At 43.2% G+C, this 72,089-nt stretch overlaps 1 long non-coding RNA gene across 1 annotated transcript; it reads right to left on the bottom strand.

The window, feature by feature from the left end:
• Window positions 1-54,304: 54,304 nt before the first annotated feature.
• LOC117001443 lies at window positions 54,305-67,474 on the bottom strand. Its single transcript, XR_004419055.1, has 4 exons — window positions 67,321-67,474; window positions 64,768-64,880; window positions 56,647-56,734; window positions 54,305-55,337 (listed from the first exon to the last, which is right to left on the bottom strand). It is a non-coding gene; the product is annotated as an uncharacterized LOC117001443 (long non-coding RNA).
• Between the last annotated feature and the right edge of the window lie 4,615 nt (window positions 67,475-72,089).

The following is a 72,089-nucleotide window of genomic DNA, read 5'->3' as shown; positions in this document are numbered from 1 at the left end:
TTTCCAAGAATCATCAGACATCCAGCTGACAGTAGAAAACTTCTATAACAATTCCATCAACACAGCAAACCAGTCTTCTTTCCACATTCAGCAGCTTTACTTCAAATATAAAACAAACTGAAAGAATTGAAATTTCTTCAGTAATTTCTTACTCAACAGAAACTTGAAGAATTTTAAATTTTTGTTGCAGCTCTTCGCAAGGAAAAAGATACCATATTTATTTTGTTCATCTGACAGGCTTTGGAATATAATGGCATTGTTTTAATGTTTCAGGTTTCCTGTCAATACACATATATTGCTTCAGAATCACACATGAAAGGCTTGAATCTTATCTGGTGATAAATGTTAAGTGATAACAAGAGCAGATGACTGAGTTTATAAACATGCTGCTGCACAATGTATCTCCTGTTTGTTTATTTTTTTTAACAAATGAGTAAGATGATGAATAAAATTACGGAAACATATTGATAATTTGCATGTTTTGAGGGGTCTTTGTTGGGGGTTTTTAAAATTCTGTTGCTTGAAAAGTAATTTTGAAAAAAAAACAGAAAGAGAGGAGTTTTATGATGTTGGGAATATATTTGCTCTACCAAATAGTCTTATTAGCATTTGAACTGGATTTTTTTTAGTTCCCTTCTAACCTGAGCAGTAAAGAAAAACCTTGATTTATGGTATCCCATAAGGATTTAAAATGCTGTCTTCCAGGATTTAGGTTGCTTGGTGGTTTTTGTTTGTTAGCTCACTTGTAGCACTTCATTCTACAATACTGGATTCTGATTTGCTTGCACAACTGGACAAACTGGTTTTTTCCTACTTAAATTGTACAAAAACCACACTGATGACAAATGATTTGTCCTCTTTATAAGATGGGAATGGATGTATTCCTTTTGCTGTGATTCATGAGCTGGGAACCCTTGGGTCAGCTTTTGGCCCTGGGATGATTTGGGTAGAGCGGAACATCATTAAGTGGCATGGGAGTAGTAGTTGTAGTTCAGGGGGTGCTCCTGAACAATCTGCAAACATCTCTCAGTCCTCAGGGAAAATATTCCAAAGCTGGTGTAGCCCTTGAACTAGAGGATGAGCAAGGTGACCTAAAAGTTGGAACCTTACCCTTCTTGTGCCTTAGCTGCACTCCGTGGCTACAGAAAGATAGCAGTGGGTAAGATCTTTCAAAACTGTAACAATTGTAAATGTTGCATTAATAGGAGCTATTGGAACATCTGAGCTAGAAGCCCTGAAATAACAAAAAGATATGAATATGATCTGACATACATCTGTACAATGAGGTGAACGTTGTTCCAAACATCCATGCAAACTTGCATTGGAAGGATATGGACTAAAGCACTGAAAGAGGGGGGACAGGGTTGAAAATCTGCTGCAAAATAAAACAGGTTATTTTTAAATAGTAACAGCTCCTGTGTTATCTTGGGCATCCATTTATACTATTGGCAGTCAAATCTTGAGGGTGAACTTATAATTTAATGCTTTACATTAAAGAATTATTCTCATCTAGCACATTTGCCTTGTAGCCTCTGCAAATAAATAACAAGTATGCCATGAATCACAGGCCAGTGAGTGCCTCAGCCAAATGGCTAAAACTGCCCCGGCCGTTTTTTGTAGCAGTGGATATTTATTACAGCCATTATAGACAGCCAAGTGATTTAAGAGCCAAAGAGGTGTCATTTATATAATGTTACAATTCTTTTAACTCTGAGAAATAAAATAAGCAAGGATCCAAATGGGGTCTACAGCTGCACTGCAACCCCACAAACATGGGCATTGCTATAAACCCAGACCATCAAGTGGAGCTGAATTTTACAGCTGCACATTTCAGTGCTCTATCTTGTTGCCTGACTTCAATATCCTCAAACTTTATGCTGTGTGAAGCACCAATAGAGAGAACATTTCTTTCCTTGCACCTTGCTTCCTTTTGTAGCTAGAGGAAAGCTTGGTAAGTCACAGAAAACCCTTCACTGTATCACTGCCAAACTGTTTCAGAAATTATAATATTGACAACTGACCACAGCTGCTTCCTTGGGCATTTGTAGTTATATCAGACTTTGCTCATGCTGACATCAGGAATATGGTCTGGAGGGGAAGCAAGATTTATTACTAATAGTGCTCATTCTTCCGTTGTTAGAGAATCACTGGGATCTGCTCTTTGAACTGGGCTCTGCAGAAAGAAAGCCACAGGTATTGAACTTCAAAGCGAGAGATAACTGAGAGAAATAGCTGTTCCAAATGGTGGAGTGTATTCTGGTCAGCACTTGGGAGACCAGCCTTGGTGGGAGACTGGAACAGAGACTGCACTAAAATGAAATAATTGCTCAAGGGGTTGATGTATTTTCTGCAAGCATTTGTACGTCACCAGAGTTCTCCGGAAATGGTTTGAATTGCTTGTCTTCCAGACATTTGGCAGAAATCACCAGGGGATGTGGGAGTGTTACATCTGTTCATGGCTAAGGACAGCCTTCAGAAGAACATTTTTACTTGCCTTCTCAAAATCACATCTGCTTCTTTGCAAGGTATGAAGTTTCTTACCAGGAACTCTTTCATGTTTTTTAATGTTGTTGAGTTTTCACTTTGAATTTCACTATATGTTTAGAAAATTACATCCTATTCTTTGTGTGCTCTGTAAAGGGGCCTGTTCAGTCTCTGAACGCAGGAAACTTGCTGAATTTCCCTGGGGCTGGTGATCTTATTACTTTCTATTTGTTGAATTAATCCTCCTGGGAGCCATTCAATTTTTTTAGCCCTTAAAACTTTCAGAGCTCCATATTATTATGAAAGGTTTAACTGAGCTGAAGTTGTTAGGACAGGGTTTAATTTTGCAGCTTCCATCTTTACAGCCTCATGAGGCTGCCTGGTTTGACCTCCAGTGCATAAAATTTGAGACTGAATCGTTCACCTCCAGGAAGTGCTTTTCAGAACTGGGGAGAAAATTGCATAGCAGCAGAACGTGAATTGATGTGTCAGTGAACGCCTCTCCCTCCTTATCTGTTGCGTTATCTCTTCCCAACCTTCCTTCAAAGGAGCCAGGACCTGCTGCTCCAACTGTAACTCTCAGCAATGGTTGAATTCCACTTTTCAACAGTAATTGTCTCACTCTTTGCCCTGCAGCTCGAGTAGAATCTTTTTCAGCTTGCGGATGGGTTCTTGGCTAGGAGAAAATTGTTTTCCCACTACCATGTGGGGTCTCACATCCACAGTTTGCAGCACCTCTGCTGCATAAATCTCTCTTGTGAGGGCGTAATTGGGTTTAAACCTCTTTGCCCCTCCTCCCAAAGCAAATGATGTGCCTCTGTGATAACACAGGACCTACAGCACAAATTCCTTCATCAGTGGTTTCTGTGACTCCAGACAGATCTGTCACAAAACTGTCTTTAATCAGGCAGAATCTGGGCTATTTGGTGGGCTCTGTGTGCAGTAATTTTGTGCCAAGGTGTAAATCAGATTAAGACAATTGACTGCAATGGGAGATTTGAAAGGATGAAGAATGAAAGTTGCTGCTCTGAGAGGAACAGCAGTGTCTGTTTGTTTGTGTGTTCAGGACTCTACCTCAAAATGTACAGTAATTTCATGACTATAAGGCACACCCTTTTGACTAAAATTTTTCCCTTAACCTGGAAGTGCGCCTTATAATCCGGTGTGCCTTATATAATGTACAAAGTTGCAAAATTCGCCAACCCAGAAGTGTGAACCCGCAACATTCCCGAGCCGAGCAGAGCCCGCCCGGCAGTGGCATCGGGGCTGCGCTGGCACGGGGGAAAAGCCCGGGGGTGCGCAGGGCTCCCAGAGCTACACGGGGGCTGCCAGAGCGGTGCGGGGAGGGAGGGAGTGGGCTTCCACAAAAGCCGCGAACCCTGGCTACTCTGAGCTGTGCCCACTCCGAACCGCTGCTGCTCCGAGCCACTGCTGCTCCGTGCCACCGCAAACCCCGACCGCTCTGTGCCGTGGCGAGCCCCAACCACTCCATGCCACGGCGCACCCCAACTGCTCCGTGCCGCCACTAACCCCAGCTGCTCCGAGCTGCGCCCGCTCTGAGCTGCTCCGAGCTGCGCCCGCTCCATGCTGCCGTGAGCTGCGCCTGCTCCATACCGCCGTGAGCCCCGGCTGCTCCAAGCCACCCCGAACCACCACCACCCCGAGCCCTGACTCGGCAGCTGGCGCCAGGGGTGGGTGGGAGTGCCAGGCCCTGCACACAAGGAGGGCACTTGGGGCTGCGTTTAAAGGCTACGCCAATCTGTGAAAAATGTTTGCAAATTGAGCACCTGCCAGTAAACTCCACGATCCTGGGATTCCGTTACTAATTCGTTACTTTGTTGCGCGCGGCATGGATCCTCCCTGCAAAAAAAAGTGCACCTTATAGTCTGGTGCGCCTTATATGATCTACAAAGTTGCAAAATTTGCCGGCTCCCAGGGGGTGCGCCTTATAGTCCAGTGTGCCTTATGGTCGTGAAATTACTGTACCTATTCCAACACTGAATTTCAGTGTGGGGCATGGAATATGTCTGACACCATAGGAGCATATTTCGAAAATTGACTTGGAATGTAGATTAATAATATACTCAGTATAGATTTCTCTGTACGTTTATTATGCATCTCTTCATTTTCTACAGGAGCAGAAATCTCTGCTTTAATTCCAGCTCTATGAAGTTGACAGGGCTTAGAAAAGATAATCTGATTGCTGCACTTGCAAAGCATCCCTCCCTTCCAGGACCAAAGTCAAGGACAACAAAAAATGCCAAAGGAATAACTATAAATTACATCCTTCATATTCTACACATGCAGGGGTAGTGTTTGCCATCAGCTGTGATCTCTGATCACTCAGTGAATGCAATACTTCTGCAAATGCTTTAACCCAGGCAGGACTCTAAGAAATATTCCCAGTAACGACTGTGATGGATCCCATCAGTTACCAGATTGAAACCACTCTTGATTTCCAATTTTGACAGGATGACAACGTTGGGGGCTGTTCACCTGAGGAAGAGAAGGTTAACTGGAGACCTGATAGCAGCTTTACATTACCAGAAGGCGCTACATGGAAGCTGGAGAGGGACAATTCTTCTGGAACTGGAGTGACAGGACAAGGTAGAATGTCTTCAAATTGCCAGAGGGCAGGAATGGATGGGATAGGAATTGTTCCCTGGCAGGGTGGTCAGGGCTGGCACAGGGTGCCCAGAGCAGCTGTGGCTGCCCCTGGATCCCTGGCAGTGCCCAAGGCCAGGTTGGACACTGGGGCTGGAGCAGCCTGGGACAGTGGGAGCTGTCCTTGCCATGGCAGGAGAGGGAACCAGATGATCTTCAATGTACTTTCAAACCTAAACCGTTCTATGATTCTATGACTCTAAATGAACCTTGACCCATTGAATGGTCCTATTTTTCTTCAGTCATAGTTTTAACTTAAATATTCGTGATTTTAAAAATGGGTGCTTGATGTATCCAGCTAATAAACTGGGAAATGATTGTACTTCCCCCATCATCCTGAGAATATAAAATTCCACTTTATCAAACTTCTGCTGCTGTTTCTTTAATCCACTTTAACATATGAAAAACAACTTGAGAAGGTTGTTCAATCCTAAAAAATGTCTTCTTCATTTATTAATATTGGAGCAGTGTGACTGACACAGAGGTGTCTGGGGGATCCAGGCAGGAGAAGACATGGATCAACTGAGGTGGCTGCAGTGAAATTCATGGTGGTGCACTGGATCTCTCCAGTCCCCTTTGAAGGTGTCACCCACTGGATGCTGTTGGCACCAGCACCTGGAGCCCCTCAGACCTTGGCTCTCTCAAGCTGTGATAGCCTCAATGGTTTTTTAGTGGCTGGAAGAGTTGGCATTCCATACTGTCATTGTGTATCCAAGGCCCACATCTGTCTGCTCTGGAGGGCAGTCTTCAACTTAGAACTCTTTAGAAAATAATTTTTTGGCTGTAGAAATCAATAGAAAATGCATCACTTTTTATTCTGAAGGGGAGAAAATGCAAGTTGTGGCATTAAATGTTTGTTCTGGGGGGCTGGAATTGCTATTTGTTTGTTGCCCAAGACTTGAATTCTGTCCTTCATTTAGTTAAAATACTGTTTTCTGATATATTTGAAAGCTATTGATAATCTGTCCTTTGATTACAGATGAAAAGACTATCCCAGACTTATAGACTATCCCAAATACATCTCCTGGTCTGAAGCAGTTAAAGGGAACTACCTTTTCCACAGCATGTTGTTAAGTTTAATTTATTGCCATAAGAGACTGTGGAGCCTGGAAGTGTAGCTAGGTTCTAAAAAGGGTTTTGCTAAATCTGTTGGTTGCTACTAAACACAATGATCTACCAGCAAGTGCTAGCTCTGAGGGTTCCTAAACTTGTCATCAAAACTGAGAATTACCCTGTCTAAGGATTGGTTTCTTGAGGTGGTGAGAAGGAAAGTGTCTCCCCTCACACAGAGAGATGTTCCACAAACAGGTCTGGTATCGGTTTCCCTTGGGTATCACAAGAAGTGCGTAAAAACCAGCATGTGAGTAGTATAATATCAGGAGCAAAGCCCTCTTCCTAAGGTACTCCTGTGAGAAGGGAAACCATTTCATTTTCACCAAAACTTTTTTACAAATTAAAGGAATATCGAGTAAGTTAGCAGATGATGACTGGATTGACTGGAAGGCAGGGAGGCTCCGTAGAGAGACCCTGACAAATGAGGAGGCTGTGACTCACCCGTGGTGTGATGTTCAACAAGGGCAGATGCTGGATTCTGCACCTGGGCCGGGGCACCTGGATGTGCAGCCAGACTGGGAGGGACAGGCTGGGCAGTGCCGTGGGAAGGGAGCCGGGGGTGCTGGTGGATGGCAGCTGGATCTGAGTCAGCAGGGCCTGGAGCCAGCAGGGACATCCCTGTGCTGGGGATGGGGCCAGCGAGGGATTGTCCTGTCACCTCCGTGCTGGGACAGCTCTCAGCACCACGAGCTCAAATAAAGACATGACGCCATCAGAGAGTTTCCAGAAGAGGCCGTGAGGATGGTGAAGGGCCTGGGGAGCGGCTGAGGGCACTGGGCTGGTTCAGCTGAGCACAGGAGATGAGGGCAGAGCTCTGCTCTGGGGGGGACATCACCAGGGAGCGGCTGGAGCTGGGCCAGGGCAGGCTCAGGGGGATTTTAGGGAAAGGTTCTGCTCCCCCAGAGGGTGCTGGCACTGCCCAGGCTCCCCAGGAATGGTCCTGGCCCCGAGGCTGCCGCAGCTCCAGGAGCGCTGGGCCAGCGCTGCCAGGGATGCACAGGGGGATTGCTGGGGGGTCTGGGCAGGGACAGGGGCTGCAGACACATCCCTGGGACCCTTACACTCAGGATAGGAGATGAGAATATCCATCTTTGTGATTCTCTCATTCTATGACACAAACAGTTGTGCTTTTTTAATGAGGAATGGTAGTAGCGCATTAGGAGAATATCAGGAGGGACATTGTTCCTGTTGTTCCCAAGGCAGGCAGAAATGGGTATTTGCACAAAAAGAAGATAATTCTGGCCTTTATAAAAGGATAAAATGAACTCTTAACAATTTTTAATCAAATGGCAAATAGCAGTATCTTATTAGCTAATAAATTCACCAAGAATTTAGGGAATTTAATCCATTAATCTTAAATCTCTGCATAGACAGGAAGTCATTGAGATAATGAGGCACCTGAGGCAATAAGATTCAGTAGAAATCAAGCAGCTAATTTTTTGTCTGTGCCTGTGAATATTTCTTGAAGGAATCCTATCTCTTTCCTCTTGAGAGAAGTATTATTAGCACCTTCTGCACTCCTTTCATGCCAGAATGCTGGAGGAACCACATGCAGGGCTGTGTCTCTGTGCTCTTTCAGGCATTCATGTCTTTTTTTGATGCTGAATAATTCATGAAGAGCATTTGCTAATAGAAATATATCAAACAAACATTCCATCTAAATTTGGCTATTTGTTTTAACATTTAAATTCCTTAGCAATTTGAAGTGTGGCTTTTTGTGCATTTATCTACTTCCAGTAATGCTTTTCCCACTGGAAGAAGCACTCATTTTTTCTCTTTTTTTTTCCCCAATCTAATCTTCAAATAATTGCAGCAAATAAGCTTCTTTTTTTTTCTTAGCATACTTGGTTTTTTGAATTTTTAGTTTTTACAAAAGAGCTTAGAATCAAATGACTAAAATGTGATGTATCAGAGTGTGCATGTGGTGGGGTGATGTGATGGAATTCAGGAATACCAGCAGGGAAAAATCAATGTTTATCATGATCTTCTCTCAGTGTGAAATGGACTGAAAAAGGATGTTATGTAGCATGAAATCATGCAGAATGACCTTGAAAGAATTTAGAAGGTAATCATGAGCATTCTGTCTGAGCCTGCAGATTTATTGTAGCACAGAGATGCTGTGAGTTCACCTATTATACTCCTAAGTAAACAGAGGATTTATAATGGACATCTGTGTGATTAAAAGCTCAGTCCCCAGAGAGGAGTGAACACCTCATAATTTACAAACTGAAAAACAGTGACTGAGATGTCAGAGACATTCCTCATGCCTGGAATTAATTTCATATTAAGGGCATTGAGAATGGGGCCTCTTTCTACATGTTGGAGGGAGTGATTAAATCTTTGTTTTTTATGCATTTTTATTTTTTACTTTCTGACTCTGAGTTTATGCATGTGATTATTCTGGAATCTTTACATGCAAAAGAGACTTGGGAAGGAGTCCTGCCATTTTAGAGTCTGTGTGATCATCAGGAATTTGTTCTCTGTCCAAACACCACAGGACAAATGTTTATCACCCAGTTATCCTCAGTCTGGTCACAATTCCTACATCTCCTTGACTTCCCTCCTGTGCCTCTATCCATGAAAGACAATATTTCTTAAGGATTCAATGGGAAGATAATGAGCATGACTACTAAATAAACATAGTGCAAGCAGGAGGTTTGCATGTGGATAGAAATAATTCTGAAAAATATAATTTGCTGGCTGTGTTAACAGTGATGCTACAGAACAGAATGTCCAAATTCATTTCATTCTGGAATATTTTCAGGTGTCTTGGAAAACTGCATTTGACCCATACAATCTGATGTTATGAAAATGTCTGAACATGCTGCACACCAAGTTCTTCTGCATTTGAAAGACCTGGAAAATCTATTTTTTCTATTTTCATTAGTTTAAAAATAATTTAAAAGCTCTTCTGCAGGTTTATTTCTTTGTCACCTAATTTTTGTTACATTTTTATTAATTGGTGTAGGCCAGGTGATTTTTCAGCTGCCATCATTCTCCCACCTGCCTGCACAGCCTCATCTTCAAGTCTTGTCTTAATGTTATTTTTTAATGTGATTCTTGATGTCTTCCATTTATCCAAACCCAACTGCTGAATGGAAAAATCAGGGAGACAGAGTTTCCAACATTTTCAGAGTGGCTATGGATGTAATTAACTCACAGTTGTCTCAAGGAAGGTCAATAACATCAGGCGGCATTTTTGTCTACATTTTTAGAACAAAAATCAAAATTCAATTCTTCCTTTCCACCACTTACCATCAACTCTCAGGCAACACAGTTTATTTATTGTATGAGCCAGAACAGCTTTGAAGTACAGGGTTTTTTTTCAACACAAGTGTATTAAAAATATGTCATGTATTTGAAAATTCTTCTGCAAAACAGAAAGAGCATTTTCAAGGTACACACTTAAAATGGAAGCATTAAGAACATTGGTTTGCAATGGTAAACCTTGATTGCATATAGATTTTTCCTTTTCTCTGTCAACTGTAATGATGTTATAGATGTGTATTAGGGAAAACACATTATTTTCTGTTGAATTGTGTGAGACAGAATAGATTTCTCTCTTTTCTCATCAAAGAATATTTTGACTAATTTTCTTAGGCAATATTTTATGGAAAAGGTTTAGCTTTGAAGTTTTTTCCACACTGGGAAAATTTAATTCTTTTTTTTTTCCCTAAGCTGAATGCTTTACCTATGTTTGCATTGCAAAAAGTGTGAGAATGAAATTTCATTCCTTTCACCTGTCATAGATGAACATTTTTAGGTCGTGCTCCACTGCAGTAAGAGGGGAAAAAAAATAGTAGCTTACATTTCCCTCTAGGATGCCAATCTTTTCAGATGTTGGCTTCAAAAAGGCCCAGATTGAGTCACCCCGGTCACTTTTTAATAATCACTTACCTTGATGTGCTGCATTTAAGTACTGCTTCAGTAACCTGAATTGGAGGGGATCAGAATTACTGGACATTTGTGAAAAGTTGTGCCTAAACACCGACTACAGTGTCCAAGAAAAGTTGTTCAGAGCAGTTTACTGTGGAGCGGGCGGAAAGGGAGGTTGCTTAACTGTGAGTTCAGAAATAATGAAGAGCAGCCCCTGAACAAGAATCATCTTCTCAAGCCATTACTTCCCCTCTCATGATTCTGGAACCATCATCTTTAGGAAATAAAAATTAAATTTCTCTTTTTTTCCTTTGTTCTGTCTTGTGATTTCCACCTGTGCCCAGCTGAATGTTTTCTCCTTCTCCTCCTGGCTGTTCTGCTGGGCAGAATGATGGCATTTCCATTACATTCCCAATCTTCCTCAGCCCTCTGATTTCTGTTCAAGTGATTTAGTTTTTCCATGTCAGAGAGTTACAGGACTATGCTGCTTTTATGCAGGTAAAATTTGCATTACCCATAAGCATCTCCTATTGAAATTCCTCACAAAGTACACATTTCAATTAAAGTTTCTACTTCCTCATCTTAAGAATGGAAAAAAGTCTTGTATTCAGACCTTTAGTGGAATATCCAACAGGTAATTCTGCTACAGATCCACTAAATCTGTTACATACCCTTAAAAATTATCTGCCCTTCACTGTGAAAAAAACCATCCAGCAGAGTAGCACAGATATATAAATATCTTCTAAATTTTCTATCAATGAATATTGTTTTCTGTCATCACAATTGCACCATGAAATATGAAAGTTCAATTTCCTCTTCATTTCCTTTTAATAAAACTTCTGCTCATTTCATTTTTGAAGAGATATTGGATCTAAATTACTTTGACTTCTTCTGGGCCAACTTTGGTGAATGTTTTGAGAGAGAATCTGAAACCCTTTTAAAACTTACCAAAGAGATCATGGGCTGTGTTCTGGGGGGTTTTGTACTCAAATTCTCATCTCTCTTTCAATACAGGTCTTTTGCATTTAGAAGTGGCAGTATTGATTCCAGGACATGGTTGCAAGAAGCATAAATATTGCACCCACTGATGGACCTGCTGTTTAAAACTTAACAAACAGCAAACTTTCTGTTAAAACTGTAGGAAAGGGAATTAACTACAGAGAAATATGTGCACGATTACTTATCAGCAAAGCCCTTTTATGTTGTAGACCTTATTCCAAATTTGCACAGAGAGAATTTGGGTTGTTGGGTCTGTGTGATCTTCACAATTGTACCTGCCAGTGATCAAGTCAATGGAATTAAACCAAAGGGAAAAATAAATAAGATAAATCAAATGCAGATTTCACAAGTTAGCTCTTCATGCAAGATTTTTTTTTTCCTTTTGATTTTCTTGGGTAAACACAGGAGTTTCTCCTAAAATTACATCAATAATTCAGAGTAAACTCAGTTCGTGCATTAATAGCTTGGGCTTGTGGATTGTGGATGTGCCTGATCACTGAAGTTAAAGGTTTCTGGGCTGAATAACACAGAACCATATTCGTGCTGGAAGGGACCTTAAATCCCACCCAGTCCCACCCCAGCCATGGCAGGGACAGCTCCCACTGTCCCAGGCTGCTCCAGCCCCAGTGTCCAACCTGGCCTTGGGCACTGCCAGGGATCCAGGGGCAGCCACAGCTGCTCTGGGCACCCTGGGCCAGCCCTGCCCACCCTGCCAGGGAACAATTCCTGCCCAAGATCCCATCCATTCCTGCCCTCTGGCACTGGGAGCCATTCCCTGGATCCTGGCACTCCATCTCTTGTAAATTGTCTGTCTCCATCTTTCCTGCAGCTCCTTCCCAACACAACAGAAGCCTGGTCCTTCCCATTGCATTGAATGTGTCACATTTACTTCAGCTAAAATGTACGTGGTGTATGCTGGGGAATTGATTGAATATCTGCCTAAAACTCTCTGACAGATGTTTGGTATTTCCACTATTTTTGAAGATATATTGGGACTGTCAGAGGCACAAATAGCAGCAGTTGTCTCAGGGTGCACATGTGTGTCTGCATTTGTGAGGGAATTTTTCTACTCAGGAAAGCAGATTTTTTTTCAGCCTTTGTTGTGGGATCAAGGAAGAGGCACTGGATGTTCCAACCATTCCGGAAGTGATCTTTCATCCCTGGATTGCATGGTACAGCTGACAATGAGTCCCTGTTCATAACTGCTCTTTGGGCAAATCACAGCCCTCTAATTTTTTGTGGCACATAAATCCAGGCAGGAGAAGCGTTTCTGTCAGTGCAGGAGCTCAACATCTGCAGAACCAGCTTTTGTGTGTCCATCAAGGAGCACTGGAGACCACAGGTCCTTTGGAATTGCTTCAGCATAGCCAAGACTGATATTTTGTGGCTGAAGATCTGTGTACCCATGAGGCTGTGAGTGACAGCAAACACCCTGTGCTGCAGTCCATCATCTCCATTTTCAGCAATGTCCGGGCCATGTGTTTAGAATTTATAATCCAAGGTGAACACATGAAGACAAGATTTTGTCAAAGGTTGTTTCCCATTAAATTGTTAATGAGTTTGAATTCTGCAGAAATTGTGTAAGACAATCCACTGGCTCCATGGTGATGTGATTATAACTGTGTTAAACTATTCCAACAACTCTCTTGTGCACATGAAGTCAAACAAGTTTGGAACAATATTTTATCTAATTTCCAATGTGTAATTGAGAAATGTGCTCTTAATTTTCTTTGTTCTTTGTTGGCAAACTATTACAAAAAAAACCTTCATTTCACAGTCTTGGGTTGGCTGGGGGAGAAAAGTGAAGTAGGACCTCAGACCTCAATTTCCCTTATTATAATAAATCAATTTCATACTCATTTGTGTTCAATCTCCATTGGAAATTTGCATTATCCAATCAGAACTGAACAGGTCCCTCAGGGATGATCAAGTGTCACATAAAAATTCAACAGGAAATTCATGCAATATATTGGTAAAAGTGCAACTCATATATGAAGATTTTAAACCCATCTAAATTTTATTAATAACCTGTAAATCCTATTTTAGACAAGAAGGAGACTTGGGAACTGTAACATCCCTAAGAGGCTCCTTAAAGTGCACATACTAATATTTAATCATTTATCCTTTTGGTATGTCCAAATTAAGTAGTTTAACTGAAGTGAGTATGGCTTTCATTTCTACTTCTGATGAGGAGTAGTTTATAGAGACAACATAATATCATCATAATCTTCTAATATTTAGCTGGTAAAAAATGTATTCTGTAAGTTGTAGGCAACTCTTTAGCCTGTTGAATTAAAATTTGAAATATATTCAGTGGGAAAAGGGTTTATGTCAGTCACAGTGGATCCAGACACAGCTTCAGGACACTTGGGCGTGTGTTCTTTTTGAAAAAAAAAGAGAGGCAGCAGGAGGGATGGAAAAGCAGGAAGAAGAAGACAAATGGCAATGGAAAAAGGCAAAACCCTCTGCAGTGGAGGAATTAGTAAATTCCAGGTGATGGACTCTACATTTTCTGCTTTGAAATGAGAAAAAGATGTGAAGTAAGGGTGGGTTTCTTCCTGTTCAGCAGCAGACAAAAGAGAAATGCAAAAGAGAGCATTAGGTCTGGGAGTAAAAACCAGACTGATTAAAAAATCAACAGCTCATGCAGAAGCAGGATGCAGAGAGGTACCTTCAGTCCCATCCAACTCCAGTTCAGGGGCAAAACTGCTCTGAAATCATTTGCCGTCCCAACTGCTGCCTTTGATCTTCTGGATTTCTAGGATGTTCCTCATCTGCTGGAAGAGCTCATGCTGAAGCAAGAGACAGAAGCCTGGGATATTTATTTAATATCAACAAGTAATACTGGAAAAACTGAACTGAGGAAAGAGTCTTCAGGGACATTTGAAACCCTGTGTGTACTTCATATTTAATTATATTTGACTGATACACCTGCAGTTAGTGTCTGTGATAAAGCAATTCCTTAAAACTCTAAAGAATGGTGTAGAAACAAGGTAGGAGAACCAACCAGAAGCTCACTGTATCCAAGTGATTGCATAATAAATGTCTTGCTTTGAAAAATTATGTAAAATCTCCAATATTATATATTGGAGAAAGGCAGAATTAAAATTTAAATTTATATTAGAAGACACATTTTTTTGGTAAAACGTATTATTTGGACTAATTTAAACTAGTATTGTTGGAAGGTTGACCACAAGTATAATTAACCTCTTGGTCACTGTGTATTTTTATCCCAGAGTTTCAAGAACTTGTGAATGAGTTTCATTTTCACTTTGAAAGAAGTTGTTCTAGAGGAGGTTCTTTATAACTGGGACATTGCTGCTGCCCACATTTCTCTGATATTTCCTCAAAACATGACTCACATATAATCAGAATAGGCAGGGTGTCTTTATTACTTTGGATTGTTTTAAGGAAAGCAACAGATGGTGATATTTGAGTTGTCCAGATATAGAAAACATGGCCTTGCACTGTCAGGCTGTCTTTGCATCTTGTTTGCCTTTTTACAGACATAATTCAAAATAATTAGGCAAGTATTTAGGGTCCTGCCTAAGTAGCAAAGTGGATCAATAATTTGTGCTTGAAGTTATCCATCTGGTTTGGAAGCTTCCTGAAGTCAATAATTATATGGATGAACTCTTCCACTTTTGACAGAAGATGAGTCTTTATCTTCTGCACCTGTTTAAATCCTTCTGCAGTAAGCACCAGGCAGGACTGACACTTTACTTATTTAGGGAAGGAAATTTAAGCTTTAGAAAATTCTACCCTGAGGAAATGAGAGCTGTCTCATTCCCATTAATTCACATTCCATTTCCTTTTTTCTCTGGTATTGCTCTTATTTCCCCCTAAATTTTTTCTAAAGAAAAAGGAAAAAATAAAAAGCAGATATTCTTGCTTATGACAACAGGAAAACATGTGCTGAATCAAATATTCTTGTTTTTGGAGAAGTTTCTTGGCTGATAAAGGGTGCTCACATTTATCAGATCTCTTATACCATGTTAGGGTGTAGAGGCATGTGGGAATTAGATCTAAATTCTGCTTTATGTTTATGCAGATAAATTGGACCAAAGCATAAATTGTAGAAGAACACAAATTAATACTTCATTTGTATCACCTTTTTAATAAGCTGAGGTGAGAAATAGGAATAGCACAATTGCACAATTCAGATTTATTTACAGTCTCCTCACTTTATCAGTTGGTAATACAATAAGTAGAATGGGGGAAGACGGGAGGAGTTTGTATAAACCACAGTTTGAAACACTTACAATAAAGCTCCTTTTTTCTTATCTCATGCTGTGAATGAAAGCCTGCCAAGAGTGATAAGAAGGTTCTGTTCATCAGAATCTGTTGACACAGTATTTTTGAAAAAGTACAGTCATGGATAAGAGTCCTGGGAGTTTTGGGCTGGTGCCGATTATATTTCATACAAATAAATAATCTGTGGTGGCATTTTAGCATTGGTAACATTAGTTTCTCAACAAAAATACTTTTAAACTTTTTTTTAGGGGTTGTAGCAAAATAACCATTCTCTGTGTACATATGGAAGTGCACTGGGGGAAAATGAGAAAAGCACAGCTCACTATGAAAGAATGCTGGGGTAATATCTTTTCAATGCTTGCTGGCTTTATAAGTCCTCTAATAAATTACAAAGTAATTTAATCATACTCCATAATTGCATGCTCTTGAAGGAATAAGACTTTAGTTCCAGGCTGTCTCATGCTCAGAATGCAATGATGTTGTGTGTCACACACACCAATTGCACACAAGCAAATGTAATGGCCCTGAGGCTGCCAGGCAGTAATAAATAAGGAGTACATGCTTAGGACCAAGTGCACATTTTATTAGGGACTGAAAAATGTAATTTGACTCCAGCACATAGAAAAGTTTAATGGTGATTTTTCAAATTTTTTGGAGGCAGGTTGTTTTGAAATTTTGTGATCACCACCCAAATTAACTAATTTGAGATTGACTTCTTAATTCCAGTTGATAAGAGCAGCAAAAATGAATTTTCTAAGCCTTGCTGCCTCAAGATAACTCAGTTGGGCTTGGAGAATCCTGAGGAGGGGTGGTTATTTGTGGGGTCGCAGCAGCCCAGAGCCCAGGTCTGGTCTGGGTGAAGGGTGTCGAGTGTGCTTAATAATCCAGTCTTTAACCAAACTAAAGCAATGACCAAAGTGATGTTTGCTTGCTTGAATCACCAGGACTGGGGATGAACAATTTTCTTTTAATGTGCACCAGATGTTGTTGCTCTTTCGAGTCCCTGAGAGCCATTCTGCTGTGAAATACTCAATCAGGGCTAGATCTCTATCTCCAGCCATTTGTTCTCCCAGCATCAGGATTTTTACTGTGGCATTATGTCATTCCTATGGAGAGTTTTGGGTTTAGTCACATATGTTTGGGGGAAAAAAAGTTTCTAAAGTTTACATTGCTTTGAAAGAATGCTTGAGCCCCAAATTTGGTTATTTGGAGTGACTTTGTTCATATAGGCAAAAATAGGTACACAGATACAAAATAATTCCTATATATGGAACCCAAATTGCCTTTTATGCCACCAGAGCACCAGAGCCCCCATTTTAGAGCACACATTTAACTCGGGAGACCATAAATCATTGCATTGCATGAATAAAAACCTCTTGGCAGGTCACTGGGATTTTATGCATGTAAAAATATTTGATCATCTGTGTTCATTTTCATTTTGAAAATGGAGTTCTTGCAGAGATGAGAAAATTTCTAAAATGATCAGCTTGCTGTCCTCTCAAACTCCACTTAAGCAGAATACTGTGTTGCCTGATTAATGTTGAACCTTTCATAGTTTTTTAAGGCCAAGTGACATCTTGTAGAATGGGAGTTACTTTTCAACCATCTGATCTGGAAGAAATTAAAAGAACTTATTTTTGTGAGACATTCAGATTGGCCATCTTTTCATCTCAGAAAGCAAGGCATAATTCCATCTTCCCGAAAGTTTTCAAATGGATTCATAAGAAGGACAGGCTTTAATTAATTAAAATGTATTTCATATTTGCTTGGCTATTAAATCTGAGATATTCTGAACACCATGGGAAAATGCCCACTTAAGATTAAAATTAGCTGCTATCACTCTTTGTTCCGTCTGTGTTCTATTTGAGTGCCAGAATGGGGAAAGAAAATAGAGGTAGAAGGTTAGGAGTGGGAGCACTTATAAAAAGTAGCAATTATTGACCTTGGTTGTGTGTCAACAGCATGTTCATCTGCTCCTGAGAAAAACCAAACATTCAGGAGGACTTCAACCCCCTCATGTGCTGTTCCCACCTTGGTAGGGAAATCACAGGATGGGCATGGGCAGAGGGATCGCAGCACTCCTTTGGGCGCTACTGGGTTGTGCTGCTGCTCAGAACTCCTGCTGGGCTCTTCTGCAGACAGTGCTGCACTAAAGGCATCTCCAGTGCAAATGGCCTTCATGGCTTGTCCTTCACACTTCTGGAGAGTGGCTGTGGGACCTTGGATGTGCTGGCAGTGACAGCCAAGCATGTTCTGTGCAGCACTGGCTCTGTGGTTGAAGGCCAGGCTACCCTAGCACCTCCAGAGCAGCCCTGTGACCACACACACTGCCCATGAACCCTTTGGCACACAGAACTCCACAAAAAAAGGAAGTTTATAAAAACCCTTATATTTCTTTACATTGTAACTCATTACTTTATTCACCTTAATGCCATTAAACTAATGTGAGTTTGTAAGTTTAAGGGTTTTTAAACTAGTTAATAAGTTAAAGCTTAGAAGTACAGTAATTTCACGAATACAAGCCGCACCAATTTGACTAAGATTTTGCTCCTAAACCGGAAATGCGGCTAATAATCAGGAGCGGCTAATACAACCTCAGAAGTGCCTGCCAGAGTGCTGAGCCGAGCAGCTGCAAAGTCGGCATTTTGCGATTGTTACAAATCGCTACTTTGTTGCACCGCGGGTGGAGCCTGGCTCCGTGTAGGCAGAACGGGGGGCGGGGAGAGAGGCGGGAGAGCTCTCTTTCCTCCTCTGCCACAGCCCAGGGGAGAGACGAGGGGGGGGGCCCGGCGCCGCCATTGCCGCGGCCCGGGGAGGAGAGGGGGGACCCGGGCCGCCCCTACCGCGGCCCGGGGAGGGGGGGGGGAAGCCCGCGCCGCCATTGCTGCGGCCCGGGGAGGGGGGGGGAAGCCGGCGCCGCCATTGCTGCGGCCCGGGGAGGGGGGGGGGAAGCCGGCGCCGCCATTGCTGCGGCCCGGGGAGGGGGGGGGGAAGCCGGCGCCGCCATTGCTGCGGCCCGGGGAGGGGGGGGGGGAAGCGCGCGCCGCCATTGCTGTGGCCCGGGGAGCCGACGGGAGCCCCGCGCAGCCATTGCCGCGGCTCGGGGAGCCGACGGGGTGCTTTGTCCCCGCCCGCCGCCGCCGCGGCAGGAGCGGGGAAACTCCGTCCCTGCCCGCCGCCGGCGCCACGGGCGCGGGAAAGCTCCGTCCCCGCCCGCCGCCGCTGCCGTAGGAGCGGGGGAAGCTCCGTCCCTGCCTGCCACCGCGGGGCAGCGCCGACCCGGGGTGACCGAGCCCAGGGGCAGCGGCGGCCGGCCCCGAGCTGCAGCACCGTGCTGGGCCACCTGGCCCCGTCAGCGGCCCCTAGCGGGCCGAGCCTGCACAGCCTTAGCTCAGCCAGTAAACCCCGCCCTCCCACGGTTCTGTTAATAATTGCACGCGGGTCCTCGCTGCGAACGACAGAGCGGCTTATATTCGTGTGCGGCTTATCTATGGACAAAAACCAAAATATTTGCCAACACCCAGAGATGCGGCTTATAGTCAGTGCGGCTTGTATTCGTGAATTTACTGTATACATATTTGTAATATTCATAATTAAGTGCAAATTGCATCAAAGGGAGATGTCAGAATATGTACCAGGCTCTGCTCTGTGGTCCCCAGAAATGGGCCAAAAAGGCCACGGGCAGGGGCTGAGCCCAGGAGCTGCCCCTGCACAGGAGGCACAACTTGTGCCCTGGGCAGTGCCAGCCATGAGCAGGGTGTGCAGAGAGGCTGTGGAGTCTCCTCCCTGGGGATATTCCAGAGCCCCACGGACACTGTGCTGTGCCCTGTGCTCTGGGATGGCCCTGCTGGAGCAGGGAGGTGACACCAGAGCAGCCCCTGTGGCCCCTCAAGCCTGACCCAAACTGGGGTTCTGTAAAATCAACATTCACCTTTCTCTTACACTTTAAAGGAAGTACAGTAAACTCTCCTTTAATGCTGTTTCCTGTTTCAGATGGAGTTCACAATATATAGACTACCGTGGTTATATTTTGATATTCCTGAAGTTGGAGTTGTGCTAACTTTATTTCAGTCTTAATATTTTTCTTCTGCTTTGCTAATTTCTACAGATTCCTCATGAATCCTTAATTAATTCCTAGCTTTCTCTCTTACTGATCAGCTTTGGTTTAATATGGTCCAAGTGCAGCATATTCCAGTATCAGGAGAATTGCCTGCTGTGATATGACTGTGGAAGTCTTAGGCCTGACCGATGCAAAATCTGCATCTCTTCTGGGACATTCCACATAAATTTGGCTGCCTACAGAACAACTTCAGATGAAGTGGTTTACAGAAAGCCTTAATCCTCCATTCCATCCCACTGCATCTGTTTCAGTTTTTCACTAGTAGGAAGAAGGGGCTAAAGCTCTCTGTGCTTTGCTTCTTGCTGTCAACCACTGTTGTCCTAGAAGGGATCATTACAGATCATGGATTCATGGAATAGTATGAGCTGGAAGGGATCTCCAGGATGCTGGCTGCAGCCCCTGTACCTGCCCAGACCCCCCACCAATCCCCCTGTGCATCCCTGGCTCCTGGAGCTGCGGCAGCCTCGGGGCCAGGACCATTCCCTGGGGGAGCAGAACCTTTTCCTGCTCTCCAGCCTAACCCAAAAAGGTTTCCCTTGGAAACCGGCCCTGGGGAGGAACTGGAGGGCTGCTGGTAGAACTTCAGTCCTGGGGCAGATTCGTCAGTAAAAGGTTTTTCCTCATACCCAAAAGATCATGGAGGTGGATTGCCACCAGGAATCTGAACGTGCTTTTACAAGGAGAGGGGGAGTTCAGGGTGGGTTTCGCTGAGAAGCTGAACAGGTTCACTGGCTCGGGAAAGGAGCAAGGCAGGCTGAGGCTTTCTAAAGTTAAACCTCTCTTGTGCTTCGCTAGTTCCTACACATTCCTCATCCCACCATTTACCACAGAAAATGGCTTCCTTCCAACACTGACAAACATATTCATATTTAGAGAGTTCATTCTCTACATTTTACATTAATATACCTCATATTCTTTTTTCTCTTTGGGAACAGAGCAGGAGACAATCCTGCATTGCCTTTCTTGGCTTGGAACCACAAAAGTGCTGTGAAAGCTGATCAGAGGATTGCTCGGTTTTTTCCAATTCACATCAACCAGCACACTTGGAGAAAACAGGTTAGAGATAAATTTAGCATTCTCAGGGAAATTAATCTGTTCAGCCTCTCTAGAAAATGTATTACTTTGTTTGCTTTCATTTTAGATGAATATAAAAGCACCTTAAAGACATTATTCATATGCATTTTTAGTGTGTGTGAAATTTATGTTTCTCCATTACATGGCATTCTGCTTCATTTTTTAACCTCGAGAGTCTCTGCTATAAAGGTGGAGTTAATTTCCAATGCTGGTAATTTCACTGGGTTTGATTATCTATCGCATTATATCATAAAAATTTCTATTATCTCAGCTGCCTATTAAATATGGACCTGGGTGAGTGAGAAAAAGCTCTCAGGTGATATCATTATCAAGGTAGATTCCAGCTGTACTGATATAAAATAGAACATATTCCTTGTGGGAAATGTCAAACAAATAGCTGCGGGCTGGAAAACATTTTCTTACTATTTCTGATATTTATAAAGAAATATGACCAAATATTTGAATAGCCATAGTTCTTTATGGCATATTTCCTGAGGTGACATGTTATAACACCAGGCCTATGTGTGCTTCCTGCAGCAAATTACAGCCTGATATCTTAAATTATAGACCAAATTACATGTCAAGTGAAATTCAAACAATACCGTGTCTTTTTCTTTTAAAAATCCACTACCTGGAGCTGGAGAGCTACACAGATTAAACCTCCTGGAAGATTTTAAAGACATTCAAAAATCACTAAACCTGTACATTACCACACTCCAAGCATTAAGAACTGTTTTAAATTGAATTTTAAATGCACAAGCACTTTTTTTGAGGTGTTGGTGAAATTAAAGTACTCAGGTATTTGTCTTTTTGCTTCCCTGCATGATTTCACTGCATCTGTAATTCCCCACCATGATGAAACACTGCAATCAGATTTAGATGACAGAGAAGGAAATATATATACAAGGGAAGAACTCAGGCAGGAAGAGGGAGATCAGATGGGGAGAGCAATGTGTTTTCCATCATTCTGGTATTTCAGGATATTTTGTTTCCCAATCCAACTCTTGAATGCTCCTCAGAAGTATTGTGACTTCTGCCTTTGCCCCAGGGTACTATTTTGCAGTCTAACTATACTTTCAAAAAGATGTATTTCTCCCTGTGAGCTTTTTTCCTGAAACATTTCCTGGTACAGTAAAAAACCCTTTTGAAAGCTGTCTTCAGAGAAGCTGATCAGAACACCTCTTTTCCTGTCCATTCTTGTCAAAATAATGCTTGACTACAAATTTCCTTAAGAATCTCTAAGCAATTATAGTAACAATTTAAGTAAGAAAACACTTTTATAAAATGCTGACAGATATGAAAAATGCCTTAAAAAGGTAATTTTGAAGTGCTTTATTTAAAAAACTTTCCATTCCTAAATATGTGTTTTTTAAAATTATAATTCTTTTATATTCATGACATAAGTAGAAAATTCTTCCACAGTAGCACAAAAAAGGGATATTTGACAGAAAAAAACTAGATGTAGGCAGTAAAAATGGCACTATTTTTGTGAAACAATTAAAAAACCCTAATCTTTTGAGGTTTTGATGGCAATGATATTTTCATATGGAAGGATTATAATGGAAGGATTTTCCTCACTACTTGTATTTACAGAAGATTGGTACATATGTTAAGGTGGAGAAATACTTTTTAGGAAAAAAAAATCAAATCTTTCTACAAAATGACAAGTTTTCACTTTGACCAATTTTTTGCAACAATAGTCTTTAAAAATTTTATTATTGTTTATGTAGTGTTTTTAATTTCATTTAACATTTTCACTTTATGGGTAGGATGATTTAGTGATCAAGGCTTTTGTGTGTGACCTTAATTCAATTCTTGACTGATTTAGGGTTTGTCATTGGAAAAGTCTAATAAACAGAACCCTGATTTTATAATCAACAACCCTCCTTACTGAACCACTGATGAGCAGAAGTAATTCAAAAGGTGTCTGCACAAAATGTCCATAATAAAAAGTTGATCTGAGGGAAAAGGAAGCCTTTTTAGGACTTTATTAAAATAGAAAATAGAAAAATACAAAAAAACAGAAAAAGTAGGAAAAAATGGATGGGGGAGAGGGGAAAAAGAATCTTGAACATGTGTGTGTGTTTGTGTGTGTGTGTATTTATTGAAACAGTTTTCTTTGTGCCTCACTCCTGAAGTAATGTTGTGCAAACTTTTTCTACAGATATAATTTGTGAAAAAATATGTTCCAAATGATATGGACTCTGGGAAGGTGAGCCAGGATCTGCTTTTTTCCAGAACAAAAGCATCTCTTTGTTTATGCCACAGGTCACTCAGTGCTTCAGCCTAGTAACACTGCAGTGAGGTCATGGGCCCTCCGTACTAATGATGGACAAACTCCGAGTGGAAAAAAAAAAACCAAAACAATCCATGCAGGTCCCTAAGGACTTCCAAGAAAATATCCTGGAGCTAGGCATGCAGAGTCAGAAGGGAACAAAATAATTTTCTAGCAGTCACTTGAAGGGAAGGTGAGCTGGAAGGGAACTCCAGCCTCTGCTCCCCAGGCTGCCCCTGGACCTCACTGCCTCTGGAAGAGTTTCACTCTGAACAGCTTTGGAAGTCAGAGCTCTGCACAAAAATACGAAAAGTCAGACTGTACAAGGGGGCATGAGACAAGTTTGACTGTTGTGGGGTTTTTGGGGTTTTTTTAAGTATCAGATGACAGAAACTAAAAATGTCAGGGAAAAGAATTTCAGCGAACAAAAATAGCAAGAGATCAAGAAGAGAAGCAGTTGGACAAGCAAAATACAATGGAAAGAAATTAACACAGGCCTGGAAAATATCTGTCTGGTCAGCCCTGTTTCCAGTGCTCATGGGGAGTTGAGATTAAAATGTCTAAAACAGAAACAGAATTTTCAGTTTATGATACAGAAAACCACAGGCTGGAGCAATCAGACCGGAACGTCTCCTTTGTAAGTTAAATGCACGGCATAGCTCCAGAGCATTCCAGGAGAGCCTGTAGATTTCTAGAACAGATTTTTAATAGCTCTTTTGACAACGCATGAGGGATTGGAGGAACAGGGTTGCAACCTTTTTTTAAAATTCCTGTTTTGAGAGATTCTTAGCGAGCCAGGAATAGAGTCTGAGATTTAACTCTTCAGGAGCACAGATGTTAAGGGTGATTAAAAAAGGATGGTATTACCAAGCAGCAGGACACACAAAGTGCATGTCGATAAAATCTACCGTGACATTTACCCAAATGGAGTTTGTGGGCATTAGAGAGACTTCTGGAAGCATGGGCAGTGCCAAACCTAAGGATTCACACCTGCTCAAGGTATGTGTGGAGGGAGGTGTTCATCTTTGGTGTTAACTGATCAGTGAGAAGACTGAGAGCGCTCATCAACACCTGACTAAAAATCTTTAGATGTCTAATATTATATGTAATTCTGAGCCTGGAACACAAGCAAAAACTTAAACGTAACAGCCTATACAACTGTATATCATAACTTGAAAGAGAAGGTAAAGATCTTCATACACCTGGTAGGATTTTTAATAGCTTTGTGCTTATACTTGAGACTATCTCTGAAACATCTGAATTTTTAAAGGCTGAAAAGTTTGCCTGATTAGATCTTTTGAGATGTCTCAAAATGAGACACAAAAAATTAAAACAGTCATGACTTCTATGTGTCCCTATCACCCATCTTGGGCAAACACTGATAATTTAATTTTAATGATTCCTATATTCAGTGATGCAGCCACTGCTTGCCTGGTATTGTCATGTGACAAAGATGTTTATTTTTCTGTTGACATAATCAGGATTTATTTGAACTCCTGTCTCTAAAGATACGATTTAGAGATGTACACTGGAAATCTTCAAAGAGGTTCGCAAAAATAAAGGCAGGTGATGATTGGCCAAGTATTTTAAAAATCCAGATGTGATTACCTTAACTGGGGGTAAAAGTGAGTAGTGCTTATGTTTTTACATCTAGTATGCCCTGCACTGAGGGGATTTCCTTCATTATCCTTGAAAGCCTCTGTGTTTTCTAATGAATTAAACAATAAATGGATTTGTGTGTTTTTCCTGTGTCTGAATTCAGTATGGTCACGTAAGATGAAATTAAAGTGCTGATACCTATTTATCCTCATACTGCCCTTAGAGTACATGTGAAAAGCAAAACTTCTCTTGTGTATTGACAGCACACTTGGGGTAATATATTCACATCTTAACTTGGAGTCAGATCTGATGGTTTAAATGATTAAATGTTAAATCTGGTATTTACACTTGGACTGTGCAAAAGTCAAAGGGAACAATTTGCCAGCTCATTCATATTTTGCTTCTGAAGCCAGTTAACTAATCAGTCTAACAGAGAAAGAAGTAAGATAAATGGAGGCCGTTCTGTTATGTAGAAAACTGTACATGAAGATAAATTTTTCACATTTTGCTTCATTTCATCTGCAGTTCTCATGGTCATAATTGCTTCTGAGCACTCAAGGTGCTCTTCATGTTGCTTCTGTGATCTGAAGGGTTCAAGCTCTTTTGGCAGACCACTGGCCTGCAGCCCTGGAATTTTTTGCATTCTTTTTTCTGTATGCTAATTTAGAAAAAAAAGTCTCTGTATTTTTATTACAGGGAACTTGCCAGTCAAACTCACTGTGTAAGACAGCAGTTTCTGCTAGAAACAAGCTTGCATCTAGGAAAACCTGAGCAAATTGCACCTTGCTACTCTTTCTAGTAGAGTTGCCATTACTTTAATATTAAAAAAAAAAGCGCCATAATCGAAGCTCAAATATTGCAGTAAATAAATAAAAATTGCACTAATTTCTTTTTCTGCCATGGCTTCTCCTGATTTAAGGAGTCATCCCCTTTGCCGCATCAAAACCCTGCAAGAGGCCCATCACCATTTTCAGCTGATGACAGTTATCAGGTGTTTCTCACTGCAGCTCATGACCAAAATTATGATATGAAAAACCCCAAAAGCTCTAGGCTAATATGTTAAAAATCTAATTACTTTGAAAAGGGAGTAAATAGTTCTGTGCGAAATGCGTTCTTGACTGTTTTTACGTTGCTGAATCCTTTGCTGCATTGTTGCTGCAGCATTGCAGCATTGCCCAGGAAGGCAAGAAGGGCAATGGTACCTGGCCTGTGTTAAAAGTGTTGTGACCAGCAGGACCAGGGCACTGCTCAGGCCACACCTCGAGGGCTGTGTCCAGTTCTGGGCCTTTCAATTCAGGACAAGAGCCCTGGAGGGGCTGGAGCGTGTCAAGGGCAGGGAACGGAGCTGGGGAAGGGAATGGAGCCCCAGGAGGGGCTGAGGGAGCTGGGAAGGGGCTCAGCCTGGAGAAAAGGAGGCTCAGGGGGCCCTTGTGGCTCTGCACAACTCCCTGACAGGAGGGGACAGCCGGGGGAATTTGGGATCTGCTCCAGGAACAGGGACAGGAGGAGAGGGAACGGCCTCAGGCTGGGCAGGGCAGGCTCAGGCTGGGCACAGCAGGAATTTCCCCATGGAAAGGGAGCTCAGGGATTGGAACTGCTCAGGGAGGATTGGATCCCCATCCCTGGAGGTGTCACCTGGAGGTGGCACCCAGAGCTCTGGGCTGGGGACAGGGTGGGGATGGGGCACAGCTGGGACTGCATGGGCTGGGAGGGATTTTCCAGCCTCAGTGATTCTTGGATTCTGTGATCATGTTGTGTTTCTTTACTGAGAACTCTTTAAAGCCTAAAGGAAAATGTCACCATTTCTAAAGGAGTCTCTCCCTCTGTTAACATGGAATGATTTTCTGACGAAATTAATTATAGTGGCACAGTTAGCCACATATGTAGAATCCCCAGGTTTGTAATCTGATTCTGTTCACTGTAATTTTTATGATGGATAAGCATCCAAACAGATAAGTAGACCCAGGGTAGCTGCATTAAAATTGCTGTAAAAAGTACCCAAGTTTTCTCAGCTAGATTTTTCAGTAGTAGACTGAGAGATTCTTCAATAGGAATGTTCCTTTTGGCACCCTGTGCACTTTAAAAAGAATTTCATTATAAAAACCCCTCAGCTTCATGCCAAAGGAATACGGGAGGGGGACTGGTTTTCTTTCTTTTATGGTTTGTCAGAAATTTCATGAAGTTTTATGGCATTACATTTCCAAGCACTCCAGCTACTGCAGGAAATATATAGCTAAACAATAAGCTCAGAGAGGTAAATGCATGCATGATGTTCTTAAAATACTAATGCAAACTGGGCTTAGCTCAGAATTTCCAAATCCACATCAGTTTTTGAGTTTTAAGGCTGTGTGGGGCCTTTTAAATACCCCAGAAGTTTAAATCAGTATATTCTGGTGGCAGTAGATTTCATATTATTAGCCAAAAAATGGATGGGTCATCTTTTATAGTCACAGACTGAATTTAATTAATCATTTATTATAAACATGAGATATTTTTTTCTTATCTAGCAAATTTAATTCAATTGCCAGGAGTTTAATTTCTTCTTTTATACAGTAAATTTGTGTAACTTTCAAGCCTGGAGTTTTTTTCCCCTCAAGATATCCAACTTGGATTCTGCCATCTTGTCCTTTCTACTCCTGTAATTGCAATATTCAGTCAAGTTAGAAAAGTATTCTTCTGGAAAATTTGACAGAATAAGAAAGAAAGGTTTTCTAAAATATATTTTGTGATTTGTCTCACTCCTGGACATTCCTGTGCTCCCCTCAGTTTATCTCTACTGATGTCTAATGGAAGCTCATCATTGACAGAGTGTTCCTGGATTCCTTTCCTTCCAATTTTTTTCAAAATTTTTCCACACCACTTTTTTGGTTGTTCATACTAAAAGGGAAAAAGTAGCTTTTTCTCTCCATAGCTGATTTTGTTGCTCCTTTCCCTTGCCTTGATGGCAAACAGGAATCAATGCTTTTCTGACATTAATTCTGAAATTAATATGCACTTCTGCTGAAGATTTGAGAAAATTAAAAATAATGCATATGCAACAGCAATCAGATGAGTCTTTATAACTGATTTGACCCTATGAATTATATCAAACTGATCTGCTGTCTTGTGCATATTAATATTCACAAAGAATATATGGCACGCTGTGAAAACAGTTTCCTTTTTGCACTGACATCTTAGTCTGCCAAAAATCATCCCAAAGTTCCTGACGGACTCACATTCCTTCAGGATGCTGCACCCTAAATTTCACCAACTGGTCTAGTTGTCATTTTTTGCCCAGGTTTGAAAAACAAAATAGTGTGAATGCAGAGAAACTGTGCTGCCTTTTCAGTCTCACTGCTCTGTCCTTGCAGACCACTATTAAATTAATTACAGTTTCTAAGTGTGTGTCACTTCTAGGAAAATGGGGGAGGAAAAAGACATTTAAATAGAGGAATTTGCCGTTCTTGAAGTTGAGAAATGTAGGCAAATATGGTCTGCTTTCCATTTCCCAAGGAATATGGACCTTTTCAAATAAGTTACATTTTTCTTTTGTGTCCTTTAGCCTACCTCAAGTGGCTTGCAGTATTTATCAACTTTAATCAACATGAGTGACAGGAAACCTGATAATAGCTGTCTCCACTGGTGGGGCAAAATCTTTTGAAATGTCAGTAGTGAATACACTGTATTTACATTTCTTTGGGAGTCTCACTTTTAAAAGATTTTCATCCTTTACACTGGAGGGATGAAAGTAAAGGTTATTTAACTCTACATCAGAAATTGTATCTGATGACAGTATGACAAAATATTCCAGCTTTCAGAAGGGCAGAATGCCTGCCTCTCATCTCTGGGGCTGTTCCAGGGGTGTAGCAGGTTCAGAGCTATTGTTTGTCCTCTAATATTGAAAGCTGTTCATGATCCAATTATTAAGAGTCCTGGATCTTTCTTTGTAAAATCTTGGTAAATTTAAAAATAAAAATAATAAATTTGGTTTAGCCAGTATTTTAATTATTTGCAAAAATTTATTCTGTATTAAATATAAACAATTAAAATTAGTGGTCACTTCCTCCTGGGCTGTCATGGGATGCAGTGCTCTGGCCACTCAAAGGCTGAGCCTGGATAAAACCTCTGGAAAAGGCTGAGTCCTCTGTGCTGGATAAGGGGCCTTGGTCAGCTGTCTTCAGGAGCAAAACCTGTTACAGCTGTGCTGATCCCGGTGGTTTCAGTCTGTGAGGCCTGAAGGTTTGCAGAGCTTTGGCTGGGTGTTGTCTGCAGGGACCAGTGAATTTCTTGGGGCAGCCAGAGGTTCCTCCCCTTCCTGTCCTGTTCTGAGTGTGGGGCTGCCAAACTGCAGCTGTGAGGCTGTAAAGAATGCACTTACATGGCTCAAAACTCTCTCTCCCCCTCCCCTTCACTGCCTTAAATGTACTGTTAAATAAAATCTGACTTTTGTTTAAAATACTGGCTTTGCCATATGGTCTCATTTGCACCTTACTTTGGGCAGAGGCATCTTCTAACAACCACATACTAACAGGAGCTTGTGTTAACTGTGGCCATCACAGCCTCTTCTGGAATCCCCTCCTCCTGGGCATCAGCCTGGGGCAGGGCTCCTGCTGCTCTGCCTCTGGGTGCACCTGCTTAGGCTGGACATCACCTGGGTTTAGGCTGGACATCACCTGGGTTTAGGCTGGACATCCCGTGGGTTTAGGCCAGATATCATCTGGGTTTAGGCCGGACATCACCTGGGTTTAGGCCGGACATCACCTGGGTTTAGGCCGGACATCCTGTGGGTTTAGGCTGGACATCACACAATGGCCCTGGGAAAGCTGGACTCTGAACTGCAAGACCTGTCTCTATTCTAGGAAAGATTTGAGGAGAGCACCCAGTGATTTTTCAAATTAAGACAGCTCTGATTTCTGGTGTTTTCCAGCTCGGCACTTCATTGGTGTTCTCCTCTGTTTTTTCTTAGCATTAATCCTCCTTTCTGATACGAATATGTTTTAGATCCTCAGCTGGAACCGAGGAGGCCTCAGAAGGCTTTGGAAAAAAAAGTCTGCCTAAACAAAAATGGAACCAGGAGGGAAAACTGGAAGTAGCTTGTTTCTCAGTGAGAGAGGTTTGCTAGTCCCTGTAGGTCCCTTTTGATTGCTCCATTATCCTACAGAACAACTGACTTCCTCATGGAAATGTTTCTGCTACCTTTTCAGGAACTATTTTCAATTTATTCTAAGATACAGTCAGTTTTCCTTTTGACTATAATTGTTAAGGGTATTGGTAAAGGAAATATTTCATTTTGGAAAAAAAATTGTTAACACATTTCAGAAAAAATAATGAAAAATTATATTTTTATGCTAACAATACCTTTAGAAAGGTATTATTAATAAGAGAAATTACAACACTATTTCTCAAGGAGAAGGTTCATTTCCCTGGCTCTTTTTTGAGCCTCTAACATTGTAAATTTTTATTACTAAAGAAAAATCCCAATAAATTTGGCAGGGGAATAATCAAGCTGTAGAAATCCCACCAAGGCAAGCCCATATAAATCAACATGGAATAACAACAAACACCTAAAACTCCCCAGCATTGGTGGTTTTCCTCCCAGAAGGATGTGCTGTGCCCAGGTGCCAGATTCCCAAGGCTGGGACATTCCCAGTTCAACTTGGAGCAAGGGACATGAAGCATTTTTGGGTTCTACCGAGAACATCCCCTGGGCAGGGTGGGGAGGCTGGGGGTCGCTGTGGGGTCCCCAGGGGCTGCAGGGCTGGGTCCTGAGCTGCCCCAGTCAATGACAGCTGCCAGGAGGGCTCAGACTGGAGGGGACACCAAGGTGAGGGGAATGCTTTCACCAAAAATGTTCTCTGGGTTTGTTGGGACAAAGGACTCTCTGCATTTTAAGTATCAGAAATCCATCTCTCACCTCCTTAAGTGCCAGAATTCCTTGACTTTTTTTAAGATAAACTGCATCCAGCAGCCCCCCAGCACTTGTGAGACAAAACTTGCAGATCCAGGATCTGCTCAAAATGCACAGGAGACACTGGGCCCTTGGACAGGAATGAGAGATGATTTGTCAGGGAAATGAGAGGAATGTGGGTGTGCAGCAGGGCAGGAAGGGCTGTGACCCTCTCAGCTGCTCTGCACTGAGCAGTTTGGAGTCTCCAGCAGACGGGAATCACTGCCCTGGTTGTATGAACCTGCAACCAGAAGATGTGTTACCTCCAGAGCTGCTGCACAGGCTCAGCTCATTCCATTTAATCTTCATCAGTGCTTGTGTTTTCCACCCTATCTCCCAAGACAGTCAAATAAAAACCCCTCAGTGCAAAACCAGCTAATCCTGAAGCCTGCTGAAAGCATTGTGAACTGGAGCACCCAGGTATGCTGGGATTATTGTATTTCCACACATGCCACTCACACCTCCGAGAGCTCCCACCACCAACACGGAGCAGCAATCCAAAATAGCCTCTGGGGTGACCTTCATACAGGAAAAGGCAGAAGGAGAGTTCTGCTGTAATTAAAAAAATTGGAACAAGGCAGCAGGCTCTTGCTAATACCTCCATGAATGTGCAGCCTGTGCTGCTGCTGAAGCACATTCTGCTGATAACCCCGGGATTAGACACACGTAAATACAGTAATGGGGAGTGCTGCCAAGCTGCTACAGTGAATTATCTCACTGGAGTTGCCTGTACTTTCTCACTGAGGAGTGAGAGCTGCGTGTGTTTGTAGCCTTGATTTATTTCCCGGTTTAATCCTGCACCCTGAATAAGGCCACCCAGCGTGAGTTTTTGTGGCGTAGCTATCATTTAATTAGCCTTCATTTAATTGTAACAGAGAGTGGGATATTTGGAGTTATTTGCAAGTAATGGAGGTGCTGAGCACCCACATGGTAGGGGTTAAAGGGAGCAGCCACTCCCTTGCTCCTGCACAGGAATTTGGGGCTGTTCCAGCTATCAGTCCATGGAGGAAAGAGAGATGACTTCCCAGGCACTGGTGTGGACAGCATCCTGCTGTTAGTGATGGTGAGGGGCACTGGAAGGACATGGAAGGAGAGAGCCCAGAGGAGGCCACGGAGGTGCAGAGGGAACTGGAGCCCCTCCCCTGTGGAGCCAGGCTGGGAGAGCTGGGGCTGCTGAGCCTGGAGAGGAGAAGGTTGTGTGGAGAGCTCACAGCTCCTCCCAGGCTCTGAGGGGCTGCAGGGAACCAGAGAGGGACAATTCCTCAGGAACTGCAGTGCCAGGAGCCAGGGAATGGCTCCCAGTGCCAGAGGGCAGGAATGGATGGGATCTTGGGCAGGAATTGTTCCCTGGCAGGGTGGGCAGGGCTGGCCCAGGGTGCCCAGAGCAGCTGTGGCTGCCCCTGGATCCCTGGCAGTGCCCAAGGCCAGGTTGGACACTGGGGCTGAAGCAGCCTGGGACAGTGGGAGCTGTCCCTGCCATGGCAGGGGTGGCACTGGGTGGGATTTAAGGTTCCTTCCAACCCAAACCATTCCATGACAGCTGGGCTGGCTCTGTGTCACCCAAGTGTCATTGCACTGTTACTCTGCAGGAATAACAAATTGGGGGCCACTCGTCTTCCTTAAAGAACAAACTTTGGTACCAAAACCAATCTTCACTAAGGAAATCCTTCTGTCTTGCTTATCTGACATGCAAGCACCCAGGAAAGCTCAGAAATAAGGCAGTATTGATTGACTGGAAGTTTTTGTGCCAAAAAACTGTGTGGCACATACATGGTTCATTCCCAAACACAGCATGGGCAGCCTGGATGTTTCACCTTATAAGCTGCACAATGTTCTCTTACAAGGAATCTGACAAAAAAAAAAAAAAAAAAAAAAAAAAAAAAAAAAAAAAGAAGAAAAAGTGATGTTAACTGATGCTTGGGACTCTCCATCCACTTGGCACTGAGTGGATGAAATTAGGCTTCAAAATTCTCTTTTCAATCTGCAACCCTGGTACTCTTGTGGGTATTTGCTCACAGAAAAACTTCTTGCATTCAGTGCTATCTCCCATATTAGAAGGCTGAACTCAGAACATTGTATAGAAAAAAACACATTCTGAACAGAAAGCAAAATTAATGTTCGTTTAGAATACATATCTTGAGGGTTGCAATGTAAATATATTTACTTAATATGGTTTGGATATTTGGAAGTATCAGAGAGTTTCTCAAAGCATGTTCTGAAATATGTCACAGCCAGTCAAGTGACAGCATCTTTCCACTGTCTCCCTACCTATCCCCTGAGGCAGAATATTTTATACAAGCAGGAGCAGACCATGGGATATTGATGATGGAAAAATGAGAATGTATGGAGCCGTCAGAGCCAGAACAATGAGAACAAATGCATTCTAAAGCTGGAGACCACATAGACCGTGATTCTGTGTGACACATTAACCACTCTGCAGAGCCCTGAGAGTGCTCAGTGAAAAATAATGCCCAGAATTGTGAATTCCTTCCCTGGAGAGTGGCAAGGGAGGAGAAGTGATTCGCCCAGACCAAAAGGATCCTGTGATGGAACTGATTTAGGATGCCAAGAGACTTCTGGCTTTTATCTTTCTTTGGGAGAATGCAATGCATATTCAGATGATGGGAAAGAGAGAACTGTGGTGCTTATTTTAAAGTATTTAGAAGGGTTTGATCTACAAATAAGGGAAGCATTCCTTTACAGAAATGCACATGAATTTCCAGGGAATTATTTTTGGTTGAAGGAATAAATATTGCAAATTTAAAAACAGCTCAGGAAGGAGTTAAGAGGAATATCAGTAAGTGCAGATTTAGGGCCATTTTTGTTTACTTTATAAATTACTGACCCAAATTTGCCAATGACACAGAAATGAGAAAGGACGATAAAGTAAATACAGAGGAACAGAACAAATAAATTCAAAATGATCGGGATAGATTCAGCTTAGAGGCTGGATAAGTAGCTTATTCAGCTCAGTTGTACAGAACTGTGAAGTAATAAGATTAAGAACTAAAAATAATCAAAGACAATAGAACCAACAAGAAAATACAACAAGTAACACAATCCCAGAAGAGTAAACTGAGGACTTTCCCCTGTTTGTGGGGGAGAAGATACAAGTTGTGGGCAGAGCAGAGGGGACTTTGCCCCAAACTGATTTTGACTGACAAATTTTGTGGATCATTCCTTAACCAGCATTTTGCCTTTTGCCTTAGGGAATTGATAAATAAATAAATAAATAAATAAATAAATAAATAAATAAATAAATAAATAAAGGCTTATTAAACCTGAGACTTGAGGAGATGATGCTTCCCCATTTATCTTTTTTTAATACAAACTTTATTTTGCCCTCATATTATAAGAAAACTGAACACATACAAGTAGATGCCATTAAAGAATAACACAAGCCTTGGATAAATGATCTTCTACCAAATAATTAAAGACACCATTAGCAGCCACCTTCTGTTCAAAATTGGGCTAGTACTTTTTCTTTTAAGAGGTACTTTTATTGTGATGGAGGAATTATACTGGGTATTCTCTGTATAAAGTAGAAAACAACTCTATAATTGCATTCGTTCAGAGTAATGATAACAAGATTTAAAACACAGTTGCAACACAGGAAAACTTAGTGTGAAAAGACTATTCTGTGTCTTCAGCTGTCAACTAAAAGTATATTGAATTTTGCAGAGCAAATTCAAATAAAAGTATTGAGATTAAAAGTGATAAAGCAGCAACAGTGAGATCAGAATCCCTCCAGAAATTAGATTAAATCCTCCTCAGGACCATAAAAACCTCATTATCTTGACATGACTAGATCAATCATTGCAAGACAATTATCTTAAGTCAAAATTGCTTTGATCCAGGAACGTAAGACTCCCTTTTTTTCCTCTGCCTTGGTACTAAAATCGGCAGTGCATCGTCCAGGCATTGCTGAGCAGGAACTGAGACAGACACATCGACACTCTCCCAGTGCCAAATAAACCATAAAGTCTATCTGTAAACATCAATAAAGGCCCCCTTTGAGCAACAAAAGCTCCCATTAGATTGAACTGTGAAATAGAACTGCACTAACTCTTGTCATTATATGGTTTATTGGCTGTGCTATGAACTTACTTAACATTGCTTTTGTCACTTCCTTAAGTCCAAAGTTGTTCCTGCGGCACAAATACGGGGTTGCACTTCCCCTGTGGCTGCTGTGGAGAGCTCCATGCCTTACCCTGGAAGTTTGGGGTCATTCCATATCTCCACAGATGGCTGGTGCTATCACTGAGAGGTGTACAGCTGAGAGTGAGGCAAGAATGGTCCCAAAACACTCAAAATCAGAGCCAAAAAGAGGGAATCCTGACCTTTTCAGCCTCACTAATGGCAGCAGCAGCAGGACCTTAGGCAGGTCAGGAATGGGATCAATATTTCAAGTGAAAGCATGCAATGCTGACTGAGTAGTTTTTTCAACTTTCTCTCAACCTTGTCGTTCCCATTTTTAATTGGGAATTTCATGTACCTTTATTGCTTCTGCTGGAATATATGAAGTGTATTTTGTCCATGTTTCATTACTGTGCAACAGCTTGGTGGATATTCTTGTTGCTTTGGAGTACCATTGACCTGGTCTTGGATTGAGAACTTGCTCCCTGCCTACAGATTTAATTCTAGGGCAAATCAGTGTAGTTCTGTGTCAAAGAATGTGGCAAACATGGGCTTTTAATTCAGGTCACAAAGGGCCCTTGGTGATATCTGAAACAGTGAGTGCTTTAAATTCTTTCCAAATAAAATCAAAAAGTAATTTGTGATTTGCAACCTCTGAAAGGTGCATTAAATCCATATTTACCTTTTAAAAATCTTTTGCTAGTCAGTTTTCAAAACAATTTCCTACTGCACGCACTTGCAGTAGGAAGCAGCTCATAAAGATTATGGCATTGGATGGAACCAGTACCACAAGGGATTACAAACATTTCTTCCAGTGCAGAAGCTGATTGTCACTCTGTCACAACCTGGCAGGGAGAGCTGGGATTGTTCTCAGGAGAAGCTTTGGGCTGAGCTCAGGGTGGCCTTGCAGGGCCTGAAGGAGCTGCAGGAAAGATGGAGAGAGACAATTGGCAAGGGCTGGAGGGACAGGAGCCAGGGAATGGCTCCCAGTGCCAGAGGGCAGGAATGGATGGGATCTTGGGCAGGAATTGTTCCCTGGCAGGGTGGGCAGGGCTGGCACAGGGTGCCCAGAGCAGCTGTGGCTGCCCCTGGATCCCTGGCAGTGCCCAAGGCCGGGTTGGACACTGGGGCTGGAGCAGCCTGGGACAGTGGGAGCTGTCCCTGCCATGGCTGGGGTGGCACTGGGTGATCCTCAAGGTCCCTTCCAGCCCAAACTATTCCATGATTCTCTGACACAAATGGCTTCACAGACCCATGAAGGACAGCTGGGATCAGGCAGCCTTACACAAATACCAAGTTTAACATTCCATACTGGTTTAATTCCCACACAGTTTTTCAAGTTTTATTAACCTAGACAACTCGTAATAATTATAATAAACAGGCATTGTCATCAAAAATCAGCAGAAACTTGATAAGATTAAGTACAATGCAATACATCTTCCTTGCTCACAGAGCTTGGATAATAAATTGCTTCAAGGTTCCAGAATGAGGCATTGTATAATTGAGCAAAATATCAATTTTTAAGGATGCTTATTAAAATGCAAACCAGACTTTTTTAAGAATGGTAAACTTGATTAAAATTCCCCTTTAAGTGCAAATCACAAACAACAATATCTAATACTCACAGGCCATAACCATCCTATTAATAATACAATTTATTGTTCAGATATAATTGTAAGGTCTTAACAATGTGGCAGCTGTAATCTACTTTAAAAATTAGAAACAATGAAGTCTAGAGTGTTCTAACATGGCTCAAATGCACACCACGGCTCAGTGATTTGCATTTGGTTACTGCAATACTTTGCACCAGATTAAATGATCAGCCTTTGGCTGTTTGTCACACATAATTTTCCCCATCCTTAATGGTGTGCTCCATAAATTATACTGTTTCTGCTGTTGTGTGGATATTAAAATCAGATCCAGACATGAATGAATAGGAATTTAGCCATCTCAGTCCTGAATACTTTTAAAATTGGTTCAATCTTCACGTGTTTGCAATATTTGGTTATTTAATTTTTTTTTTTTTTCATATTTTCTGGATAAGTACAGTTGTGCTTTTGCATAGCAACAACGTTTCAGATTTGAGACATCAAGACAAGCTATCTCATGCTGTAAACAAAACTGAATTAAAATTCCTTCTTGTTCCAACTTAATTTTCACTAAGGGGCTGATTCAAATGGGAATTTTTGGGAATGAGATGCCATAGTCATGTAAAACAGCTCTTCCCTGGAAGCAGGGACAGCAACCACTTTCTTTAGGCGTGTTGAGGAGCTGTGGGGCTTCCTCTCCTCTCACACCTTTCTCAGCACTGTCAGGGGGTCGGTGCTCACCCCTAGCAGTGCCTTTGGGCTGCTTTTCAGGAGCTTGTGTTGGAGCACACGGGAGATTCACTCCCCTCGAGAAGGGGCTGAATCCATCCTGGGGACTGCAGTGCTCCACAGGCATCTCCATCCACAGCAAAGGACAGCAGTGCCTTCTGTCCATAACTGACATAGATATTGCTGTGCACAGGGTTGCCTGTAATCTAAAAAACACGACAGACTTTGGGAAGGCAAAACTTCACTCAAAGCACATCTAAAAGTTGTGCACCGTTCTTTTTGAATTTTACTTTTCAGACAGTCTCAGAATTAGTCAAGAGAAGAGCAACTTCCCAAAGAGAAAGAGTGAAAGCTCTTTACTTTCATTGCAGTTTTGCAGTCAGCATCTGTGAGCTATTTTCCTTCATCACTATATCAAACTCCAACAACAATAAAATTTCTGCTTGGGGAAGAAGCAGAACTTTCACCAAAACCCCTTTATGCTGTTAAAGCAGACTGAAGAATGAGACATCTGATCTTTGAAGCAGCCTTAAACTTTGGTGAGACATGAGCATTGTAAGTGGGATATTTATGACTTTAATAACATCCATTACTGCAATGTTAATAGCTATTTTTAGAAACAATAAACTACTTATTAGTAGCTGTGTGACTGTGCAGTTACATTATGAAAAAATGAGCTCTGTCTTAGGCATGTTAATGGCCTCAGGCATTAATGTTAGATTCCTGCACATGTGAACCAGGTTTGGGAGCTAAGGTGTTTTCCCTCTACATTCACTCAGTCTCCTCTGAAAGTCTTGCAGTGTCTGTCATTCATTACAGCCCTGGCAGCACAGAACAGGGCTCTGTCTGTTTTATAGGGGTCCGTGGGGCTGAAGCCCATTGCACTGGGAGTCAGATCTGGGAATAGGAGTGAGTGGACCCTGCTGTGGTCTGTGCCATGCTGGCAGCACCCAGTCCCCTCTACCCAGAGCTCTCCCCTCTGCCCAGGCTGTCTCCTCTGCCCAGGGCTGTCCCCTCTGATGTGGGGTGTCCACAGGAAGGTTCATCCCTCACCAAGCCCAGCCTGAGCAAAAATAGGAACTAGGTGCTGGCTGTTGCAGGGACAGCAGAGTGACAAGGCCAGCAGGGAAGTGGCCTGACAAAGTCTGTTTTGCAGGATTGGTCACCTCTTCCAGGTGACTGGACATTATGGGAAGAGGGCAGTATTTTAGCAATTATCAGTGATTATTTAGCTGTATGGTTAAATAATTGTACATTGATTCACTTGAGCAAGAGAAATCTTCTCCTGTCTTCTGGAAGCACAGCTCTTGAGTTGCATCCCCCTTTTCCTCACTGCGTCTGCGCTGTCCCCTTGCCACGTGCCCTGTCTCACCCTGTGAAGCATTGTCAATACTGAACATCATCTATTAGCTAACCCAAGGGAAGTTAACATGAACCTGTACCAGGCATGGAACAGTGTTAAGGAACCAGAGGCTGGATTTTGAAACACTGGTCATTAAGCCCTATGCTTCAGATTCTGCTTCCACAGCCCATGTATTTCCTACATTAAAACTGATCACTGCCAAGAGACACCAGCCAGCTCATTAATTGATCTGCATCATGGTGTTGCTTCATTCCTAGTAATCTTGTTGAGCTAGGGATGCATGTCCCTGAAAATGCTTGGAATGGCCAGCTGACTCCTGTCCTGGAGAAACAAGAATCAGAGACTGTTATCCCTGTCCCACAGCAGCATTCCTTGGAAGCCTGCCACGTGAGGATATCCACTTGTCTGGGCTGCTCTAAGTGTGAAATCTCTGTGTCTGCATGTGTACATGCCAATTTCAATTTTGTGTGGTTTTCAATGCTTTTCCTAGTGTGTGTTCACCCTGATGGAGAGACAACTGCAGGGACTTGAGGATGGATTTTAGGGAAAGGTTCTGCTCCCCTAGAGGGTGCTGGCACTGCCCAGGCTCCCCAGGAATGGTCCTGGCCCCGAGGCTGCCGCAGCTCCAGGAGCGCTGGGCCAGCGCTGCCAGGGATGCACAGGGGGATTGCTGGGGGGTCTGGGTAGGGACAGGGGCTGCAGACACATCCCTGGGGCCCTTACACTCAGCATCCTCTATGATTCTCTGATTCTTTGATTTGAAAATGCTACAAAAAGCCATTCTGCTGTAAATGTTTGCTGAATCAATGAATCATTTTGTTTTACAGTAGCACCTAAAATGTGTCTTGTGTCAACATCCAATAAATCCTGATATTTCCAGTCTAGATATGAATGGAGAGGAGCAGAATAAAATGTCACCTCTGGTTTTATATTACCTGTGTAAGAGAGAAACTTAGAAAAACAGAATTAACCAATTTCATGTACCAAGAAATTATGCAAAGGAAGAATAAATGAGAGGATCCGAAGCTGAATGCAGGTCTGATTTTGAAATTAGAAGAGGCGGAAAACTTAAGTAGAAAAGTGCAAATTTTTGAAGATTTCTGGGGAAAAAACTGTAATTTTGATTTGGATAAGGATGTCCAGCCTCTCAGGTGACCCATGTCAGACAATGAGCAGTTCGGTAACCATGGTTTTGCTATGAGACAAAGATAAATGTGAGTCTGCTGGGAAAACTAGAGAAAAGAAAGTTCCAGCATTCAATGGATAAGATCTCTGATGAAGGATTTTGGTGAAAATTTCATTTAAAAATAAATTTAATTTCATGCAGATCAGAGGACTGCTTTCTAATTTAGAAGACACAGCATTGCATACAGGAGTGGATAGTCCACTGCTCTGAGCCTGTAAGCTGCTATTAACAGAGCAAGTAATTAAAATATTTAGATTAGTGTCAGACAGGGATCACAATAGGAAACTTTAAAACTAGGACCAACTTTGACAGTCAGTTGAAGGTTTTGGGGTTTTTTTAATGAACTAGAGACTGACTTCAGTTTCCAGTGTTGTTTCTGTCATGTGAGGCTCAAGGTAGAAATCAAACTAAGCCACTATCACTCAAAGCATTCATTTACACTGGGAGTTTCCACCCAGACATGGAAACACAAAGAATAGCAAAACGGGTAAACTCTTGATTATATATTTGCAGGTAGTTTTTTGTCTACATGTGATTTCTATAATGCTTTAGACTGAATCTGGCTAATCCTGACTGTCCCAACTTGTGTGAAACTCAACACTTGCCGAGACAGGTTTGATCTTTGCTGTCTGGGATGTTCCATTTGTGATCTTAACCCATTTTCTCTCAAATGTTCTTCATGCCACTTACCTTATGCAAAACACCAATATCGAAATACAATCCAAGCAAAATTATTCTTTCTATTTTATTTCTAAAATAGGTAACACTTCTATTTTGTTTTCACAATTTTAATGATGAATACTCAGTTCAGGATCTTGAGCTTAAAATAATTTAGGAAAAATAAATATATTTGTGCCTTGTTTGATGAATCACAGTTTGAGGGAAATGTCACACCAAAAGCTACACTTAGGTAATATGTCTTATTAGGTTTCTTCTACAAAGAGATATGAATATTCAAAATTAATGTGGCAAATCCTTATAAGGAAAGAATGACACATCAGACTTATTACAGATTTTCAGACCATCCTTTGAATTAGAAATTTAATGTAATGTAATATCTTGCACATATATATATATGGCTTGTATTTCATTCCATTTGTAATTTCCATTAATGTGTGTCATTAATTCAGCTTAAAATAATCTTTGCAGGTCATATATATAATGTATGTGGGATGGGTGAAATATATACTGAGTATTCCTGGGTCTAAAAATTATAAGTTTAGCTACAATGTTGGTATGGGAATGATGTGCTTTAGCTATTTTCTGGGATGATGCATGAGCTCTAAAGAGGATATTTTCCTTGTGCACACTATATTAAATAACAAGTTATGCAAAGTAAATGCTTAGTTTTATTAATTTGAAGCGGTGTGGGTTTACTACATACATTTTACTATGAAAGCACAGTTATGATTAGCAGGGTTCTGTACTCTATTCTCACAGCATAATAGTTCATGAGTAGTAAATCAAATATAACCATATATAAGAGCTGTCTTTTATTGATTTGCCCTCCAAACACCAGTTGGGTGAGTGTGACATAATATAATGTATCAGTCCTCCCCCCCTGCTGGCCTGTGCTCTGCCTTCATGAGATATTTTTCTGGCTGGGTAACAAATGGGATGGAGATGCCTCTGGAAATCAAACATGCAGGAGGTTGCTCAACCACACACTCCTGTTTATTCTCAATAAATATGTCATGAGACTTCTTTGGAGCAATAAAACAAGACTAAAATGCAGACGAGGACAGAGGGGAGAACTGTACATCCTCAAAAATCCTTTCTGGATTTCACATCACACTTTACAAGAGCTGAGGGTTTCTTGTCCAAGTACTGAAAACTGGCAGGGCTGCTGTGGGTGGTTAATTTCTAAAACCTAATTTGTTTATAAAAGAAAAAGGTGTTGCCTCATTAAATCATACGGAACATATGAGAGCAAGCCTGAAGGGAGGAAAAAGGCCAGTGGCACAGAAATGTGATATCCACGGAAAGTGCCTAATTACAACAGGCTGGCCAGGGCAAGAGCCAAGCTAAACAACCCCTGGCACTGCTGGCCAGCCTGAGGGCTCTGCTGGCAGCAGCTCTCCTCCAAGAAGGGCAGGGTTGGGGCAGCTCTTGGCACCCTCTGCTCCGTGTTAGACCAGAGATTTTGCTGGGCTTGTCCCCACTTCTTTCTGGACTGGAATTTATCTATCGATTGCCCCTTCCATTTTCTATAGGAAGTTAAGTAGATAAAAACCCTCCTGAAATCCTGATGTTTCCAAGAGGTGCCTTGCTTTGATATTTGGAAGGTGATACGAGACCTGTCAGAAATCTGCCCTTGACAGACAAGAAATTCTGGCAAGAAGCACCTAAATGAATAATGCAGATAGGAACCAGATCATGACATCAGTGAAGTGGTAAAATACTCACTAGAAGCCTCACTTCAGGTTTTTCAGTTGATGATCCCAGAACAGAGCGGAGATGAGAATGGACACGCCAGATTTAGAGTCATAGAATCTTAAAGTTTGGAAAAGACCTGTGAGATCAGCAAGTCCAGCCAGTTACAGCTCGTTTGGGCTGAAAAACCTGCTGAAAGGCAGCTCCTGACCAGCCTTGAGTGGTTTGGGGTTATACCCGTGAGCCTTGGACACTGATTTTATACTTATCACCTTACTTCTACCTCGACAAGATGAGAGGAAATGGCCTCAAGTTGTGTCAGGGAGGTTTAGATTATTTATTGGGAAACATTTATTCAAGGGAAAGGTTGTCAGGCATTGGAACAGGCTGCCCAGGGCAGTGGTGAAGTCATCATCCCTAGAAGAGATTTGACTGAACTTCTGAGTTTCCCTATCTTTCTTGCAACTTATAGAATGCATCAATATGAAATATTTTTATTTGCCACCCATAAAACCGTGCTGTTTGCTCTCCATAAAACACCACTATAGTGTAGAGAGTACTGAAAATATTCTCTTTTAGTTATCTACCTTGGCCTGTGGAGTTTGAGGAACTCTGTTCTGTCTTACAGTGGTTATTCTGTACCATGTACCCATGCAAGTATCAGTGACATTGGCATTACATCCATGTCTTGCTTTCCTTGGATTTTTTAAGCAATGGAAAACTGCAGAGAAACACTGCTCACACAACCCTTGATCCTACTTCTGCTCACTGCAGTGTTCTCCATTGAATGTGTAAAAATACAATTCCTGAGCATTCCCTTAGCACACAGACAGATAACTTATAGTATTTATATTAATCAGTGTCCCAAATTATGAATTTCACATCATGAAGTTTTCTGTACAATAATTTTGCAAGTTATATGATCATCATTGAAAATTAAAAATAAATCTGCAAAGGTGCTACTTGGAAGTGAATAGGAGAGAAATTAGCTGAGTTTAATGCTCTCCCATTATCAGTATTTAAGAGACTCACTTTTGCTTGTCATGCCCCACGCCATGAGCAAACCTTTGTTTAGGCCCTTCCAGTGAGATAATTACCCAAATATCATTTCATTTGTATGAATTGTGGATGGTGTCAAAATGTCTCTTTACTCATTTTTAAGGTCAGTGTTGATAATCTTAAAGAGTTATTAGTATTGATAAAATAAGATGTTCCCTTGCATAGCCCATCATTGCTGTTAATTACTTTTTTGCTTTAGTGAGTGGCAAAAATGGTCTGTGTGAAGGGGAGTGATAAGAACATTGGCACAAGGTTTATTAATTATCATTTTAATTGGTAATTATTCAGTTTTGCAGGTTATTTTTCTCTTGTACCCTGGAAATGCAGTGACTGCTTGAAACAGGACTTTGTCTTGATGGCTGTGGCCTGTTCTTGTCCATGAGCCATTCCCAAAAGTTTGGAATCTCGGTAAACATCAGTGGGTTCTAATTAGCTGCATGATTTTCATGAAAAGTCATTAAAACTCAGCTCTGTACAGAATTGTTGACAACCACCTTATTTTTTAAAGAAGCAATTGCTAGTGAATCCTGGAATTCTATTCTGTATGAGATTTGCCTTGTATTGGATACAGAAATGATCCAAGTATTGTAGGAGAAAAAAAAAATCACTGATTTATCCCTCAAAAGATCCTGATCTCTCATGTTTTTATCTTATCTGAATAGTAGTGAGCAAATCAAATCAGATTAAAGGGGGACTGTTTGTCTCTTATCCCTTAGACTTGGTGAAATCTGGGCTTATCTGCTGAGTGTCAGCTATATTTCTGCTTCAAATTCCAAACATCTGTTTTTGAGCAGTGTTTTCATTTTTTATTAACCTCCATCACAGCCCAGCATCTGGGCAGGGATTCTGAGTCAGAATTCTAAGAAGTTTCAACACGCAACATGTTGAAGAATGGCAGAGTTGTGGGCACCTCTGAGTGGGAAGGGGAAATACAGGTACAGCAAGAACAGCTAAGTGCAAAATTCATTTCTCTTCACTTTTATTTCCCTGCAGGGTCTTTCATTTCTAGTGGAAACTTGTCCTCCTGACAGCTTCATGAGGAATTGTGGCTGCATCATCATGGTACCACGGACATTCCAGCTATTTTTATAGAGGAACAGTAATTCAAGTGAACATGAAATGATAAACGGTTTCTTTAACTGCAGCATCCCACGGGGGCAAATACTACCCGTAAAAACCAATTTAATTTCTGAGATTATGTAATATTTATTTCTGAAGGGAAAGATGCTCAAAACATAAACTAAAGCAGACAATGTTGTTTACCTGAATTAACTGGGCTTGAAATACAGCCAGCACTGACGCAGAGGTAAAGTTTGTAAGTTTATCCTCAATGACAGTAACAGATGAAATAAATTTTCTCTTTGTTTAACTACATTTATTGTTTTGCTCAAAAATTGTAGCTTATCTTGCCACAGATTAATTATAAGCAATAACTAATTAAAATTATCAATATGATAATTTTAATAAAAATATTATTATTTTAAAATTTGCTTTTAAGAAGTATTTTTTTTTTCAAGTTAGAATAATGAATGCATTTATGAGTCTTCCTTCTCACTATTCTAAAGAATTATATTAAAACCCTTGATAGCACTTTGTGATATGGTTTAGTGGGTCATGGTGGACTTGTTGGATTTGGAAATCTTTTCCAAACTTAATAACTCTATGATATTATGCAGGAGTAGCTGCTTTACTGCACTTTGTACGTTTTCTGCTGTTTGCAGTATCAATAATTTTAAGCTCAATGTATTGCAGCTGTTGAAATAGTGTTTCTAAATGGCTTCACAGCATGATGCCAGCCTGTCAGTGTGGGTTTCCAGTCCAGGGAAAACAGAAGCATCTTTTCCAAATGTCAGGTGATCACTGACTTCTGTGATCAGATCCATATTTCTGTAAATAACGTAAATTCTCAGGGTGCCCAGAGCAGCTGTGGCTGCCCCTGGATCCCTGGCAGTGCCCAAGGCCAGGCTGGACACTGGGGCTGGAGCAGCCTGGGACAGTGGGAGCTGTCCCTGCCATGGCAGGGGTGGTACTGGGTGGGATTTAAGGTCCCTTCCAACCCAAATAATTCTGGGATTCTAAGATCCAAATTTAGCTGGGAAAAGCAAAACAAAACAAAGCAAAACAAAATCTCAATATCTTTTTAACTTTTCTGGTTTTTGGGGGTTTTTCTTAATTGAACAGTGTGTGTCAGACCAGAAAATCTCCAACTGCTGTCCCTTTGTGACTCACGGCTATTTAACTTAAGGAATGCTATTGGCCAGTTCTCTTGTTTCAGGGTATTAAATCAAAGTAAGACTGTGGGGCATGTGTTCTTTTGCATCCTGAAACTGTAAACAAAAGGACAAGAAGGTATTTCATACTACAGGCCTGTGTGATGCTGATGTGCAAAAAAACACCCATTGTGTTGATGCATTTTCAAAACTGCAACTAAAGAATTTTATTGTAACAATTTTACATAAAACCCATGCAGTTCTGCTATAGCCTGAAGAGACATTTGCACACCTTTCTTTGCTCAATATGGTTTAACAAACAATCTGAAGATGTAATCAAATGCCATTAGCAGGATTACCGTTCTTTCCTGTCCTTCATTGGTAGCAGGACTTGGAAACGTTTGAGATGGAATCAGAGAGATTTCCATATGCTTAAGCATTACCTATTAACCAGTAAAGGACATCCTTAAATTCTCAACTGCTTTGAAAAATGCCCTGCACCACTGAAAGTGCTTGAACAATGCAGTCCTTAAGGGCTGTCAGCGGGATACTGCAGCTCCAGGCAGCTTTATATTGTTCTTTACGAAATTGTCTACCTATGTTTTATTTCTAAGGAATATCTTGTCAGAGAATATATCTGAAAGAAGGCAATATTTTGGTGCAGTAGAAGCACAGAATATCCTGAGTGTAAGGGTCCCAGGGATGTGTCTGCAGCCCCTGTCCCTGCCCAGACCCCCCAGCAATCCCCCTGTGCATCCCTGGCAGCGCTGGCCCAGCGCTCCTGGAGCTGCGGCAGCCTCGGGGCCGGGACCATTCCTGGGGAGCCTGGGCAGTGCCAGCACCCTCTGGGGGAGCAGAACCTTTCCCTAAAATCCCTCTGAGCCTACCCTGGCCCAGCTCCAGCCGCTCCCTGGTGCTGTCCCCACCCAGAGCAGAGCTCTGCCCTCAGCTCCTGTGCTCAGCTGAACCAGCCCAGTGCCCTCAGCCGCTCCCCAGGCCCTTCACCATCCTCACGGCCTCTTCTGGAAACTCTCTGATGGCGTCATGTCTTTATTTGAGCTCGTGGTGCTGAGAGCTGTCCCAGCACGGAGGTGACAGGACAATCCCTCGCTGGCCCCATCCCCAGCACAGGGATGTCCCTGCTGGCTCCAGGCCCTGCTGACTCAGATCCAGCTGCCATCCACCAGCACCCCCGGCTCCCTTCCCACGGCACTGCCCAGCCTGTCCCTCCCAGTCTGGCTGCACATCCAGGTGCCCCGGCCCAGGTGCAGAATCCAGCATCTGCCCTTGTTGAACATCACACCACGGGTGAGTCACAGCCTCCTCATTTGTCAGGGTCTCTCTGTTTGACATGATTTGGTGAAGAGGGCAATTGTGACACCAAATTTTAACAAGCCCTTTGCCTCTAAACATCTCCTCTGTAGCGAGAACTCTGGGAATCCCTTGATGTATTAGCAGATATTGTGTTTCCATTGCTCATGTTTCACCAGCCCAAAAAAGCTGTCTCTGGTACCTATGGGGAACCCAGACTTTCTTATTGCTTCATTTGAGGGATGGATGTGCCAGCACTGCCTCTCCTGCTGTCAGTGATTTGGGAGAGGATTTATTGTGGTCACTGGTACCAGTGGGCTTGAAAACACTTCCTTGTGAAACAGCAGAGAATAAATAGGGAGTACAAAATCCCTGTGAGTGCTTATGCAGCAGGTACAAACATCTGGTGCTACATCTCCCAGCTGTGGTCAAGATGGACTGAAGTGCTGCTCATGCCAAACGTCAGTGAGTTTATTAGGGCAGGGTCACAATAAAGGAGAAGTGAATAAAACACCTGCTTTATTACTTTATATACTGCATAATTTTGTCTGCTTACTCTTCATTATTTTCCTCCCATTGTATCATAAATGGGTGAGATTTGAGCAGTGTTACTGCACCCAGCACTTCAGGAAGGTTTTTAGTCTATGAACAGCAGAGTAAAGTTACTCTGTACAGGATCTAGCACAGTCATAACATGCACCAGCACTTGCAGTTTATAAGTGCAAGTCTTTGTCTGAAATAAGTCACATAAAATATTCAACATTATATTCTTGGACTGTTTGGCTCAGGATCCCCTCAGTGATAATGAGTGTCCATGCAATGACTTTCACTGTATGCTAGCCACAGAGCATGGTTATCCTACAGGATCCACCTGAAGGACCAATATGTACTTTGTATTTAAAATTCAGACAATACTTTTATTTGGAATGGGGAGAGAGTGGAGTTGGGGGGTTGTTTTACTTTTCCTTTTCATGCCTGTTTACATAAATATCTGAGGAGAAGTCAGACATTTGAGTTGTTATATATGGTTGGAAGTTTTTAGAATGTTTTTCCTTGTTAAGATCCTTAGTGTCATTTAAATGTAGTCAAATAGTTTCTGCAGTGTTTAACCAGGGGTGCTTCTGGCAAACCCACCACACACAATACTTCAACCTTCAGGTACAGTAAAAACCGGTGTTTAAAGGTCATTTCTTACTTCTACCTTCTGTTATCAAAGCAATCCCTTCCTCTAAAGCTGAAACATATCAGCTGATGTGGCCACACCATTGTTTCATTCCCCAGTGGAATGTGCCAGCCCTGCTCCAGTGAAGAGAGCCTGCACTTCCAGCACAGAAATTGCATAGAGGGTGATGTGTCTGCTGCCTCTAGGGAGCCCAGAGAGCAGCTCCCAAAGAGCCACAGCACATTTTCCAGGCTGGAGCAGGTGCCACAGCCAGGGAATTATGTAACTGTGGCTGCAGAGGAAGTGCTTCCTGACATTTTTATGCTGTATGAGACCTGAAGTCCCTGGAACAAGTTGCACAGTGTGTTAATTCTTGTTATATCAGGTTAGAAGAGGATCAACCTGAAAGCACTTTCTTCTGTCATCACATATAGGAATAACTACAAAAATAACTTGTTCCTGGAACTGGGGAAACATCCTGGGGGAACTGAAGCCTACGGTGCCTGTCCAAACCAACAAGGGCAGAGCATCTCATTGTGGCAGTGTCCAGTGAGCATGTGCAGCTTGGAAGCGTTGGCGAAGTGACATTTTTAATTAGAGAGGCCCCAGCCAGAGTTACAACGACAGCATGGGCATAGCTGAAGAATCCCTGGTTCCCTGGGGAGCATTGCTGCAGCCCTCTCACAGCACTGGGATCAGAGCAGATTCTCATCTGTATGCCCAGGATGTGGTGCAAAAACTGGAGCTCAAACACTGCATCATTTCACAACTGCACACAATTTTATTCCTTTTATTTCTGGGGAGTTAATGCCATTGAGGATGTAGGTGAAGGTCTTGACTGAAAACCATTACTATTGACACCATCCCTGGCAAATGCCTCCCATTCTCTTCCTTTCCTCTGCCCCACCAAACAACCACACTGATGATTATTTTTTTCAGCAATATTATGTGGTTCGCAAATTGAAGTCAAAGTTCTGAAAGGTTTGGGGGGAGCAAAAGCTGGCTTCAGACTATTCAGCAGGAGGACAATAAAACAATATGCCAAAGCAGCCTTTTTGTTGACTTATCTGTGGTATATTTGCCTTTTAATGTCTCTTCAAAATAATGGCATTGTATATGAAAAGAGAGAAAGACCTGGCCCCTAGTGCCATAAAACTTTGATCCATTGTACAAAAAAAAAAAAAAAAAGTCATAAAAACAATTGGACATTTGAAAAGCAGCTATGAAAGAAGAAGATTTTACATTTTAATATGAAAATAATACAAAATACCTTTTATTTGGCTGAATACTATCCTCAGTGAATTTCATTATTGTTATCCAGCATCGAATTTGTCACCTCTAATTAGGCACCTTTATTTTATATTTTTTACATTCTCAATAATTCTTCAAATTGCTCTCATCATATGGAGGATGTCCTACACTTTAAGACACTTCCCTTCCATGGAGAAGAAAAACTTCTCAAGCAAGTTTCCCAAAATTGTGAAAGCCTCCTGATAGCAGTAATTTTAAAGAATGACAGTATAGGTAGAATATTCCTGTCTTTTTCAATTTCTTTTTAGCCATATGTTACATAATGTCTTTTTACTATATTAGAATCTTTCATTTTTGAGACTAACTGCACATGAAACCCTGGGCTCCTCAAGCTCCTTCTGCCATTTGGAGTCAAAGTGAAGCAATTTTTCCAGCATCATTTCTCCTTTGTTATCTTGTCTTTCCATCAGCTTCTCCATTTGCTCAATTGTAGGCCTGCTACAATTTTTATGGCTAGAATAATGTGTGGACTATTGTATCATTTGCTATTCTCCAAAACATATTTGTGCATAAAGGTCTAATTTTGAAAGGTTGAAAGCTCACCTCAGCATTATCACACTGGTAATCAACGAAATAATTGCATAAAATAATCCAGAATAAGATGCACAGTAATTCAGCTTTAGGGATGCAATCTATTTGTGGTTATTGAAGACATTATTTGTTTATATGGTTGGTTATTCTTCTCCCTGTGATTAACTTGAGAGTTTCAATATGGAAATAAAAGCTCAGGGCATAATATGAGACAGTGCTGTAGAATTCCCATTGTTTTGTCCCTCGGCTGATTTAATTGCTGTGTTTTAATAAATTGTGCAGTGGCCAAGTGAGGAGGATTTGAGCTGTGCCCTCAGTGCAGTCTGTCACCAAGTCCAGGGGTGGGGACAAAGGGGAGAATGCTCCAAACATGTCCCCAAGCAGAGTGACCTGGGTGTGTGCGGATTCAGCAGACATTCCCTGCCACAGCAGCTCCGAGGTGTCCAAGGGAACCTCTGGAGGCTGGAATTTCCTCATCTCCACCCTTTCCCTGCCATCCGTTGCGGTGCAGAGAGTTCCTGGACATGTGTGTGCTGATGCAACCTCTCAGGTGCTGCAGCTCTGCCTACCAATTTCACAACTGTAAGGCGCACTGGATTATAAGATGCACTTCTGGTAGTCGGTAAATTTCTGAACTTTGTCCATATATAAGGCACACTGGACTGGAAGGGGCACTTTTTTTTTGCAGTGAGGATCCGCGTGCAACAAAGTAACGAATTAGTAATGGAATCGCGCGATTGTGGGGTTTACTGGCAGGTGCTCAATTTACAAACATTTTTCACAGATTGGTGTAGCCTTTAAACACAGCCCCAGGTGCCCTCCCCGTGCCGTGGGCCCTGGCACTCCCGCCCGCCCCCGGCTCAGCTCGGTTCGCAGTTCGCACTTCCGGGTAGTCAAATTTCCAAACTTTGTCAATATATAAGATGCACTGGATTAAAAGGCGCACTTCCGGGTTTCTATCAAAATTTTAGTCAAAAGGGTGCACCTTATAGTCGTGAAATTACTGTAATTGTTTTGGCAGGACACCTACAGCACTATGGAGTGTTTTTTTCTCCCAATAAAGACCTGGAGAGGATGGAATTACCTGTTTGTAAACAGAAAACCAACGAGGTCCAAATTTCTTAAAGAGCTAGGAAGTTCTGAGAGAGATTTGAGTCAAGTGGTTCCAGTTGTGCTCAGCAGGTGAAAGGAAGTTTGCAGAGTGCAGGAACCACTGTAAAATTGGTGATAAGGTGGTTCTGGATTTGCATTATTCATTGCAATATTCATTGCAAACAGCAGGTATAATTCTTTCATTTTCAGTTCAATTCAGCTTCAGGCACAGGGTGGGATTGTCAGAGTGGCTCTATCAAAGTCCAGGGGTTGGACTTGATCCCTTCCAACTTGGAATATTCCGTGATTCTCTGATTCTGACCCTTCCAGCCCAAGCCATTCCGTAACTCTATGGTTTTTGACTGATTCCTATGTCTGTTATTGCAGTGTATTTCCCAGAGGCTCCCCTGACATTTATAAACTTTCCACACCATTTTCACCCACAGAAAATAAAACTTCATACACATCCAAGAATAGAATTGGATCATGTTTTACACAGTCTTCACATATTAAAAATTGTGCCCTGTATAAACACAGGGGAAAAAATGGCCAAGTGTCTGATTCTAAAACTGAAGTATAAGTATTTCTTTAACATTTGTCTAATCCTAAAATTATGTAATTTCTGCATGTAAGCGCCCAGTTACTTCAGCATCAGTCATTTGTGCAGTTGGGGCACATTGCTCTGCAGAGATATATTTTGTTCCCCTTGCATAAAAGACATAATAGCTGGTCTTCTCCCTTACTGGATGACTTAAGTAAAATTTATAGAAGGTGTTAAGCCACTAAACACTGGTTGATGAGCTAATTGTTTTATTTGTGATGACATAATAAGTGTAAACACCCTCTGCAGCTGAAGATATATTACCTTGAATTATATTTAACAGTTTGGTATAAAACAATACATTATATATTCCCATATCTTATGGACAATGTTCATATTCCATTAAAATCTGTGCTTTAATTTTCATGGTGTTACAAGGTATTGGCTTCAGAGATGCAGTGCTCCTGCTCTTGGCTGCTCCTCCACACACAGGGCTATGTCCATGCACGTAAACAGGTTTTTAATTTGAGGTGCAGGAATTAAATCTTAGCATCAAGTTAGCACTTCTTGGGGTCACAGAATGGCCTGGGTGGGAAAGGGACCTCAAAACCTACCCAGTGCCACCCCTGCCATGGCAGGGACAGCTCCCACTGTCCCAGGCTGCTCCAGCCCCAGTGTCCAACCTGGCCTTGGGCACTGCCAGGGATCCAGGGGCAGCCACAGCTGCTCTGGGCACCCTGGGCCAGCCCTGCCCCCTCTGCCAGGGAACAATGAAGGATCAGAAATAGCTGTTCAGTGTCAATATATGTGTTGGGGTAAAACATAAATGCAGCTTCTCTGCTTATAAACCTGCAAGTGTTGCAACCTTGAATTGCATAATCCTCAATCCATACCTCAAGGGTGAAATTCCGTCCTTTTTGCCATTGATTTCTGTGGGCTTGTAGTTTCTCCAAAGATGAGTAATGTTGGAACAAAATGGTAGTGTTAAGCAGTAAAGTATCATCACTAAGAGGGTTTGCTCATAAAGGTCAAATAAGAATATGTCACCCCTCTTTGATTAATAGCTCGTGGTGTCAGTAGATATTGATTGCATTTAAGAGCCTGTGGGTAAGAGGCAATTTAAGTTATCTTCAACATCTTCAAAAGAAATAAGGTTCCTGTTAAAGCAGATCCCAACAAGAGCTGTTGCTGTGGATCCTGTCTGAGAAAGAAGAGACAGTAGAAGAGATTTATCCATTTTGTACAAACCAAACTGGTAAGGCATCAGTTGTCTCCCATTCGCCTTGCCCAGCCTCTGGTATCAATTTCAGTGCTGACACTGTCCAGTATTTTTCCTTTTTGCCACTCAATTTCCAATCAGAGTGGCAAATCCAATCTTTAGCTTTTGGCATCTCGATGTATAATATTTTCTTCAAGTATTGTAGGACAAAATAACCAAAATGCACCACCTTATTAGACACTTTTTCAAAGTCTTCTGGGCAGTTTGTCAGTCATTTATGTTTTATTTATGATAATTAAAATGTACCATTCTGCAGTTGATGTACGAGAATGATCTGAACTCATCAGATTTTGTCTTATTCATTAAACTGTAATAGCTTCAAATTTAGGATTTCCTTAGTGCGAAGTTTGCAGACTCTAGGAGATCTTTTGTCACATAATCGAGTAGAGAGACCCCAGATCTTTGCTTCCAGAAGGCAAAGCTTACTGAGAAAACAGTGGTGAAGGATTTTCTCCCCATTTAATCACTTCTCTTTGCAATTCCATGCTGGGAAGTGTGGTACTCACGGGCAAAGCTATTTTTGTCCAGGCTGTGGGAAAGTCAGGCACTTTCAACAATCACTTCCCTTTGCAGAAAATTATCTAAAATTTGCTATTCCTTCAATATGGACAGATCTACTGGATATAAAGGGTAAATACAGAATTATAAGCTAATAATTGTCTTTTAACGAAGATATGCTATTTCCAATGTTTGTTTCCACAAATAAACAAATATGGTCACTACAATTTTTGAAAGAAAACTCTCACAGTATTTCTGGTTTCTAATCTCCTCGTATTTCACAGCTACAGTACAGGTGTATTGGACATACTGTTTGGAAGCTGTTTTCAAGATAAACCAATGTCTTTGGGGAGGAAATTGAGGATTTTCTGAATGGAAAGAGCAAATGTGAACAGGGAAACTCCCCAGATATGGCACATGCACATGTCACTTCTATATCTGCATGTCATTATGTGACAGCATTAGTTTTAAAGTATTAAGTATATTAAAATTTAGCTTTAATGCCAGTAATTCCATCTTCAGAAACAGCGTGTTTCATAGGTTTGAACACTTCCATCCCAAAAAAACACTCGCATGAGAACATGCAGTAAGATTTTCCCAGTGTTTTCTCAGCCTGGCTGGTTCAATTTGAGAGGTTATTTTAAAATGTACTTCTGATATTTGGGAGATATCAATGCCTGTACGCAGATGTCATTTCCCTGGTGTTTTAAGATAATATTTGGGAAAGGAAATCATACTTTGCATCCTGCTTCAGTAATAATGTCATATCTCATTTAGATTTCCTCACATGGCCTAAATTGTGCCCTGTAAACCGATTTCATAGCAGTAAGTTTGGTGCTAAGATCACAATGAAAACTTTTCAGTGCTTTATTTTACCACACCTACAGCTGAACTCCTATTCAGTTTTGTCAAATACATCAACCAGTGTTGGCCCACAAGCAAAAATCCCTCAAATAAAAGTGAGGCAGATGCTGGATGCATTTTGGGGTTTTATAACTGGGATGCAAACATGTCCACACCCCAGCTAAATGAAGGGATGGACATCATCCTTTTGTCCCACTGCAGCCCAGGATTATTTATTTAAATCAACAACAGGGCATTGGTCTGAAAACCAGCAACTTTTGGAAAGCAGATTAATTCCAGTAAAAAATGGCACAAGTTTGAAAGTGCAGCCACATCCTTGTGCCTTCAGTAAAAGTACAAGCTCATGAATTATTTTGTGTGTTATGTCTTTTAAATATTTCCAGGATCCAGCTGAGGAAGACAGCGACTCACAGCAATAATCTGATAAGACATTGAATTTCTATTAATTACTGCAACTGTTTTGCGTGTTCATCTCATGAATTAAGCATTTTTGCTTAGATTCTGATAATTTTCCACCTTTCATTTCTAATGTACTATCAAGTCATTGAAAGAAAGCAAGACTGATAAACATTTAACATCAAGGAAGTGTATTTATTTATTTATGGATTTTTTTTGAGCACAAAGGTAATGAGAGTACTGACAAATTTCATGTTTCATTGACAAGTTACTTTGAATTTCAGAATATATAAGTATTTAAAACAACAATTTACTCCCAGGTGTTTTGGCATGCCAAAGACAAATGAATCATGCATAAGTACTAATAAGGTTTCCAATCTGTCAGTTCTGCTTTCTCTGCTGCTGCCACGACTTCAGTTTGGATTGATTGGATTTCTTTTAATTTCTAAGGTATTTCCTTTGAAGTGATGAATCCCAGGCACAGGTACCAATGTCTGTTCACAGGCTCTGCTCAGGGGAATGCACTGAACCACCTGGGCTGGTGGGCCCAGAGCAGGGCTTGGGACAAGAGGATTTTTGGAGGTCCCTTCCAACCCAGGCCACTCCAGGATTCTGTAACCCATCCCACAATAAAGTGATATTTACCTAAGAATTCCTTACTAGGCAATGGCACAGATTTTCTTTTTCCAGAGCCATTTCATGAGCAGGAGATGATGGTGGTGATTTTCTAATACAAACCAGTTTGCTCGTTCAATAGTATCCCGTAATCACATTAAAAAAAAAAAAATTAAAAAAAAAAAAAGTGCAAATATCAACAGAATTATGGATTTTTTGATTAATAGAGACCAGATGTATTCCATTGGTAATTTCTTTTTGTGCATGTAAGTCATTGAATAATTCAGAAGTTTCTCAGAAAAGATCACTCCACTTAACAAGCCCTGGAGTGATCCAAAAGAGTAGCAGAGATTATCCTGATGCATAATTAGATAGTTCACACAAGAAAAAAAATATTCCTAAGCACAGACAAGGGCAGCAGTTAGCAAAGCAACTGGAATTTGTTGGAGGCATGGGTGAGTTGTTATCTTATGTGGCTCTCTTACATGCAAGAAGCCAGAAGCTTTATTGTCATAGATAGTAATCTTCAGAATTGTATTGTTATTAATATAAAATGGGAATTCTTCTCTGACAGTGGGTGGTGGTTGATTGCCTCTGTTTCCTGGTGAGATTGTCCAAATATGACTTTGGGAATATTGAATATCAGGATTTGGGTAGCTCTGGTCCATCACAGCAGGACAAGTCAATATTTCAGCTCCTCATTTGCACTGTGGGTTACAACAGAAAATAATGAGAAACATTCTGGGGAGTTCACAACAAGAAAAAATACCGAGTTCAAAAGAATTTTGGAATTTCAATTTATTAATTTGATTATGCCTCCTCTCTCTCCACCCCCAAATGAAGGTACTTCACAAAACTTTATTTTCCACATGTGCAGTGTCAGGGTCATACCCAGACCCAGTTTCTCCAGTGGAAGCAAGAGATTATTGCACAGTATAAGCAATTTTTCTTACTAAATATTATTTACATTGCAAATAGTCACAGATGATGTTTAAAAATAGCAAGTGTGGTGTGAGGCATTTTTGATTCCAATCTGAAAGTGGGAAGGTTCACAGGGGGGACAATTCTGATTTGTTCTCCACAGATGAGAGCCCAGTTCCTGGGAAGTGCCATGGGGCTGTGAGGAAATGCTGCTGTGGGAGTTGTTTCAGCTGCCCATAAACTTCTAAACCTGCAAAGCTGATACAAGTTTAGGGATGGGAGACTGGGCTTCAGCCTGAGTAGTTTGCTCTTCTCTTGTCATTTACTTTAGCAGGGCATTTACTCTGAATTCTGCCCAAAAAAAAGCAGTTTGGGGGAAGAGATGTCTCATCTGCAGACAGGTGCTGACACATCGACTGCAGATGTGTACAGAAATACACTTAACAGTGCACTTGTGATGAGAATTTGTTACATTTAATTTGTCTTCATATAGTAATGTCCTGATAAGTATAAATTCTCACATTAGGATTGTGGAAGACCCATACCACCCACTTCCAAACTTTCTTTGAGAGGACTTGATTTCTTTGCTATTTTATCCTACCCTTTCAATGGTGCAGAATTTTCCCAACTTCTAAATTCTAATTTTGTCTCCTTCTGATGTCACCTCCTGAAAAAAAAATCCTATTTCTGTGAGGCACAAGGTTACCAGTAGCTTTGATGTGTGTATTCCAAGCCCTCTTGTCTGGTCTGCAGCAGAGTTTAAGGATGACAGTGTTTCATTACAAGGCCTTTGAAGTTCCTGAGGTACCACAAATGGCCGTTATTGAGAATTTGCCTTGATTATTATTTTTCCTGCCAGACTTTTAAGCCATACAATATCAGCTTTCTTTCGACTTTGCTGCTTAGTTCCTTTTATGGTAAAGCTTAATACAGTGACCATATGGAGCAGCTGAAAGGCTGCCAAGTGTTTAAATGACAAGGTTATAAATACAGAGACAGCACGGGGTTTTTTTCCCCCCTTAATGTATAGTCCCATTGGTTTGAGCCAAAGCAGACAATAAATCAGAATGTATAATAACTTGTTTTGCCACTCACTTCATAGGCTTTTTATATGTAGAGAGTATCTTAGTGCAGTAGAGGGAAATACTTGCAGTTTGGGGAGGGCATGTTCCATGGTGGACACCTGTGAGAGCCAAAGGAAAAGTTAGACTTTGAGGTTTGTTTTATAGCAAGTTCCTACCAAAACCAGTGGCAAACGGACATCTCTTCTTCCTCAGCTTTGTGCTGAGCCTCAGGCTGTCCTCAGCCCTGACCTCCTCCTCTGGGTGGAGAGGAGCTGCCTTCTCTTTGCCTTTTTCTGCTGCAAGTGGGAAAGATGCTCCATGTGCCTGGAAATTGAGATTTCGTGGCTCCTGTCTCCCAAGCAGCAACCCCTGCTTGCTCTGCTCTGTGTTCTCCTGCAGTCTTGCTCTCCCCGAGCACATGAGGAGACAGGGCTCATTCCTGTCACTGCCTGACACTCAAGCACTTTGGCTTCATAGGAATTAAATTGTTTGTGTGAGTGTCAGAGAGAGGAAAGCAGAGCAGGTACCTTGCACGTGGAGGAAAAGGGATTCTGCTTATGAAAGCTGCTTTTCTTCTGCAGTAATTACAGCAGGAGGGATTTAAATCTTAGAAAGCAAAAGCTTCACATGCTCAGGTCTGTGTGTGTCATCTGCACCTCTGCTCTCTTAATGCACTGTGATATTTTTTGTTATCCAAATTTTATGGTTCTCTTTAATAGGAAACTTGTGGATATAAAGGTTTGGTATTGTATCAGTAGCATGAATTAGAAGTATATAAAGTTTTTTCTGTTTTTTTCCAGAAGGAATTGTTTTTTCTCAGCTACCCACTGCTGAAGCAGAGCTGCTCTACCCCAGAAACACAGCTAAGGCAGAAGCAGCACTCTTACAAGTAATAATTTGGATTATTTGCAAACAGATGGCCAGAAACACAAACACTTTCCCTTACAATCATCACTTATCCCTTTTGCTGCCAATACTCCACTGCACATGTCTTTGCTGCTCTATGCTAATAACATCAACTGAAAGGACTTGGAATGTCAGCCCTTACCTGCTGCACTCCACAAGTGAGCTGCCAGCTGGGCTGTTTGAGGGAAGCTTTGTGCTTTAAGCACTAGGTCTGGGCTCTGGAGACTTGTGTTCCTACCAGGGTTCTGCCTTAGATTTCCTGTGTGACCGTGAACAAATAACACTCACACAACCTTAGCTGCCCATCTGCTAACACAGGCATGGTAATTATGATGGGAATGAATTTCACTTTGTAACAGTTCTTAAGGTTGAAGATGATTCATCAGAAGTGTGGTTCAAACTGTGGCCATGGAGACAGATTCCATCTGAGAATGGAACCTCACATGGTGGTGGAGGACAAGGTGCTTTCCATGGTGCGATTGCTGCACTACTAAAGAGTGACAGGAATGCAGGAACCTTAAAGCTGCACTCAATCCATTCTATTGTTTTATTTTTATTTTTCAGAAGTCCCACACTGGACATCCCTGTCCTATCTCTTGACATGAGCATTGTACTGCTGCTTCGTCTGCAGACCCAGCATCACTTTTCTCTGTGAGTCCATCCCAGCTATTATCTCACCACTTTTTCCTCTGGCCTTTCTTTTCTTCTGGGTGACTCTGAAAATTGCCTATTTCTATAGCTGAAGGTTTTTACATCACAAAATGAACTTTTTAAAGCTATTTAGTGCATCTGAGTACTTTGGGGATGTGCAGCCTTTGTTGCGGGAGCTGCTGCCTCACGGGACCAGGAGGACCCCAGGGACAGAGCAAAGGAGCAGGGCTCAGAGCTGACAGGGAGTGCTCCATACACATGCAGCAAACACCTGGAAATGTTAATCACCCTGCATACCCAGCTGTTAACCAGCCTGAACTGAACAGTCACAGGTGCTCTCTTCAGTGAGAACCAGGCTCTTCTGTCCTTGCCCTCATCCCAGGGGGAGCCTGCCTGGCACAGGTTAGTGCTGTGCTGCCCAAGTGCTCCCCTCATCACCTCCTGCATGCACTGCCCAGCACATCCTAACTCACCAGGCCGTGTGCAACTGCCATGCAGTGAAACCATCTTAATTTCAAGTATTTTCTTTCCAGTTTCCTATGAAGAGCTTTCAATATAAACATTATTTTTGTTTTCTAAGGAGATCTTTGGCAGCACTGCAGCATTTTTTTCTGAGTTTATCACTGAGGTATCACCATGGAAGTCACAGGTCTGGCATCCCAGAGCAGAAGGAAGGTGGTCAGCAGGCCCCTCACCCAAAATTTATTTAACAATGGATTGTCTTGGAGAAGGATGAGGGAGGGAGGTGGGCAGTGCAGAGGTTCTGAGTCCACAGGTGAAATCACAGCTTAGACAATATGAATTTGTTAAATTTAGTTTGTCTCTAGTCATTCTACAGTGCTCTGGTTGGTGTAAATTATCTCACTGATATTGTGGAAGACCCATTGCTGTAATTTCCAAACTCTTCCAGAGCAGCAGAGATGTTCAAGGAGATTGACCCTCTATCAAAATGTATTGTATGGAGAATTCTTTAAAAATGCTTTTGTGTGGTTGGTGCTGTGCTGCCATTTTATCTCCCTTTTCTGTGTGTACGGGAATAAAAAGTTGTCCTCAGCCAAGTGTTTTCCTGACGGATTTTAAATAGACTGGAGTTCAACTGGATTTTGGTTCACAAGTCAGTTAGCACTTCAGGGGGAAACTGTCTGCATATGTTTGCATCTCCTGAGTTTTGCTCAGAGTTTCAGATTCAAACAAAACTGAGAGCCCAAAGGAGAACCCAGCTTGAACTGCCAGCACAGTCTGACTTGGGGTTGGAACTATGCAAAATCTCTATATTTAGTTTGGTTTCAAATAGCTACACTAAGTCCTTATGCAGATCCCAGGAGGTGTTTTAAAGTTCGCTCAGTACTTACCCCAAGTTCCCCTGAAATATTTGGCAATTTCAAAGTTTTCTATACTGCCTGCCAAAAATTTAGGTCTATAAGAAAACCTGATACAAGCATTTTTCTCTCCCCCTTGCCCCCTCCTAATCATTCCACTCAAGTAACCCCTAAAGGGCTAAGGGAGAGTGTGAGTTGTGTCTTTCTTGTAGAGACAGATGTGGAGTGAAACCCTGAGAGACTGCAGCCACAGCTCCTCCTTCCACTCCTACACCACTTCTCATTGATTCCAACAATATTTTCTTAAGTAATAACTGGATCTGACCTTGGCACCTTGTCCTTTGGAAGCTTTTGTCTGGGTCTCTTTACAGAAAAATAGCACAGAACAGACTGTGAAGTGAATAACCATGGAATGTTTTCCTTGGGCCGGGCTTGCCACATACAGAGCTCCAGCGAGGCACATACATTACTAAAAATAATAGCCTCAAACTATTCCAATGTCATTTGTTCATTATTAAGTCTATTACCTCTGCAATGAGGCTGCAATGCTCAGGCCTTTCTGGTTCTGTGCAGAGCAGTTTATTAATGGTGCCTTTGTTTCAGAGGGATGGCACAGGGAGCTGAGCCCAGGACTTGGAGCTGCTCAGCAGCAATGAAGCAGCTACTTGGTGCTGTTTAATATCTTAAATGACTCCATGCCCATAAATCAGCCAGCCATAAATTATGTTTAATGCTGAAAAATAACCACCAAGCAAACAGATCTTTAACCTGTAAATGTTAATTCTGTTTGTTAATACTTAGTGGCTCCAGCAGTGCTCAGAGGCTGCACGGGCTATTATTCATTTTGACTCCACTCCAACCCTTCTGCAGAAAAGCCTTTCCTAGATCTTCCTAAAAATGGGAGCTGCCTCAGGGCACCCACCATCCAACAAGGCTGTGGGAGTGGCAGAGTCCCGAGCTCAGCTCCTAGCTGTCCTGCCCAGGACACTGCAGCACTGCTGCTGTGTGAGTGGGGTGGGTCACATCCCCAAGAACCCTGAGCTGGGAGCTGAGTTCCAGCCATCCCTCGGCCCAGCTGCTCACTGCAGGGTGGCTTTGCAGGTGTTTGGCCCTGAGACAGAGTAGCCACACTGGCAGAGCCACTGGAGCCAGCTCAGATTGCTCTGGGCACTGTCACCTGCCTATGATGCTGAGTGTGGCCAGGGCTCTGTGACAGCGTGGGGTGAGGGCCACACTCCCACCCCTGGGTGCCTGAAGGGAAAAGCAGGCTGGAAAAAGAAGGTTTATTCCCTTCCTTCCCTATTCTGTTTCTCTCAGCTCTGTGTCCTTCCCTTCCCTTCCCTTCCCTTCCCTTCCCTTCCCTTCCCTTCCCTTCCCTTCCCTTCCCTTCCCTTCCCTTCCCTTCCCTTCCCTTCCCTTCCCTTCCCTTCCCTTCCCTTCCCTTCCCTTCCCTTCCCTTCCCTTCCCTTCCCTTCCCTTCCCTTCCCCACTCTATCCCTACAGCTACAACCCCTCCTTTTGTCCCTTTTTTCCCATTTTTTTTTTTGTTTGTTTTTGGCTTTGTGTGTGGGATGGCTTAATATTCCTTTTTATCATGCACATGACTTTATTCCCACAGATGGATGTTGGAGAGGAGTTTTGGCTGCAGGATAGAGACAAGGCAGGGAGGAGCAGAATATCCCATCAGGGCTGCCTTTAATGCCAGCTCCACCTAAAGTGTGACTGGGTCCTGCTCTGCTTTGGTGATGCACAAATCATTTTGTGAATCAAATCCTGCACACCTGATGCTCTTTAAATGCTTCATTGTGATTTAAATCAGTGAGCAGATGATTCAAAAAATTCAAGCACACATCATTGGTTGTCTATTTACCTTTAAAACTCTGCTATTGAAATATTTGCAGCATAAGATTATGGAATTACTTGGGTTGGAACGGACATAAAAGATCATCTGCCTCCAACCCTTCTGCCATGGGCAAGGATGCCAAATATACTGTCTGGAATATTTTCTGCATCCAATTCTGTTGAAATCATTCTCTCCTTGAGTAAAACTAATTTTCACTCTGAATTCTGGCCTTCTTGTTCCTTCTAGGCAATAGAAAAAAATCAAAGAATTTATAAGGTAAAATAATTTTGTACATCAAAAAGCCAGCTGGACCTTAAATCTATTTTACATTTGATTCTATTTTATTATTTTGTCCCTGCATTTTACTAAATACGAATGTTTGGAAATGAAGTTGGTTAAAAGATGGCAAAAACCTGAAGCAAACTTTGCAATTAAATATTTTACCTTCATTTGAGCAATATAAAACAGCCTCTAATGCTGCACGTGTCAGTGGTAATGTAAATTGTGCCTGGCGAAGTACAATTTCTGGGGAAAACAGGTTTTTTCCTATTTCTTGCCTGTTAATTGCAACAGATCCAAACCATGAAGCTGAGGTTTGTCCCTTGTTGAGATGTAAACTATATTATCTATATAATACAGTAATTTCACGAATACAAGCCGCACCAATTTGACCAAAATTTTGGTGGAAACCCGGACGTGCGGCCAATATTCCAGGGCGGCTAATACATTAACAAAATTCTAAAAGCTGCCAACACGGAAGTGAGAGCCCGCGGCAGCCCCAAGCCAAGCTGGAGCCCGGCCGGCCCCGGCAGAGGTGGGAAAGCCTGGCAGAGGCGGGGCCAGCAGTGTGGGGGGCGGGCGGCAGAGCCTGAGCCAGCAGGGCGGGGCAGGGAGGGCGGCAGAGCCCGGGCCAGCAGGGCGGGGAAGCCCGGGAGAACTGGGGCTAGCAGTGCAGGGGAGCCCGACTGCATAGGGGAAGATAGCAGAAGCAGGAAGCCCGGCGGCGGGGAAAAGCCCCCTAGAAACAGGGCTGGCAGTGCACGGGAGCCACATTGCATAGGATAGGATAGTAGAAGCAGGAAGCCCGGCGGCGCGGGGCTGCCCGGCGGCGGGGAAAAGCCCCCTAGAAACAGGGCTGGCAGTGCACGGGAGCCACATTGCATAGGATAGGATAGTAGAAGCAGGAAGCCCGGCGGCGCGGGGCTGCCCGGCGGCGGGGAAAAGCCCCCTAGAAACAGGGCTGGCAGTGCACGGGAGCCACATTGCATAGGATAGGATAGTAGAAGCAGGAAGCCCGGCGGCGCGGGGCTGCCCGGCGGCAGGGAAAAGCCCCCTAGAAGCAGGGCTGGCAGTGCACGGGAGCCACATTGCATAGGAGAGGACAGTTGAAGCAGGAAGCCCGGCGAGCAGGGCTGCCCGGCGGCGGGGAAAAGCCCCCTAGAAGCAGGGCTGGCAGTGCACGGGAGCCCAGGGGAACCAGGGCTAGCAGCGTGGGGGAGCCCGGCGGTGCGGCGGCCAGCAGTGCCGGCCAGGGCGAGCCAACATGGCAGCGGCGGTGCAGACGGGAGCGGGGAGCCAGGGAGTCTGGCAGCGACGGCGGCAGCAGCACCGCCCGCAGGGCAAGCAAACGCAGCAGTGGCAGTGCAGACGGGAGCAGGGAGCCTGGCGGCGGCGGCGGCAGCAACACCGCCCGGCCGGCCCAGCCAAGCCGTAGCGCCGAGCCGGGCCATCCACCCCTATCGGCAACCATGAGCGGGCCGAGCCTGCCTGGCCCCGCCCCGAGCCAGTAAAGCCCGCTATGCCGCGATCCTGTTACTAATTGGCCAATTTGTGAAAGCTGCGCACGGATTCTCGCTACGAACGAAAGTGCGGCTAATATTCGGGGTGCGGCTTATCTATTGACAAAGACAGCAACATTGTCGAGGCACCGGGGGTGCGGCTTATAATCCGTGCGGCTTGTATTCGTGAAACTACTGTACTTTATTAGGTCAATTTTGTTTTGTAGCAAAAAATTTACAGTAGTTTCACGAATACAAGCCGCACGGATTATAAGCCGCACCCCCGGTGCCTCGACAATGTTGCTGTCTTTGTCAATAGATAAGCCGCACCCCGAATATTAGCCGCACTTTCGTTCGTAGCGAGAATCCGTGCGCAGCTTTCACAAATTGGCCAATTAGTAACAGGATCGCGGCATAGCGGGCTTTACTGGCTCGGGGCGGGGCCAGGCAGGCTCGGCCCGCTCATGGTTGCCGACGGGGCCGGGTGGCCCAGCTCAGCGCCACGGCTCGGCGGGGCTGGCCGGGTGGTGCTGCCGCCGCCGCCGGGCTCGCTGGCCCCCCTCTCCCGTCAGCACCGCCCCGCTGCCGCGTTCGCTCGCCCGGCTGGCAGGGCTGCCGCCGCCGGGCTCGCCGTCCGCCCCGCTGCCGCTTTCGCTCGCCCCGCGCCGCGCCTCGCGAGCGCCGCGCCCGCCCCGCGGCGCTTTCGCGGCTCGCGGCGGCGCTTTCGCGGTTCGCGGTTCGCGGCTCGCGGTTCGCGGCTCGCGGCTCGCGGTTCGCGGCTCGCGGCGGCGCTTTCGCGGCTCGCGGTTCGCGGCTCGCGGCGGCGCTTTCGCGGCTCGCGGCTCGCGGTTCGCGGCTCGCGGTTCGCGGCTCGCGGCGGCGCGCTCGCGGCTCGCGGCTCGCGGTTCGCAGCTCGCGGCGGCGCTTTCGCGGCTCGCGGTTCGCAGCTCGCGGCGGCGCTTTCGCGGCTCGCGGTTCGCGGTTCACGGCTCGCGGCTCGTGGTTCGCGGCTCGCGGCTCGCGGCGGCGCGCTCGCGGCTCGCGGTTCGCGGTTCGCGGTTCGCGGCTCGCGGCTCGCGGCGGCGCGCTCGCGGTTCGCGGCTCGCGGCGCCGCTTTCGCTCGCCCCGCCGGCAGGGCTGCCGCCGCCGCCACCAGGCTCGCCGGCCGCCCCCTCCCGTCTGCACCGCCACCGCGTTTCCTCGCCCTGGCCGGCACTGCAGGCCCCCGCACCGCCGGGCTCCCCCACGCTGCTGGCCCCGATTATGCTGGGCTTCCCCCGCTGCCAGGCAGCCCCACCCGCCGGCCTTCGTGCTTCTGCCATGCTCCCCTGCGCTGCTAGCCCCAGTTCTCCCGGGCTCCCCCGCCCTGCTGGCTCAGGCTCTGCCGCCCGCCCCCGACACTGCTGGCCCCGCCTCTGCCAGGCTTTCCCACCTCTGCCGGGGCCGGCCGGGCTCCAGCTTGGCTTGGGGCTGCCGCGGGCTCTCACTTCCGTGTTGGCAGCTTTTAGAATTTTGTTAATAGATTAGCCGCCCCGGAATATTAGCCGCACTTCCGGGTTTCCACCAAAATTTTGGTCAAATTGGTGCGGCTTGTATTCGTGAAATTACTGTACTATCTGTGAACTAATTTTCATTCTGAAAGTTGAAGTATTTACCTCAGAAAGGTTTGTCAGTCCAGTTCCATTTCATTCCATAAGGTAAAATGATGTGGAAATAAATATTGGCCTTGATCTAAGCTGCTGTTCAGCAACAGGAAAACCATATATCTCTGTTTTAAAAAGATAGCAGTTCAAAAACTATCAGAGAATAGCAAATAACAGAGAACCTGGGCAGACAATAAAATGTAAGTGGGAACCAAATGTTAACATTCTACTTATCAAACTCTTACAAGCAGAAGAGAACATGTAGAATGGCAATTAACACCCACTCATCACATTCTTCTGGAAGATTAAAGAACAGGTCCTAGCCCCAGTACTTACCTTTGCAAATTTAATCTCATCAATTCATCTAATTCTGAAGAGAATGAGGATTTATTTCACCTTCCTCTGCCAGGTTTTTTTCTCATTGGGCTGTTTTTCCCTTTCACCACACAAGGATCCCTCTCTCCCCTAGAGGTGGAAATTCCTTGGCCTTTCAGTGCACCCAGTTAGTCTCCACAAAAATAGATGGGATATCACAGACGCAGGAATTATGAGAGAGGGGTTTATGACGTCTGATAAAGCTGAATTTTAGCTCCTACAGGAATGTGTTATAAAAATCCAGCCGTGGAAGGAGCAGAGTTTTCCATTTCTAGCCCAAATGCAACATCTCTCATTGCTAATACAGATAATAACAGTTTCCATCCAGAGACCACAACTCTAATCTCCCCCTCCTTGCAGAAATGTCACACAACTTTTTCTCATTCAAATCACTAAAAATATGTATTTAGTTAGCTTTTCAAAATGCATGTATTACCTAATGACATGATTGCTTGCCTGCCTAATTTACAAGAAGTCACTTGCATAACCAGCAGACAAATATAGATGAAGGTTTTATCCGTGTGTGTTTATAAAAAGAGAATTATCCATGTGTATATAAAAAGAGAATGTGTGTGGTTTTAACTTCAAGAATACAAAAATTTACCTTAAAGCCTATTATTAGATTTAAAAAAAAAAAAAATTTTACTAAACATATTCCTTTAAGAGACTTTTGATTTGTTGATTTCTGCTGTGCTCTGAGACTTTATAAAATATAACTGTTTTTATTAACTAGGGAATCACATTCCTTTGACATCCAGTTCCCTTGCATCTGGCAGCATCCATCCCTGCAAACATCCTCTCAGCCATGAACATTTTCTTGGTGTTAGCATGCAAATATTTTCATGCATCATCTTGCTGAGACTTCAGCAGTTGCAGATGCAGGTTTCATTTATTGAGTATTTTCTAAAAATAACCACAATATGCCTTCCATGTGATTCTGAGAGTGAAAACCTCTCAGCAGGTCGACTTTTCCCTGGAATTGCTGGTTCTTGGCCAGGAGGTGTTGGTTGAACACTGGTAGGAGCAGATGTAAGAAGGCAATGAAGGTGATCATTAATGCTATTACATACATTTGCTGGAGCAAAAACGAAACTTTCAATTTCCACGCCATTAGGAGCCTGCAGAAGGATAAAAATGCAGTATGCAATCCTCACTCAGATAAATGATTGCTGCTCTCAAAGCCTTGAGCAGTTTTAACAAATGATCACTGGCTGAATTCCACTGTTGGACGGTGCCTTCAGAAAAACAGCACTATTTAAAAACATTATCACAGATTCTTAATGAATCCATTCTCTGTATCCGTCCCCTATCCTGCTAGGAAACATGGAGTTGAATATGACTGGAAAACTGAACTGATACCAAGGTTCTCTAATCTCCCTCTTCAGCTGAATTTATAGATGTGCTCGTGTTGATTTATTATTGAAATTTCTTTTGGTAAAAAGCAATGATATCAGAGAGCTAGAATGACACATGAAATGTAGTCCAAGGTAAATTAAAGTACTTAAGCACAGCAGTTATCTCCTGATTATAACTAAGCACATGAGACAGCTCAGGATCCTTGCAAACACTCAATATATTAAGATGATCAGTCATCAGCATGACTCTCTTCGTCTTGCTGCTGTTATGAATCACTTTTATAAGAAAATGAGCTCTTGATTCCTATCTAGGTAGGGAGACTCAAAGGAAAAAAGAAAAAACCGTTTATCAGAGCAGTAATACCAGACACCCAGGGCTGGATTTCCCCTCTGAATTGGTTGGGGCTGCACTAAGGGGGAACAATGAGGTGTTAAGGTGACCTTGGTGAACCTCAGGGCATGACAGGACATTGGGAGAAACTGCAGGACAAGAGGGAGTGTCCAGCTTGGAAATTACATAACTGCCAGCTGCACACACACACAAATAGCTTTTTGTACCTGTCAGGAAGAATGAAAATCTTGTTCTCAATCAAATGACGAGACAGCAGCGCATCTCTTATCCTAAAGAGTACAATCACATGCTCATGTCCCTGGGCATTAGGACTCCATTCCAAGTGAGCATCTGCTACAGGAGGCAGCAGAGGAACTTCCCAGGAGCACACCAGGTCTGTCTCTCCCGACACTGCCCATCAGTGCTGCTACGCTGATCTGGTATCTGAATATATAAAACCCAGCAAAGGCAAAATGACAGGACTGTTACAGCAACAACACACACCTCCAGAAACTTCAGCAGCTGTGGTTTGAAGGGACCTGATGCCACTCCAAAAGGTTTCATGCTCAATGAATTTTTCAAAAGACAGGAGAGAAGGTGGGAACTTGTAGTCTGTTGCTGAGGTTTCAAGGTTCACACCATTCTTTGCAATAACGTTGTACATGCTGGAATAGAAGGAAAGATTAAGCCATCAGAGTTGTGTTCTTTACTCCATGGCTTCATTTCCAGCAGCTGAAGGGCAGACTTTCCTCCTGGCCTGCATTTAGTGAGGAACAGCACAGCCATCATCAGTGTTTAAAATAATGATATGAATTGGAAAATACAGAATAGGGGACGAGAGATCTGGAGAGCATAAAATCAAACTTGGAGTCTGAAATGAATACTTAATATTATGTAAATATAAATAAATTACATGGCTATATATATATATATATATAAGCATAATATATTGTATTGTGACTACCTTGGCAGCAAAAGAGAAACAAAGATATTGCCATTCAGCTTATAAACAGCCCTATTAGATTTATATCCTGGAACAACAATTTCAAGAAACAAACAAGGCTGCACCTCTCAGAAAACATCAGAGGTTCAGCAGACACAGGACAGACAGGGGCCTGCCAAGGACCTGCTCCTACTACAGTCGAGCTTGCCCCAGCCAGAGCCATTTCACTTGTGTCACTCACATGACCACAGAAGGGTTTGGAAGTGATGTGGTGGGCAGGATGTGAGGGACTGTGTCAGTGACAGTCCCCCAGTGACACACCCCACAGTGACATTGACACAATGTCTGTGACAGTGACACACCCCTCAGTGACAGTGACACACCCTCAGTGACAGTGACACCCCTCAGTGACAGTGACACCCTCAGTGATAGTGATGGCCCTCAGTGACAGTGACACACCCTCAGTGACAGTGACACCCCTCAGTGACAGTGACACCCCTCAGTGACAGTGACACACCCTCAGTGACAGTGACACCCTTCAGTGACAGTGACACCCCTCAGTGACAGTGACACACCCTCAGTGACAGTGACACCCTTCAGTGACAGTGACACCCCTCAGTGACAGTGACACACCCTCAGTGACAGTGACACCCTCAGTGACAGTGACACCCCTCAGTGACAGTGACACACCCTCAGTGACAGTGACACACCCCTCAGTGACAGTGACACCCCTTAGTGACAGTGACCCGTCCGTCTGTGCCTGCTCTGGGCTCGGGGCTGGGCTCTGCTGTGGCTCACCAGGACCCAGCCCGGGGCTGGGTGGGATCAGTGTTTGCCCTGTTCAGGTCCTTGTCACCTGTTGTGCATTGCCAGGGCTGGGTGCCAGGCTGGGGCACGGGAAGGAGAGGATTGCTGTTCTTTTCCAGTGCAGGTGTGCAGTCTCAGCAGGGCTGGCTGGGCTGGAACAGCCCCATTCCCACAGCACACGGGGTCCCTGCAGGCCAGGCTGCCCCGGCACCTGCAGCTCTGCCCAGCATTAACCACACAACACCTCCTTCCCTGCCCACAAACACAGGAACATTGCCAAGGACAACCAAAATCAAACTGCTCTCCACAAATGACCTCTGAGCTTTGGTCTTGGCTCTGCCTTGCCAGAGATCACAGAATCGTGGAGTGGTTTGGCTTGGAAGGGACCTCAAAGCCCACCCAGTGCCACCCCTGCCATGGCAGGGACACCTCCCACTGTCCCAGGCTGCTCCAGCCCCAGTGTCCAACCTGGCCTTGGGCACTGCCAGGGATCCAGGGGCAGCCACAGCTGCTCTGGGCACCCTGGGCCAGCCCTGCCCACCCTGCCAGGGAACAATTCCTTCCAGATACCTTATCCGAACCTACATCTGCTCTCCTTCATTTTGGAGGAGTTACCTTGTCTTAGGAATTAAGATGGTGTCCTGCCAAAGCTTGGCATGCAGGAAAAAAATATCGTCCCCCTCTCTTTCTGTCTCAAAGTATTTGAATAATGTTTCTGTCCTGGGATGGATATGTGTGGTATGTAGCTTTCTGAAAGCTAGAACATATTTTGGAAATAGTGGTTTCCATTGTGATTTATTTCTGATTAATTTATTCTTTGAGTTTGCTGTTAGTTTTTCTTATTGAAATGAGGTTTGATAGAATTTTTTTTCATTTTATTGAGTTAATTCTGATATTAGAATACAGACAGGAGTTTTGGCTGTGAAGCAGAAATACTGTCAAGTACAGAATTCCACTTTTATAAAAACTTTTCCTTCCCTACTGCTAATTCATCACAGATAAACCTAGCTGATAATGCACTTTGATACTGCAAAAATAGACACTGCCTTCCTTCAGCTTCTGAGGAGAAAAGCCTCAATAACAGACCCATCAGAAAACCTCAAAAAGTAAGCCAGGTTTGCAAGACACAGGAGTATGTTTACAAGTCTGTTATCAATAATTTAAGCCTCACTTGTCAGAACAGAAGATGGATATATATAAGCTGCTGTGCATTTTCCTTATGTATTTACTAATCCACTGCCAGCCTGCTGAACAGATTTAAAAGATATTTCCATTTCTGAAGGAAAGTTGCCTCCAACTTTCAAGGTCCAAAGATTTTGTGAGTGTGTTGGTGTTAACTTCTGCAGAGTAGCACACTGACAGGGAGTGCTCATTGTTTCTCCATGGCTGCAGTAGGCTCTGTTGATGTTTTTCTGCTGCCTGGAAGCACCTGGGAGCAGACAAAAGTGAATCTGTGGCAGCAAGGGCTCTCCCTGTACTTTTTAATCTGTCTAATGCTGGAGAATGCTCCCAGAAAAAGTTCTCTGCAGGTTGCTTTTCAGCTCTGCATCTTTTTTGAGCAGATCCCAAAGAAGTCACTTTGTAAGGAAATTTCAAGGGATGTGTTGTAGTTGCTCTGTACACACCAATTAGGAGTCAGGGGTGATGTGTCTGTCAGAAACAGTACAGGCTGCTGCTCAGTCAGCTCTGTAGGCTGCATGGCCATGTAGAAATGAGGGGAATGTTACAGAAGGTGTGGTTTTAGGCATTATTTTCAAGATATCTGCAAATTAAATTCCTGCTCCCTGATGTGTACTGATGTCTGATCCAAGGTGGCTGCACAGCTGGAAATGACCACAGCTCATTTCTGCAGTGCCCAGTGCTATCCCCAGCAGATCTATTTCTGCTTTAAGTCAATAAGAATGGATTGTTACAGGAGAGAGAAATCCTTCCTACGACAAGCTCAGTAGATGTTACCATCATCACTAATGACGACATGGCACATTCCTGGTGCATCCTCTGCATTCTCATGCAGCATTCCCTCCCTGGCAGGGTGGGCAGGGCTGGCGCAGGGTGCCCAGAGCAGCTGTGGCTGCCCCTGGATCCCTGGCAGTGCCCAAGGCCAGGCTGGACACTGGGGCTGGAGCAGTGGGAGGTGTCCCTGCCTTGGCAGAATGTGGCACTGGATGGGCTTTGAAAACCCTTCCAACCCAAGCCATTCTGGGACTCTGATTTATGATTCTCTGTTAATTATGTAAGGAAGGTCGGTGGGTCATAAAGCCCCCCTCTGTGTCATGCACTTGAGCCAGTAATGGTTTACCAGAGAGAGCTCTGAGAGAGCCCTGAGCATTAACTACAAAGGCAATCAGCTTCTCTCTGTCTCTGCCCCTTCAAGTGTGCTCTGCGTATTTCCAGGCTATAGAAACCATTCTGGTTTATCACCAAACAGGCAAACAGCACAGATCATAAGCTCTCCCCTTTTCTTTTTTCATTTTTTATTTTTCCTTTTTTTTTTTTTTTTTCCTTTTTTTCCTTTTTCTTTCTTTTTTTCTTTTTTTTTCTTCTTTTTTTCCCTCCCCTGACTGAGTGTTTTGCTGGTCCCTGACAAGGCTCCCAGGTAATCCAGGACTGGGATGAGCAGTGGTTCCTTACTGAGAAGCACCCAGCCTTTGATCCCGTATCCCAGGGGCTCAAGGGTAAGAGAAACAAGGTGTGAAGGAGGCAGCATTGTTCTGAGGGCAGGGCAAGGAGCAGTCTCTTTTTTCCAGGGAGCAGTCGGAGTCCCAGTAAGGCAGATATCCTGTCATTTACAGATCACTCTGCTCTAGCTTCGACCCTGTCTTCCAGTGGTTGCAGACGAACATTGAAGTGCAGCAGAGCAGATCTGCAGTGTGATCCTGAGCTCACTCAGGCACAGGTGGGCACACATCTCGGGAGAGGACTCTGCACTCCAGCCAGGAGTTCTGTCCCAGCACAGGGGTGCACGTGAAGATACAGCCCAGCCTTGGGGACGGTGCAGAAAGCTGTCACATTTCCTTCTCCATGGAAGGGGGAAACACCATAATGCTCTATGTTTACCTTTTAGAATGGAGATAAAATTTCAAACCAGAGGGTTTTCCAGTCCAGGTTGTCAGCTGTCATTTTAAAGGAAAATCTTTTGCATGTCTAAATTTGATCAGTACATTAAAAGGTAAAAAAGAAGCATAAACCCAAGATGAATTGACTATTGTTCAATCACAGAATCACACAATGAGGCTTATTGGGACCTTAATGCTCACTCAGTGCCACTCCTGCCATGGCAGGGACACCTCCCACTGTCCCAGGCTGCTCCAGCCCCAGTGTCCAACCTGGCCTTGGGCACTGCCAGGGATCCAGGGGCAGCCACAGCTGCTCTGGGCACCCTGGGCCAGCCCTGCCCACCCTGCCAGGGAACAATTGCTGCCCAGGATCCCATCTAAGCTGATGCTCTGGCATTGGGAAGCCATTCCCCTTTATCCTGTCACAACAGACTCTTGTATAAAGACCCATTTCCATCTTCCTTGTG

Source organism: Catharus ustulatus, chromosome 11, assembly GCF_009819885.2.
Source record: "Catharus ustulatus isolate bCatUst1 chromosome 11, bCatUst1.pri.v2, whole genome shotgun sequence".
NCBI lineage: Eukaryota > Metazoa > Chordata > Aves > Passeriformes > Turdidae > Catharus > Catharus ustulatus.
Note: the sequence above shows the minus strand (reverse complement) of the source record. Positions and strands in the feature narration are given on the sequence as shown.